Genomic DNA, 72,089 nt, shown 5'->3' on the forward strand with positions numbered 1-72,089 from the left:
TGTTTCAGGGCCGTTACTGTTTACAATGTACCTTAATGATCTAGTGGACATCGTGTGAGACTATTAATGGACAATACTGCTGTCTATAGGAGGCTGCAACTCCAGAAGACTTCAGCGAAATGGAGGAAGAAGGCCTGCAGGGACTGACAGTTCACCTGGAACGTAAATAAGTTTAACATGTTGTCCACAATCAGGTGAGGAATACCACTACTGTGTGAGACTGTCCGCACTTTGTATCTGCATAGGGAGTGGACTAATGTGAGCAAACTTAGCTTACCACTTAAGCGCGCAAATGGACAAAACATCCGAACTGTCTCCTCAAGCCCAGGGTGTTAAACAGACATTCTAATTAATTATGAACCTGGCCCTGTAAGACAGCTAATATCATGTGTGGATAATAACAAAATCATTGTAAATGCTGCTGTCACTTAACTAGAATGCATGCATTAATAAAAGTGAAATTTTGGGGTCTGTTCTAGAAAGACAAAAAGTCTATTCCCTTTTTTTATTCTATATATAATTTATGAACTGTGCTTTCAGGGGTCAAGTGATACACAACAATCATGTTAAATTACTTTCAACACTCAATAACAAAATATTTAACTCTTGGGCATATTGAACTGATGATTATCAAAATCGTTATTTTTACATTTGAAATTTTTTCATCACAGTAACGAATGATTAACATCTTCATTCGCTCATTTACATCCACGATGATGTAGCTGGTCAATGCACTGAGTTGTTGGAGAATAAATTTACTTTTTGAACCAATGAAAAAACTCCCATCTACTCAATGTGAGGGTAGGTTAGTATTGTAGCTTGTGGTATTCAATGGTCAAAACATACGCAAGCTGGAGTGAGCAAAATCTCGACTCAACATTTACTGTAGCATAATGCACGATGGTACTTCACCAAGCGGCGTCTGCAATGGCGTTGTCTCCATGCTGGATCTGAAACGCTAATTCCCTACTCTGGTCTTGACTGAATTCACTCAGTCTCAACTTTCCTGCATTCCGTAGAATGTTAATTTTTCCCTAATCGAAATAATGGCTATTGCACACTCGCTAAGGATTGGAGCGATGAGCACAATTTCCTTCCCCGCAAAAATTCCCGCAGGAATAATTAACTACCTCTTTGATATCTGTTGCCATGATACATGAAGCGTATCGTCCACACTTCGCAGAAAGCAAAGCTCTCAACGCCCTCGCTATTTTCCACACACTTGTGTGGTCTGCTGCGAGACGAGAGAGATACCCCGAAATTTTAGTTCTCAAAATGCTTTTATACAATGGGAATCTCTCCACCATATCGCGTCTGCGTCGCCCAGTATGGCTTCAGCCAATTGCCGTCAGGTTAGAGATGAATCTTATTTTTCTTGCCGGCTCACAGCCTAGCCCTGTTAAAGCCATCTAGCCACTTACCCTCTGTACCAGCCGTATTTACGTTAAAAGGAATAATGTATTGTTCTGACCTTATCCCTTTCTGCGCTGAAGCTCGCTGTTGTCTTGTTAAAAGGGGTTTTCCAATGCCATTGACCATCTACTTGGTTCGTCTCCAAAATGCGTTTTACTTTAACTTATTTACTCATGCCCCTGTCCATATATTGGTAGATATTGTTTTGTTAGTCTTCGGTACTTGAGATTACTGCAATCGCCTTTTGTTGATATAATTATTATTTTCTGAAGCTCTCGTACTATATAGTACTGTCATTATGGATCAAACTCATATACGGTCCGTAAAATCTGGATGCCTTACAACTGTTCAGCTACAACATTGGTGACAAATCGCTGGAAATAGTAACTATTGTAAAATACCTAGCAGTAACCATATGATGCAACCTAAGTGGAAGGGCCACATAAAACAAATCATAGGAAAAGTAGATGTCAGGCTGAGATTCACAGGAGACTGTTAAAAGTATGCAGAATGCGTTTTTCGAGAGCAAAATCGATTTTGTTGAAAACACATTTTCGAAGTATTTAGAGTCTCCCGGTTAAAACTGTTTATAAGATATGGAAATGACGTGCGTAGTGACACAAGACATTCCACACCGTGCTTATGGGACACGAAACATGTCTCATATAGGCTGCATTGCCAGGGAGATAACTGAGCACAAGAGAATTACCTTTTTTGTTGTTTACACTGCAAGACAGCTGACAATCGATTTTGCACCATTTGTATTGTTTCCTTTTTCCATATGCTTGTTGTGAATGTCATGTCCGGCGACGTCATTGAGTTTCATTCCCGCCAACATGCCGAGATCTAGTCTGAAAGTAATTAAAAAGCGAGAACATTGGCGCAAGAAAATAAAGGGCACTCAGAAGTCATCTGATTCATCGTCTACATCAGCATTTGACCTCCCGGTAGTATCTATTCTCAGCTCTGGCAGTGACACCTCGTGTGATGCTGCCGCCACTGCAGCTAAAAATGCTTCAAAAAGAAAAATAGCTGGAACTGAAGAACACTTCAAGAAAATAAATGGTGGGGCTACAAAATATCAGATAATTAATATGCCTTTATTATCAGATGTTGTGAAGAACAATGGGTGCTGCAAACAATGTGTGAATAACGTGGGGTTTCACTGAAAACAAAAATACATGTAGGGCTCGTTTGTGACTGGAAGTTGATGTGCAGTTACTGCAAATGCAGTGTTACTTTTTCAAATTCTCTCATGTTGCTGCAGATACAGGAAATTACGTGATATAAACATTAGCTGGTTCATGGATTTATGGTTTATACACTCCTGGAAATTGAAATAAGAACACCGTGAATTCATTGTCCCAGGAAGGGGAAACTTTATTGACACATTCCTGGGGTCAGATACATCACATGATCACACTGACAGAACCACAGGCACATAGACACAGGCAACAGAGCATGCACAATGTCGGCACTAGTACAGTGTATATCCACCTTTCGCAGCAATGCAGGCTGCTATTCTCCCATGGAGACGATCGTAGAGATGCTGGATGTAGTCCTGTGGAACGGCTTGCCATGCCATTTCCACCTGGCGCCTCAGTTGGACCAGCGTTCGTGCTGGACGTGCAGACCGCGTGAGACGACGCTTCATCCAGTCCCAAACATGCTCAATGGGGGACAGATCCGGAGATCTTGCTGGCCAGGGTAGTTGACTTACACCTTCTAGAGCACGTTGGGTGGCACGGGATACATGCGGACGTGCATTGTCCTGTTGGAACAGCAAGTTCCCTTGCCGGTCTAGGAATGGTAGAACGATGGGTACGATGACGGTTTGGATGTACCGTGCACTATTCAGTGTCCCCTCGACGATCACCAGTGGTGTACGGCCAGTGTAGGAGATCGCTCCCCACACCATGATGCCGGGTGTTGGCCCTGTGTGCCTCGGTCGTATGCAGTCCTGATTGTGGCGCTCACCTGCACGGAGCCAAACACGCATACGACCATCATTGGCACCAAGGCAGAAGCGACTCTCATCGCTGAAGACGACACGTCTCCATTCGTCCCTCCATTCACGCCTGTCGCGACACCACTGGAGGCGGGCTGCACGATGTTGGGGCGTGAGCGGAAGACGGCCTAACGGTGTGCGGGACCGTAGCCCAGCTTCATGGAGACGGTTGCGAATGGTCCTAGCCGATACCCCAGAAGCAACAGTGTCCCTAATTTGCTGGGAAGTGGCGGTGCGGTCCCCTACGGCACTGCGTAGGATCCTACGGTCTTGGCGTGCATCCGTGCGTCGCTGCGGTCCGGTCCCAGGTCGACGGGCACGTGCACCTTCCGCCGACCACTGGCGACAACATCGATGTACTGTGGAGACCTCACGCCCCACGTGTTGAGCAATTCGGCGGTACGTCCACCCGGCGTCCCGCATGCCCACTATACGCCCTCGCTCAAAGTCCGTCAACTGCACATACGGTTCACGTCCACGCTGTCGCGGCATGCTACCAGTGTTAAAGACTGCGATGGAGCTCCGTATGCCACGGCAAACTGGCTGACACTGACGGCGGCGGTGCACAAATGCTGCGCAGCTAGCGCCATTCGACGGCCAACACCGCGGTTCCTGGTGTGTCCGCTGTGCCGTGCGTGTGATCATTGCTTGTACAGCCCTCTCGCAGTGTCCGGAGCAAGTATGGTGGGTCTGACACACCGGTGTCAATGTGTTCTTTTTTCCATTTCCAGGAGTGTAGATAAGGGCAGGGCTGCAGGTGTTATGTTATGTCGTACGATTAACCTCCCTGCTCTGTCCTCAAAAACTGACCAACACATAATTGCAGTAGGCTCTACTGTTGAAGATTTAGCACAGAAAAATATGAAAGATGCTGTTGATGAAAATACACTGGTGTCCAACAATCTGTAGTTTTGCCCATCCTGTGTCTAATTCACAATGTAATCATACAAATCGTCATCAGAATCTGTACAGTCGTATTCTGCACAGAAGATGGCATTCTGGTTCAACAGACAACCTCCCCAATGTCAATGTCAGGGCACCTATCAAACGGGGTATTGTTTGATAGGTATTCCCACATCCACAATCGTTGTGTACAAAGTTATAGACGGTGCAGTATGACACAGAGAAGACACCTACTAGACACTCTGCGGTGGAGGTCCATAGGAAGAATGGAAGCAGCAGGCGCAGATTTATATGGCCTGATGGCTTAACGAGAATCATTGTGTTGTTTTGCGTATGTGGCGACAGTTTATAGGGACTGAAACGCCATCCCGAAGACCAGGGCAGGGCCGACCACGTGTGACATCAGAAAGAAAGGACTGTTATTTGATTGTATGGGCACGACGGTACCGTCTCATTACTGCTCAGCAACTGGCTTCTGACCTGGCAGCATCCTCTAGGCGTGTTGTATGGAGGCAAACGGTGTGGAGAAGGCTTCAGCAGAGTGGTCTTTATTGTCGGAGACCTGCTGTATGTGTATCTCTGACTTGTCTTCACAGGAGGGAACGCCTACACTAGAGCCGTCAACATGCCACCTGGACGGTCGAAAAGTGGGCCAATGTTCATTTCACAGTTGAGTCCCGATTTGGTCTGGAGAGTGATTCTCGACGGATTCGCATATGGAGGGAACGAGAAACACAACTTCGGGACCCAAACTTCGTGGAAAGAGATTGATATCGAGGATCGTCCCTAGTGTTGTGAGCAGAGATTATGTTGACCACTCGAACACCTCTTTATGAAACTGTATGGTTCAATCAGCAAGGTTTAACTGCTGTCGGGTACCGTGACGAGATCTTGGAACCTCATGAGGGGTTCTTGCGAGATGCTGTGGGCCTGGACTTCGTACTGATGAACGATAATGCTTGACCTCATAGGGCACCGGTGGTTGATAATTTCATAGAAAAGGAAGAATTTGCACGCATGGCGTAGCCTGCTCGCTCTCCCGATTTGAATCCCATAGAGCACGCATGAGACACACTAGGGACACGAGTTTCATCAAGTCAGCATCCATCAATCACTCTCCAGAAATGCGAGCAGCTCTGCAGGAAGAATGGGCGTTATTGCCTCAACACGAGATTGATGACATCACTGACAGCAAGCCCCGTCGTTGTAAGGCATGTACTGCTGCCAGAGGTGGTCACGCCCCATACTGAGTACGTTAATCAGTTGTCAAAATGCGTGTGGAAATACGTTAAGTTGGAGAAAAACCAGGAACGTTTTTGTCTACCATTATGCGTGTGGCAGTTGTTTACATTCTGTATTCTTTACATTGTACCTACTTTACTATCACCTGTTTGTACTGTTTTGTGGCAAAATAAATGCAATCTTGCAAAATTTCCGTTTGTTGCTTTAATTTTGGATACCAGCATGATAACAGAGACTTGTCCATAGCGTTTGGTTGGAGCTAGCAGAAGAGTGGTCACACGTCTCCGAATGGTGTTGTAACAGCTACAGAAGTGGACACGGCATGCTACTTGGTGAGGCAGTACTTTCCAAGTATTGCAGATGCAAGGATAAAATGAAAAATAAACATGAAGAAGAGTGTATACCAAATTATTATGGCTCAAGTGGTGCTATAGAAGTTCCTAGATTTAGAAGTATTTATCAGCGCTCAGTAAAATAGTACAACGTTAGCTGCATAAATTATCTTGGAGATTGGGACTCAAAAACTGTCAAAGAAATTGAGGAACTGAAGCCTTACGGGAACAATGTGAACATTTGCGAACTAGAGAGTGTTTGCCACATTCAGAAAAGGATAGAATCAAGACATCGACGGCTCTAGGATAGCATGAATGACAAGAAAGAGAGGGATAGAAAAACTTTAGATGGGAAAAACAGACTAACAGATGCTGCCATAGACCGCATTTTGAAGTGCTATGTTCTAACAGTTACACAGAATATTGAAGATGCAGAATTAATGAGAAGAGCAATATCCGTGCTCTGCTTTTCATAGAGCTTCAAGCAATGAGAAACCCCAGCATGTCCTGAGTCCAAAAGGAAAAGATAGTTGGTGCCAATACAGATGAGGCAAGGTAATTAAACAAAGTACAATTAGTTTCATCATTTGCCACTCGCCATACTGGACGATACAAAATCAATATTCCCAGACCTAGGAGATATTAGTTTGCTAAAGAAATGTCTTCACTGCCGGACTCAAAATATAACTGAACGTGTGAGCGGGGACTTATTTAATCAACTGTGTTAATGGAAATTCCTTGTCATTCTTTATTTTTATTTTATGCAGTCAGATTGCGTGCTAATACTAGTAAGGGCACCGGTTACGAGACTTCGTAACCGGTCACACAGCTAGTAAAATTATTGCATTTATTCATTAATATTAGACTTTTCTTTATAATTAAGCCCCCTTGCACGCAGCCGTTCTTCGCGATGTTTCTATCGACAGGGTACAACAAAAAATGAGATTCATGGACCAGGTGTCAAGTACCATTCATCCATGATCAAATATGGATGATCCCGTACCCACTGCAATCGCAATGCGTGATGTCATTGGATCAGCAAGGGAACAAGTGTCGGTTACTAGCTGCGGAGCCCCAGTTGCACTAAACACCGTGTTCCGAATCACTTGTGTCTGTACCAGCGCTTTGTCGGACTTGCCTTAGTACGCCACCTATCCTGCTTCATGAAGGGGACAACCCTTCAACTTCCACTTTCTGTCACGATACGTCGAAATCGAACTCCTTGTCTCCTACTTGTCAGCTTCCTTCAACCACTGATCGTAGATCCCGTTACCTCCCAATAGAAAAATTCCGTAACCTCCCAACAGTAAAAAATGTAACTATATAATTCACATTCAGCGTAACCTACCAACAGTTTACTTCCGTAACCTTGGAATAATAAAATGTGATTAATCTCTCAATAAAATTGGGCTTCACTTATAATCTTTCAATAATTGACTGTGAATTTAAACTGCTAAATTTAGACGTCAGCAGAGCTGCGTCATGGCCCTGAAAGATCATACTAAATAAATTGAAAATACTTACCTCAATAAAGTAGCCGGATAACGCGTATATATCTGTTCCTACAAGAAATTGTTCTGACACAGCCCAGTGCAATGCTGGCCGATAGATTTGTCACGTATAAAAGAAACAACTGATTTTTCTTTGCAATAATCGGGATGACCATAGATTGGAGAAATTAGTAAATTCTTTAAACTGAGATGAATGATTGTCAAAAGTTAATTTTTATAAGAAAGATTATTATTAAGAGATTTCTTTTTTAAAACATCTACATGGGACTTGATATAACAACACTACATATGCGCGAGGCTTCTTTTACCTTATACTACAACGCTCAGACACCGCCATCGCTCCCACGACCGGCCCAGCCAACTCGATACACCAGACTGCTCGCTACTACTACTACTACTTCTGCTACACAGTTCCTACTGCTGACAACACTGTTCTCTGGTCTGAGATTCTCTTATAGCTTACATATCGCAGGCAATGCGTGAGCAATCCATCGAAATTATATGTGCTCGAGTGCGCTAGCAACAAATTCCTTAATCATGGACCTCTTACATAACCATCCTCTGGTGGGGGGGGGGGGGGGGGGGGGCAAAAATTTGCTAGCGATGGTGAGTCAGTTGGACTTTCCATGAGCAACAAATTTTTTTATAATCTATTTAGTTAGTAAGTTTACAGTCGCAGAGTATGTACATATATGTAATATTATTGGTAAATAATATAAGTACAGAACATATTAACAAATGAAATAGGGTGCAGGCGCACTGAGTACAGAACATATTAAGAAATGACAAAGTGTATAGGCAATGAGTACAAATTATATTAACAAATGACATAAAGTGCACATGCACTGTATAAGTCTTTGACATTTTTACATGAACTGATCACATTAAGAGATGAAATAAAGTGCACAGGCACTGTATAAGTCTTTATAACTTTTACAAGAATTAAACATATCAAGGAGTGAAATAAGGTGCTCACGCACTGTAAAAGTCTTCAGCATTTTTACATGAACTAGGAAAGGAATGGGAAGGATAGCATCATGGTTGTAGCACAGTGGATTGCACGTAGCTGCACTGAAAGTCCAGATCTTTCTACAGAAGCACAACACCAAGTGAGACAATCTGAAGTTCTCTTCCCTGAAGTATTTATCAGTGGCACCAAGACACTGAAATGTTGTATTAATATTGTATGTTATCATTTTGGTAGTACATTAGGTACACCAAACAGTAGGCCCATAATAACATCTCCATCGTTCAAGGTGGTGGACAGCTTGATATGTCAACACCACATTCTTGTAGAATCCATAATCTTACATCAATGTAGAATTAGTGCAAAAACCAAATATAGTGCTCCATGATCATGAGGATGGACAGGACATACGGATATTGCAGTAATTGCTGGTAATTAGGTCAGAAGGTGAAGAATACATGAAGTCTTGTGCTAGTCATCATTCAGAATTACATTAGTGTATCAACCGATTTGAATAATTATTGGCACTCATTGGCTAGTTACTAAACATTTCTGTACTATGTATGGAGTATTACAGAACACTATTCATAAGTCATCTCGTTACAGTAATTATTGGCATAGCGTTTATTCATAAGTCATCTCATTACAGTAATTATTGGCATGGCATTTATGCATAAGTCATCTCATTAATCATTGGCATAGCATTTATGCATTATTACAAAACATCATTCAGTATTACTCAGAAGTCATCATTCAAAACAAGAGTTATTGCGTGTAACATCAAACTGTTAGTGTTCATATATGACATCATGCAAGTGACATAAGACATATTTAAAATCTAACATGTTGTAACTATTACTCGAGGTCTGTAGTCCAATAATACATAGACATAAGGGAATCAATACATCAGAAAAATTTGCATTATATTTAGGACTAGAAATATATCTTAAACTGGTAGCATTATTTAGTTACATACTGATAATAGTTGCGACTAGTAATAAAAAAAATTTGTGCTAGCAATGCATTGCATTGGGATCGATAGTCATTAGCTGGGGCCTGAAAATATTTGCTTTTGACTTATTGCTGGAAATAAGGATTAATAATGTCATTCGTCATGAGTCAGCTGTAGCAAGATTATGAAACAAGGACAGTATATGTGATCACATTCATAAATGATAGACACAACTGGGTAAAAAAATTGCAAGTACTAGAAAAGGTTTAATAACTAACTGATGATAGCATATTAATATCATGAAAAGCTTCTCCTGGAAAAAATACAAAATGGATTATTGACCTGAAAGAAAAATGTATATTACGCTGAAAAGTAGTAAACTTCAAATTAATAGGTAATGAAACGTGTACTTAATATGTATGTATTCTAGCTGTCTTTCCCCAAACATTCAGTCATTATACTATGCAACATAAGACATACTGTCAAAAGGAACTGCAACAAATACTTAAATAACTACATAGCATTTCTTAACTAACAGAAAATATATAAACTGCATCATTATCATCATCTGCAAAGAAAATCATTATTCATATTACCATATTCTTCATATAACTATTCATCATCAATTACTATCATCTGCAAAAAATAGACACTTCATTTTGATATTCATATTACCATTTACTTCATATGACTAATTCATTACTTCATATAGTATAGAGTTTCTTACTTCTAGCATATTTCATCACTAAAATTAACATGTGTAGTTCTCTGTCTGACAGCCTGCATCAATCGCCTCGTATTCTGAAAGAAAAATAATTAGTTAAGACTGCTATTATACAATGTGTATAGTACATTCATGTTAATGCTTGTTAATTCTGATCCATTTACTCTTCATGACACGGTATTGCATTTTCTTTCATTCATTCCAATGGTGAAATTTCCATTTCATAGTAAACCACTGTGGTTTGTATAATTTATTTCTTTTACACGTTATTGCTTTCTGAAAATGATGAATATGCATTAATATCTTGCATTCAATTCATATACCCAATTGTAGCCTCTCCCCGATGTTATTCAATCTCTATATTGAGCAAGCAGTAAAGGAAACAAAAGAAAAATTCGGAGTAGATATTAAAATCCATGGAGAAGAAATAAAAACTTTGAGGTTCGCCGATGACATTGTAATTCTGTCAGAGACAGCAAAGGGCTTGGAAGAACAGTTGAACGGAATGGATGGTGTCTTGAAGGGAGGATATAAGATGAACATCAACAAAAGCAAAACGAGGATAATAGAATGTAGTCGAACTAAGCCGGGTGATGCTGAGGGTATTAGATTAGGAAATGAGACACTTAAAGTAGTAAAGGAGTTTTGCTATTTGGGGAGCAAAATAACTGATGATGGTCGAAGTAGAGAGGATATAAAATGTAGACTGGCAATGGCAAGGAAAGCGTTTCTGAAGAAGAGCAATTTGTTAACGGGCTCCTATACTTGCAATGTTAAAATAACGCTTATAAATTACATCTTTCCTCACAAAGTATTTGAGGTAGGTAGTTGAACTTTTTACTGATTATTTATTGGAATATGGGCTACAACTTAACACAGGGATTTTACAAAATTTTACTTCAGTTATTAAAGATTTTTTTTCCAATTGTAATGAAAATTCACAAAATTTTTTTGCAATTTTTTATTTATATATTGAAAAATACACAGTTTTTTGGAAAAAGGCTGTGTTAAATTATGCAGAAGGTACTGTGTAACATTTACTGAAAGTTTGAAACAAATATGTTTGGAAGATCCTTAGAAAACATGTAATTAGTATGAGAAAATAAAAGTTTTGGGAATCGAGCGACAAAGATTGGATTAACTTTTTAGTGCATTCCAGGTCCATAGGATGGATTATCTTCATCCTCTGCAAACTCCTCCTCCAACTTCCACTTGTTCCTCCTCCTGTTTACTCTTGCTTGTATTTCTAGACTCTTTACAGCCCTGTCTGCAGCCCGAAGGCGTTCCTTGTCTAAAGCAAGCATCGCTCGTACCATGTTAATACTTATCTTCATTCCCATATTTCTAAATACCTTGCACCTTACAATGTTGCTATCATTGAAAGTCGCAACAGCATCATACACACCAAAGTGAAGTGTTTCTATTCCAACAAATACAGTCTTGGGGATTCTCGACCATATAACACTATTTACACTTTCATTGGGGTTTTGAGTTTTTCCGTGAATACACTTTTTCAACAGTTCAGGTGCTGCTAAGTCTCTGAAAATAGGTTAGCCACAACACATACTTTATTTCACATCACTAATATGTACCTGATGAACACGGACGTTAATAATAACACCATTTGACAGCAGTTTAACAGCGCCACAGTGGGTCACGCCCATGTAGAACACATTTAAAAAAAAATTTAAAAACAGTTGTAGTCTTCGGAATTGAATAAATTATATATCTATTAAAAGGTAATAGTCTGCAGATTCAGAAAACGCAAAAAAGTAAAAATTGAACTTTTCATGATTTTGAGCCTGTCTGGAGCCCCTTAACATCGAGTATAGATTTAAGTGTCAGGAAGTCATTTCTGAAAGTATTTGTATGGAGTGTAGCCATGTATGGAAGTGAAACATGGACGGTAAATAGTTTGGACAAGAAGAGAATAGAAGCTTTTGAAATGTGGTGCTACAGAAGAATGCTGAAGATTAGATGGGTAGATCACATAACTAATGAGGAAGTATTGAATAGGATTGGGGAGAAGAGAAGTTTGTGGCACAACTTGACCAGAAGAGGGGATCGGTTGGTAGGACATGTTCTGAGGCATCAAGGGATCATCAATTTAGTATTGGAGGGCAGCGTGGAGGGCAAAAATCATAGGGGGAGACCAAGAGATGGATACACTAAGCAGATTCAGAAGGATGTAGGTTGCAGTAGGTACTGGGAGATCAAGAAGCTTGCACAGGATATAGTAGCATGGAGAGCTGCATCAAACCAGTCTCAGGACTGAAGACCACAACAACAACAACAACCCATTAAATAAAAACTTGTTTCTAGTGACATAACTAAGCATACAGCAAAGTATGACAGAAAACGTATTATGTCAAAAACATAGACAGTTTTCAAGTGCAAAAAATGTACACACAGTATCATAATGTAGTAGCAAAAAATGTAGAATAGTCAAGATGTTGAGATATCATAAGGCAAAATGTCAATGTCAACTGGTGTTTGTTAAAGATTTCATAGTGCATACAGAGAAAAATTCTACTTTCGATAGGAAAACAATCATACATACACAAAAAAATGGAAAACGTGCACGGTCTGACGTCTAACGACAAGAAAAGCGACCTGCTAACCTTACATTGCCGCGCACTTGCCAAGAAAAAAATACGATCATTATCAGTAAGTATCACATAAATATAATTGCATAAGTGGTCATATAAATATCAGGAAATGGCATTACAGTGTGATAAATCTTAAGTATGTTCATTCAATAAAGGGTTTAATATTGGAGACATGGTGATTGCCTTTGCTTTTTCTGGTTCTCAAAGTTTCGACATATACTACATTGGGGTGAGGAATGCTGCGAATTCTATATGGACCTGCGTAAAGAAGCTCAAATTTACTGCATCTACTCTTTCCTCTGTTGGATAAATATTGTGTGCGTACTAATATCTTCTGTCCAATGTGAAAGTCACGGCGTGTACGAACCTGTTTTTGCTGTCTTCTCCGTTTGATGTTGTTGAGCGCAATGTCGATTATTTCATGGTGGCGTAGTCGGCGACATGTAGGAAAAGATACTAATTCTTTAATTTTGTTGGGTGGTTCAACATTTTTCAATATAACAGTCGGAGATAGCATAGTAGATTCATTTGGTATGGAGTTAATTACATCCTGGAATGAGAGTATGTGTGTATTCCAATCAATATGTCTTTTATGGCAGTATATTCTACATAGTTTACCAATTTCTTTCATCAGGCGTCCACAAGGGTTCGAAGAAGCGTGATACCAGGATATATAGATCGGGGAAATGTTTCCAGATCGTAATATACGTGTCCATATCGCAGATCGAAATTGGGGTCCATTGTCGGAAATTACTTTCAATCCTTGTCCTACATGAAATAAAAAAATGTTTTACAAATGCATTTGAAATAGATTCAGCAGTAGCTTAGCGTAACGGAGTGAAGGTAACAAATTTCGAAGTGAGTTCAACAGCGACAAAGATGTAAGAAAAACCTCTATTACATCTGGGAATCGGACCAAAAATGTCTACAGCGGCCATATGTCGCAATTTAACGGGTACAATGGGATGTAACGGAGGAATATGTGAAGTCGTGTCTGATTTAGCTTTCTGGCAGATTTACTCGTCGAATACGTTTCTCCATGTTGTCAAAATAACAGTTCTGTCTCAGTATAAGAATACATTTTCTGGCTCCATAATGTGCATAACTTAAATGAGTATACCAAATTAATTTGTTAACAAATTCGTCAGGAATACATAATAACCAGTTGTTGCTGTCAGGGTGAGAGCGGCGAAACAGAATGTTCTTGCGTACAGTATAATGGTTTCTAATGGTAACTTTATTCCTATCTTGCCAAAGGTGTTTAATTTCTCTCCATACGTTGTCTTTGCTCTGCTCTTGTGCTATGTCTCGTAATGACGACGAAATGAAATTTTCAAATGCAACTAGTTGAATATAAATGACGCTAGAATTTGCTTGGCAGAAGTTGGTTGCGATGTCTTGCTGAACGGGATAGTGCGTCTGCTACAATTATTTTCTGTACGGATATACGGAATAGGATAATGTTTAGCTTTAAATGTGTCATGCTGTTTAAATTGAAATTCATACATAAAACCGGACATAGTACCAGGGACGTTTTCAAAAACTGAAGCTTGCTTAAAAGAATATTGCGTAGTTGAGTACGTTCGTCATCTGTATTTGCACTGCTCTGTTTAACCTTATCAGAAATCATTTGTATAACGTCATAGACAGCTTCGTCTGGTATATTGTAGTTGTGAACATACGTATCTGTGAACAATGTGAAATGACAGTCTATGTTACGTGATGTAGAAATGACCTCTGTTCGATTAATTGCCTGTTCATCTGCAGATAAAGCGTGCTGAAATTCTAATGCCAGTTGTACCTTTTCATCCTTCAACATTAAATAGGAATTTTGAAAGCCAATAATTGCGTCATGTTGTACCAGAAAATTCGTACCTAAAATAACGTCTGTTGTCAAGAAGGGAACAATCCAAAAATTTGAGTGGAACGTATGACCTGCAATACAAAATGATAAGTGTGTCTGCAATTTTACATCTACTCCTTTACCAGATACTGCTCCTTTTACTTTAGTTTTGCCTAATGGTAACGTAGGATAGGTATTCTCTTTGTTACATTCGTTGAATGTTTCTTCATTTATAACTGGCATAGTTGATCCATAATCGATTACTGCTGAAAATGTGTATGATCCAATCTTTACTTCAATGACAGCCGGCCGAGGTGGCCGAACGGTTCTAGGCGCTACAGTCTGGAACCGCGAGACTGCTACGGTCGCAGGTTCGAATCCTGCCTCGGGCATGGATGTGTGTGATGTCCTTAGGTTAGTTAGGTTTAAGTAGTTCTAAGTTCTAGGGGACTGATGACCTCAGAAGTTAAGTCCCATAGTGCTCAGCGCCATTTGAACCATTTACTTCAATGACAGGGTGGGAAATGGTTTTTTGTATGACTGGTTTTTCATGCAAAAGTGTGTCTCGAATGTCGTCAAAAGTAATAACATTTTCGTGAACAAGATTCTGTGTGTCAAAAGTATTGCTTACGTTGCTGGAAGATGCAACCTGTACTGTATCTAGTCAAATTCTCTCTGACGTGTTGTTATTTACGGGAGGATGCTGTGGCATTTCGACTATCTGTACTGTTCTGTTACTTCGTCCTGAAGTATTAGGTTCGGGATGATACTGAATGTCTGGTTCATTTATAATAATCTGTCGTTGTGGTTGACTCTGCTGCTGATGAGACCGACTGTTATTAAATGTACGCGGAATACTGTGCTCATTACTTTTACGTCTGTCTTGATAGTCATTACTACACGACGCCTTGCGATAGGAATTGGAATGATGTGTTTTCTGTACGTACTGATTTCCTTGTTGCGGTGCGTTACTATTTGATGGAGCCGACGCTATACGTGTTGGCGGCGAAACATTAAAGCTTGGTTGACTTTGCAGACAACATTGTTGGTTAGGTATGCTGACCGGCTGGTTTTGTTCTTGTTGTGGGGAAAAACCTCTATTGTTGCCAAAATGTGTTACCTGTTGCTGATATTTTTGACGATACTGACAATTACAATTTTGTCTGGTATTAAAATTATGCTGTTAGTTCTAGTCACTTCGGGAGCGTCTAATGAAAACTGTCACTTTCAGGTAAAACTTGTCGTATCAGGTTTTCTTTACTCATTCCTAGTCCTAGATAGATCGATATTTGAAGAGTATTTTTGATAGATATAAAGGATAGTAAAAGAGAAGGCAGCAGTGCAGAAAACTAAAGAAGAAATAGCACTACTAAGGCTCGGGGCCCTGTACTCACTACGGCACATATTCATCGAAGTGTAATGAATCCCCTGAGGTCACTTAGGCGCTGCAAATAAATTTTCGTTTCTGCGTTACAGGCAATGCCAGTGAAAATTCAAAAGCAAATTGTTGTATCCAGTCCAAAGAGTGTAGTTCACCGAGAGCTGGGACGAAACATAAACAGTGTCACGTGAGCGACTACGCTCGTTTCCAGAGAAAGCATTCGGTGTTCACGTGATACGTAGGGGTGTGGAAAATCCTTGGCGCACGCTTTGCGGCTGGCGGCGTTTTCACAACTCAAAGGTAGGCACAAAATCAAAGACAAAGCAAAATGGAACAAATACAATAACAACAAAGAGCAATAAATTGCCGATGATCTGTGAAAGAAACAGTGACAAATTAGTAAATGCATTGCGCCAGTGCAAACTACATTTATCATTTGGTAAATAAGAGCAGATATATGACTACTTCTCAGAAATTCACAAAAATACGATCCTGGCCGGTTGTCGACAAGTGTAACCTCCCAATAGAAAAATTCCGTAACCTCCCAACAGTAAAAAATGTAACTACTATTCAGTGTCCCCTCGACGATCACCAGTGGTGTACGGCCAGTGTAGGAGATCGCTCCCCACACCATGATGCCGGGTGTTGGCCCTGTGTGCCTCGGTCGTATGCAGTCCTGATTGTGGCGCTCACCTGCACGGCGCCAAACACGCATACGACCATCATTGGCACCAAGGCAGAAGCGACTCTCATCGCTGAAGACGACACGTCTCCATTCGTCCCTCCATTCACGCCTGTCGCGACACCACTGGAGGCGGGCTGCACGATGTTGGGGCGTGAGCGGAAGACGGCCTAACGGTGTGCGGGACCGTAGCTCAGCTTCATGGAGACGGTTGCGAATGGTCCTCGCCGATACCCCAGGAGCAACAGTGTCCCTAATTTGCTGGGAAGTGGCGGTGCGGTCCCCTACGGCACTGCGTAGGATCCTACGGTTTTGGCGTGCATCCGTGCGTCGCTGCGGTCCGGTCCCAGGTCGACGGGCACGTGCACCTTCCGCCGACCACTGGCGACAACATCGATGTACTGTGGAGACCTCACGCCCCACGTGTTGAGCAATTCGGCGGTACGTCCACCCGGCCTCCCGCATGCCCACTATACGCCCTCGCTCAAAGTCCGTCAACTGCACATACGGTTCACGTCCACGCTGTCGCGGCATGCTACCAGTGTTAAAGACTGCGATGGAGCTCCGTATGCCACGGCAAACTGGCTGACACTGACGGCGGCGGTGCACAAATGCTGCGCAGCTAGCGCCATTCGACGGCCAACACCGCGGTTCCTGGTGTGTCCGCTGTGCCGTGCGTGTGATCATTGCTTGTACAGCCCTCTCGCAGTGTCCGGAGCAAGTATGGTGGGTCTGACACACCGGTGTCAATGTGTTCTTTTTTCCATTTCCAGGAGTGTAATTTCGGCTCCATACATCAGCAAGAAAAGTTTGTTATATGGGTCGTGCTATGAGCCCTATCTTTAAAGATCCAATCTGATTCGAATTATTTTCATTTATTTTTACACATTTTTATTACACTACTGGCCTTAAAAATTGCTACACCAAGAATTGGACAAGCATATTATACTAGAACTGACATGTGATTACATTTTCACGCAATTTGGGTGAATAGATCCTGAGAAATCAGTACCCACAACAACCAACTCTGGCCGTAATAACAGCCTTGATCCGCCTGGCCATTGAGTCAAACAGAGCTTGGATGGCGGATACAGGTACAGCTACCCATCCAGCTTCAACACGATACCACAGTTCATCAAGTGCCTGGCGTTTTGTGAGGAGATAGTTGCTCGGCCACCATAGACCAAACGTTTTCAATTGGTGAGAGATATCGAGAATGTGCTGGTCAGGGCAGCAGTCGAACATTTTCTGTATACAGAAAGGCCCGTACAGGACCTGCAACATGCGGTCGTGCATTATCCTGCTGAAATTTAGGGTTTCGCAGGGATCGAATGAAGGGTAGAGCCACGGGTCGTAACACATCTGGAATGTAACGTCTACTGTTCAAAGTGCCGTCGATGCGAACAAGAGGTGACCGAGACGTGTAACCAATGGCACCCCAGACCATCACGCTGAATGTGCGTTCACCACGATGTCGCCAAACACGGATGTGACCATCATGATGCTGTAAACAGAACCTGGATTCATCCGAAAAAATGACGTTTTGCCATTCGTGCACCCAGGTTCGTCGTTGAGTACACCATCGCAGGCGATCCTGTCTGTGATGCAGCGTCAAGGGTAACCGCAGCCATGGTCTCCAAGCCTATGCTGCTGCAAACGTCGTCGAACTCTTCGTGCAGATGATTATTGTCTTAGAACGTCCCCATCTGTTGACTCAGGGATCGAGACGTGGTTGCACGATCCGTTACAGCCATGCGGATAAGGCGCCTGTCATCTCAACTGCTTGTGATACGAGGCCGTTGGGATCCAGCACGGCGTTCCGTATTACCCTCCTGAACCCAACGGTTCCATGTTCTGCTAACAGGCATTGGATCTCGACCAACTTGAGCAGCAACGTCGCGATACGATAAACCGCAATCGCGATAGGCTATAATCTGACCTTTATCAAAGTCGGAAACGTGGTGGTACGCATTTCTCCTCCTTACACGAGGCATCACCACAACGTTTCACCAGGCAACGTCGGTCAACTGCTCTTTGTGTATTAGAAATCGGTTGGAAACTTTCCTCATGTAAGCACGTTGTAGGTGTCGCCACCGACGCCAACCTTGTGTGAATGCTCTGAAAAGCTAATCATTTTCATATCACAGCATCTTCTTCCTGTCGGTTAAATTTAGCGTCTGTAGCACGTCATCTTCGTGGTGTAGCAATGTTAATGGCCAGTGTTGTATCTTCGGCGTTTATGTCTGCAGAGTTGCATAAATTGAATTTGCCGCTGAGATAATTGTTAAGATGGTGACAGACAATTGACAGTGACTTTCTATTGTTAGAGCAAATTTCCTTCTAACAGTATAAGTATTTGAATTAATGCTTATTAAACTTTACTTTTATATTGTACACTATTTAGACTAATTTTCATCAAGCAAACCTTTGATACTTTCGTAAGAAACACAGATAAAAATGCGATACAAATCGCCATCATCAATGGCTGCGCTCCTTGCAGCGGAAAGAAATAATTAACACAGATAATGCTTATTGGGAGAGGATTGACTAGTTTGAACCTGGGACCTGTTGCTGGTAAGGAGACGTCAGACCACACATGACATGTAGAGTTCGGAAGAGTTCAGTGAGACTAGCGATGATATAACCAAATACTTAATGATTTCAGCGTCAGCTCCACTGCACTGTCTGTAAAAGAATATTAATACTAACTAAATTTAGTGGAAGGGGTTCAAGGCTTTCCTATTTTTTAGTTAGCTGGTAAAATAACGTCGAAAAAGCAGTTAAGTTTACCATTGGAAATTTTATTCTACTCACAAAACATTGTTTATAAATTGCACTATTGATAAAAGGAAATGTTTTAATACAGGATGGTAAAAACCAACTGCGTTCAACAAAAATGTGAACGAATATTCCCTGAATGGGTTTCCAAGTTCTACAATGGATCAAAGGATGGCCTATGCCATATCACATCTATAATCTAGGTTTAAATTAAGTTTCACAAAAGAGAAAACTATCAAAATGGTCTACAGTGACCCTCAATTATCTTTAATTACTTATCTAACTTGTCGTAAATTACAGTGGCTGATGTGGCTTCTCAATAACTATATAACAGAAAAATCATCGCGTTTCAGAATTTTACTTCAAGTGGCAAATGTGAACATCGTGAGCTTTAATTAACGATCGACACTAGTATTACGCAAAAAAAAGGGGGTGTAACAGATTAGACTTCTGCAGTTCTGAGTGAAGCTTTATGCGCTGTTATGCGGCATCGCGTGCGTTCATTACCTTGTCGGTGTTCGTCAGGGGGCGGCGGACAGCACAGCTCTGCTCACCTCGCCGTCTCGGAAGCAACTCTCTTCTAACTTCTCCTTACTACAATTTACCGAAGTTGGTTTAAAAAAACTATCTGGCTGTGTTTACATCTGACCAATCAGGGTCTCAATGTTAACCTTAAGCTCCGCCTACAAAAATTCTGTCTATCTAATGAGAAACGTTATACTTTTCGTGGTGGGGCAATGTTTTTAAAGTTTGCAACGTAACAGAGACGCGAAAAAGTCTCACGCTAAAACTTGCAGCTGGTGTGGTCCTTTTAGTGTTATCGTAAGATCTATACTGTTCTTCTGGAGGGCTCTAGCTTTTAACATGGGCTGGGGGTGGTCCTAGCGGTTAGCTGGTGACGTGGGTGTCCGTCCCTTATCGTAGGGCCTTCCAGCTTAACACAGTTCTGCTCTCGGCTTCTGTTCTCGTTTCTCCCCTCGGAACTGCGTCTGTCTCACGGTGGGAAGGTATGATATGTATTTAGGCATTCTTGTGTTAGTCTGTGGTATTCCATTTGCTCAATCGTTACTTGTATTGCTTTAGTTAATTTAATGTCACGATTTATTCGGAGCTATGTGACATACTACTGGATTTGCTTATCATGTCAGGGTTTTCATGGAAGGTGTTGGATTTGCCTGACACCTTACAAGTTTGATATGCGTCTTGCGTCCACAACCTACAAAATCCAAACAAATAAAGGTAAAAACAAAGGAAGACGAACGCAGATCATACAAGGAATTTACAATTATCATTGTCTTTGTGTGATAAACATCGATATGTCCAATTACATCATAAAATATTATATAAATAATTAATATTTATTATCGTTTTGTTTTATTTCACTGTTTTTCTGCATGTCGGATAGATGATGTTTATATCTGTTAGAGGCACAATTTCCTCTCGTGGCACTGTAGGTAAAATTTATCTCGTGGATGTTACACTGCGTTTTGGGCCAACAGAAATTGTATTGGTTACTTTTGTTTAACACGTTGGACCCAGTATGTAGCGATGTTGTCTTGTAGGCCTGTCTTTGGACGCTATTACGTATTGATTGATTTTGTTGTGCTTACCTTAGTGAGTTAATTCATGTTGGTTACATATGTTAAATTTGATACTGTAAAGCTTGGATGCGGCTTTTCGAATAGTTGTCGTAGTAAAGGGATTAGGTGCGCCAACTGCAGGAATGTAAAAGGAGTGCATCGCAGTCACCTGATTCGCATAAATGTTCTGCCTAGTACCATCGACAGGTGATTTAATTTACTATCTATAAAGCAGAACAGTAGCATTGTAGCAATTTGATTAAACTAAGAAAACAATAACATGTTGGTTATATTAATGAAAACAGGGTTGTTTTTGCTTTTTTTAGTTACTGTTACTCTGAGATAAACAGATCACCGGCAGCAGACTACAATGGGACTGCTTAAATACCATGCCGTTTTAATGTGACAATCTGTCTATGTCCGTGCTACACTTTGAGAAAAGGCAACCTCTGATGTGTTGGTAGCCTTGAGTCTTGCGGTGACAGAAAGGACGGATAGGGTAAGTTGGCTATGAGCTGTGGCTGCCACTGACAACCTGTGAAAACGCACGTGCTTACATCTACCTGTTCATCACTCTCCGCGAGCCACCTAGCGGTGTGTGGCGGAGGGTACTTCTGGTACCACTAATTGGTTGCCCCTTACCTGTTCCACTCACGAATGGCGCGTGGAAAGAATAACTGTCGGTCAGCCTCTGTTTTAGCTCTAATTCCTTGAATTTTTTCGTCGTGGTCACTTCACGAGATGCATGTCGGGGGAACTACTATGTTGTTTAAAGTACTCACTCGAAATTTCAACAGAAAACCTCTCAGTGATGAACAACGCCTCTCTTGTAGAGTTTGCTGAGCATCTCCGTAACGCTCTCGAGCCGACTGAACGACCCCGTGAGGAATCGCGCCGCTCTTTACTGGATCTCCTCTGTCCCTTCCATCACTGCTATCTGGTAAGGGCCTCAGAATTACGAACAATATTCAAGAATCGATCGAAAAAACGCCCCGTAAGGCACTATCTTCGTGGATGAGTTAAATTTCCTTAAGGTCTTTCCTTTTTATCTCACAAGGGGACCCTCCATACTGTAAATCACGGATTTTGATGTGCTTCAAGTATGTTGTAGAGCCACTTACCCTGAGTACTTGGCTGTCCGGTTTCTTAGCGACGGGCCTTGGTTTTTGAGAAAATCGATTTTGAAGTTCACTGCGTGCTTTGTACACCAGTAACATTACATAAATTCCGAACTAGTAAGCGTAGCGCAGCGGTAAAGTTTCATGGTTACTGCACTGGAGGTATCATGTTCGAATCCTGCTTGTGTAATTTCTTTTTTCTTCAAAATCGACCGAATTTCTCAATTTTATTTCAAAGAATATCAAAAAACAGTTAAAGGTGTGCGAAATTATAAAAATATATTCAGTTATTAGTTTTTTCAAATATTCATTCCGTTTGTGGTTCGCAGTTGGAGTTCCAAATGTTCGTACAACGGCTGCTTCTTGTATTACCTGAAATCGATCTCCGCCCATTATCGTCCGCCCTCCCGTGAATACCGTTAGCCGTAACGGGAACCCCAGCTCCCAGTTGCGGCCAATGCGGATGCGAGTTGCATTCCTTTACGTTCGCATCTAAGTACAGCGTCAGTTGCTCGCAAAGCGTCTCAGGTGCCGTGTGTTAGAAAAATTCTGTGAAATGGCAGGACCAAGAGTTTCTGCAGTAGTGCAGCCAGAAGAAGATTCACAAGTAGAGGAGTTGAACGAAGAATCAAACGGCGAAATCACAAATGCCATTAAATACGCCGAAAATCTGCTCCGCGAGCAGGATTCGAAGACGCTACCTCCGGCGCTGTATACCTGCACCTTTACCGCTGCGCTACGCTGACTTGCTCGGAATATATGTAACGTTACGGGTATACAAAGCGCGCAGTGAACTTCAAAATCGATTTTCTCAGAAACCAAGGCCCGTCGATAAAAAAACCGGTTAGAAAGGTACTCAGGGTAAGTGGCTCTACAACATATTTGAAGCGCATCAAAGTCCGTGATTTACAGTATGGAGGGTCCCCTTGTCAGTCTGGCATCTGCTTTTTTTTTTTTTTCTTTATTGAATTTCGATTCTCCCCGAAGGGGGCGGGCTGGCAGCAGCTTATTACGCTGTTCTTCGTCCTACAGAATTTGTTTTAAAAAGGTGAAGATAATATATAATAAAAACAGGCGATAAAATCGGAGACTTAAATGGTAACATGGCGAAAAAATCGTGGAGCTTAAAACATAGAACAAAGGGATGATGATGCTAATAAAATACATATGAAGCAGACAGGTAAAATAATAGACAGACGATTAAAAAACACGGCGACAGTCTTGTTTCTGTTCGCAAAAGATATAAAATTCACACCAAGCGACAGCATGGTTTCTGTTCGCAACACTTGGAAAGACGAAACAACACTGAACATTCACTGGAACACTGCACTAAAAGGTTGGCAAATATGACATACCACAGCCGAGAGCAGGTGGGGGCAAACTGGACAGATGATGGGAAAATAAAAAAGGGAGGAAGGAGAGGAAAAGCGAAGGGGGGAGGGGGGAAAGGAGCCAATGGAGGATGAGGACCCATAAGAGGGGTGGGGGGTGCTGGGCAGACGCGACAGTGAGTGGGGAAGGCAGAGAAGGAGAAGACAAAAGGACTCAGAGGGGGGGGAGGAGAAGGAAGGTACGAAGAGGTGAGGTGGGGAGAAAACACAGGATGGAAGGGGGGAAGAGGGAGCCCAGGGAAAGGACAGAGGAGAGGAGGGGGGTGAGGATCAGAGTTGATAGGAGGGATAAATGGAGGGAGAGAGGGCATCATCCGGGAGGGTGAGTTGATGGAAGCCACCGTGGGAAAGGAGATGGCATCTGTTTTCCCTGCTATTTGTTTTATGCTGTTATTTCACGTGAGGTCGCTCTGGTTAGTTACTTCTAGATATTTAACGGTAGATACTGTTTCTGTCAATTTGTCATAAGAATGTCGTTGTACAGCAGTGGATTTCTTTTCCTATGTGCGTGAAACATGTCACATTCATTTACGTTCAGTGTCAACTATCACAGCCTGCACCATTCATCAATCCTCTCTGTCAGGCTGAAAATCGATGCTGCCCTCTGGCGTTGCCACTTTCTTATAGACAACCAAATCATCTGCAGTACTCTTAAAGAGCTTCCGATACTTTCTGCTAGATCATTTGTGTACAGTATGTAACTGGTATAAGTGCAGATATTTCTATTGGTGACTGAGGATGGTGTACTAACAACTTTATATCATCTTCGGTTGTCGGGTGTTCTGCCGGATATCAGCGTCGTACTTGCACGATATTTCGGTCACGTAGCTCGTAACCTTCATCAGGTGCGACCTGAGACTGACGCCAGTCTCAGGTCGCACCTGATGAAGGTTACGAGCTACGTGACCGAAATATCGTGCAAGTACGACGCTGATATCCGGCAGAGCACCCGACAACCCAAGATGTCATTAGATCGCCGGGAAAGCCTGAAGAGTTACAACTTTATATCAGTTGATTGGTTGGTTGGTTTGGGGGAAGAGACCAAACAGCGAGGTCATCAGTCTCATCGGATTGGGGAAGGACGGGGAAGGAATTCGGCCGTGCCCTTTCAGAGAACCATCCCGGCATTTGCCTGGAGCGATTTAGGAAAATCACGGAAAACCTAAATCAAGATGGCCGGACGCGGGATTGAACCGTCGTCCTCCCGAATGCGAGTCCATTGTGCTAACCACTGCGCCACCTCGCTCGGTTTTGTATCATTATTTACATCATTTGTGGGCTAATAATTATACCTATTACAAGTCGTATGCTTTTAGGTTGGTTAGTACGTCCAAGTACATGTGGTAAGAAGGAGCTATTAACGGTTGTTGTCAGGTGGGCCGCAGAGAAGGTGTTGAAGTTAGGAAGCGTGGACGCAAGACTATTAGTCTATACTGACAGAGGTAACCACTTAGTGCTGCAGTTACGCCTGTGTAGAGAACATCAAGTCATAACGTTTGTAACGTGTTTGTGGCAAGACTTTTTGTCGCAGAGAAAAAAACAACCAACACATTAATATGGGCCGGCTGAAGTGGCCGTGCGGTTTAAGGCGCTGCAGTCTGGAACCGCAAGACCGCTAGGGTCGCAGGTTCGAATCCTGCCTCGGGCATGGATGTTTGTGATGTCCTTAGGTTAGTTAGGTTTAACTAGTTCTAAGTTCTAGGGGACTAATGACCTCAGCAGTTGAGTCCCATAGTGCTCAGAGCCATTTGAGCCATTAATATGTGTATACAGGGTGGTCCATTGATAGTGACCGGGCCAAATATCTCACGAAATAAGCATCAAACGAAAAAACTACAAAGAACGAAACTCTTCAAGCTTTAAGGAGGAAACCAGATGGCGCTATGGTTGGCCCGCTAGATGACGCTACCATAGGTCAAACGTATATCAACTGTGTTTTTTTTAAATAGGAGCCCCCAGTTTTATTACATATTCGTGTAGTACGTAAAGAAATATGAATGTTTTAGTTGGACAACGTTTTTCACTTTATGATAGATGGCGCTGTAATAGTCACAAACGTGTAAGTACGTGGTATCACGTAACACTCCGCCATTGCGGACGGTATTTGCTTCGTGATACATTACCCGTGTTAAAGTGGACTGTTTACCGATTGCGGAAAAGGTCGATATCGTGTTGATGTATGGCTATTGTGATCAAAATGCCCAACGGGCGTGTGATATGTATGCTGCTCGGTATCCTGGACGACATCATCCAAGTGTCCGGACCGTTCGCCGGATAGTTACGTTATTTACGGAAACAGGAAGTGTTCAGCCACATGTGAAATGTCAACCACGACCTGCAACAAATGACGATGTCCAAGTAGGTGTTTTATCTACAGTCGCGGCTAATCCGCACATCAGTAGTAGACAAATTGCGCGAGAATCGGGAATCTCAAAAACGTCGGTGTTGAGAATGCTACAATAACATCGATTGCCCCGTACCATATTTCTATGCACCAGGAATTGCATGGCGACGACTTTGAACGTCGTGTACAGTTGTGCCACTGGGCACAAGAGAAATTACGGGACGATGACAGATTTTTTGCAAGCGTTCTATTTAGCGACGAATCGTCATTCATCAACAGCGGTAACGTAAACCGGCATAATATGCACTACTGGGCAACGGAAAATCCACGATGGCTGCGACAAGTGGAACATCAGCGACCTTGACAGGTTAATGTATGGTGCGGCATTATGGAAGGAAGGCTAATTGACCCCCATTTTATCGATGACAATCTAAATGGTGCAGTGTATGCTGATTTCCCACGTAATGTTCTACCGATGTTACTACAAGATGTTTCACTGCTTAACAGAAAGGCGATGTACTTCCAACATGATGGATGTCGGGCACATAGCTCGAGTGTAGTTGAAGCGGTATTGAATAGCATATTTCATGACAGGCGGATTGGTCGTCGAAGCACCAAAACATGTCCCGCATGTTCACCGGATCTGACGTCCCCGGATTTCCTTCTGTGGGGGAAAGTTGAAGGATATTTGCTACCGTGATCCACCGACAACGCCTGACAACATGCGTCAGCGCCTTGTCAATGCATGCGCGAGCATTACGGAAGGCGAACAACCCGCTGTTGAGAGGAATGTCGTTACACGTACTGCCAAATGCATTGAGGTGGACGGACATCATTTGGAGCGTTTATTGCATTAACGTGGTATTTACAGGTAATGACGCTGTAACAGCATGCGTTCTCAGAAATGATAAGTTCACAAAGGTGCATGTATCACATTGGAACAACCGAAATAAAATGTTCAAACGTACCTACGTTCTGTATTTTAATTTTAAAAACCTACCAATTGTTCGTCTAAAATTGTGAGCCATATGTTTGTGACCATTACAGCGTCATCTATCACAAAGCGAAAACAGTGGTCCAACTAAAACATTCATATTTCTTTACGTACTACACGAATATGTAATAAAAATAGGGGTTCCTATTTTAAAAAAACGCAGTTGATATCCGTTTGACCTATGGCAGCGCCATCTAGCGGGCCAACCATAGCGCCATCTGGTTTCCCCCTTCAAGCTAGACAAGTTTCGTTGTTTGTAGTTTTTTCGTTTGATGCTTATTTCGTGAGATATTTGGCCCTGTCACGATCAGTGGAGCACCCTGTATATTAAGGTACCACATGCGCAAATATCTCCACTTACACAGCTAACGATATGTATATGGTAAACAGTAACGGCCTTGTCACGTTTCCTTGGAATACCCCTGAAATTACATTTACATCTGTCAATTTTGTTCCCTTAAGAACGATGTGTTGAGTTCTCCTGCAACGAAGTCTTGAATCCAGTCGCAAATCTGGTCCGGTACTCGGTAAGCACTCAAAGGCAGTGCTGGACGGTGCCAAATGCCCTCCTCAAGTCAAGGAACACTGCATGAAACTGAGCGCCGTTGGCAACAGCGCTATGGGTTTCACGGAGGAGCAGATCGCTGTTTGCGGAGACCATGTTGATCTACGTTGAGGAGATTTTTGTTCCCAAAAAAGTCATAATTGTTAAGCGTAAAACATGTTCCATAATATTATAACAGATTGATGTCTACGACATAGGCCTATAATTATTTGCATCTTGGTATGGAGAAAGAATTTAGGTTGAGCGGTAAGCGTCTAGGACACGAACATATATAACAAAACAGTCTCTTTATTGATCACTGAGAATATTTAATACACCCAGCACAGTGAAACAACGAACAAAGGGAGCAACATCTTATTACCAAATTTAGCATTCCATAACAGGAATAATACTTCAAATTTAATTTCATAATGATGCAGTTCCGATCCACAGGGAACGAATTCTCAGACTGATCCTTTGGACAGTTAGGGCACGACTAAAACAGAGAGAGAATGCATTGTAAAAGATGCTAAACATAAAATCTTAAGGCCAACCAGAATCAACCACAAATAACCTACTTAAAGAAATTCAAAGGATTACTGTTAACAATTGAGCAACAAGACCTTAAATAATAAGACCTTTAAGTTTGGCACTATATAATAAAAAATCTTTAAAAGGAGGACATTTTAATAAAAACCAAGCAATCAGTAAAATTAAAGATTTGTTATCTTAAATGCAGGTAACGAACTCTACTGGAAAACCTCATGAACTTAAGTAATCTAAACATTACTGCAAACTCCGTTGTTGTACCACAAGAGAGAAATGATTTACAGCAAACAGTTTACGTACTTGTGATAATGCACAACAAATCACAGTGAGGTTAACAAGAAATTTGAATTCCACAACTTACAGTTCGTGGTACGATTAGTGTTCAACAACTTAGAAGTTAATCGGAGAGCAAATGGCCATCAGAAACTGACAATTAAAATCACAACAGCACATACAAGTGGAATTCAAGGTCAACCCTTAGGGCAATAACACGCGGAGAAAATGGCCCAGACAAACAGCTCGTTTTCAAGGGAACAGCCCGCCGGAGTGGCCGAGCGGTTCTAGGCGCTACAGTCTGGAGCCGCGCGACCGCTACAGTCGCAGGTTCGAATCCTGCCTCGGGCATGGATGTGTGTGATGTCCTTAGGTTAGTTAGGTTTAAGTAGTTCTAAGTTCTAGGGGACTGATGACATCAGAAGTTAAGTCCCATAGTGCTCAGAGCCATTTTTTTCAAGGGAATAGCTCACACATCGACCACACGTGATGCTCACGTTTCGCAAGCAGCGCCGTGCCAAAGTCAACCGTTTCCACAAATGATCCCCTCGTCTGCTGTCACCACACTGCAGAGTGTACCAGGTCACATCTCGTTCCACAATAACGAAGTACGTTCGAGGTCCAACAAATGACTCATCTCTAACAAGACACCATCGTGTCACGAAAATCACAAGTGATGCCAGGCACGAGGATACACAGGCTGCCCATAGCTGAGTGTGAGTCAGATGACGATGATGACGATGATTGAACGTGTGGAGCGCTCCACGTCACGATCATCAGCATCCGGACGAAACGTCAGCATGTCAATCTCCTCGGTGGGGACGAAGGATGTCTCCACATGCGCAGCAGTTGACAATGCATTAAAGTCTAGATTCTTTCCCCACCAATTTAGGGATGAGGCCTGCTGGTTCACAACTTTTCACCACTCCTGTAACACTGGGCTCAGTATCGACGGGGATGGTGGGCAGATCTCCATCGAGACTGAGGGCTGCCCTAATATCATTATATAGGACACACGTTGCCAAAATATGCTGAACTGAAAGCGGCACACCTCGAACCTCACAGAGGAGGCGGAAGGCTTGTGTTAAAGGCCTATGTCCGATGCGCAGCCTGGTAAGCAGAACCTCCTTCCAGCAGCGAGGCTAACATGAAGTCCGCCAAGCCTTTGTGGTCGATTTGAGCGACCGTGATTTGTTGTCTGTCACCTGCAACCCTATCACTGATTTGTTCACAGTAACACACTCTCTGCCCCACGTTCCTATTCATAACGAATCCTACTTCCGTTATACCACTTTCTGCTGCTGTTGATATTACTCTACACTCATCCGACCAGAAATCCTTGTCTTCTTTCCATTTCACTTCACTGAACCCTACTATATCTAGATTGAGCCTTTGCATTCCCCTTTTCAGATTTTCTAGTTTTCCTACCACGTTCACGCTTCTGACATTCCACACCCCCGATTCGTAGAACGTTATCCTTTCGTTGATTATTCAATATTTTTCTTATGGTCACGGCCGCCTTGGCAGTCCCCTCCCGGAGAGCCGAATGGGTGACTGTTCCGGAATCTTTTCCCAATGGAGAGATCATCATAACACTTTTCAATTACAGGCCACATGTTCTGTGGATACACGTTTCGTGTCTTCAGTTCAGTTCTTTCCATTGCCTTCTGCATCCTCTTGCCGTAGGGGCAGTTTCCCACGCCTAGGACAAGAGACGACCCTGAACCTCTGCCACACCTCCGGCCTCTTTGACAAGGCCGTTGACAGAACGAGGGTGACTTCTTAAGCCGGAAGTCTTTTGCTGCCAATGTTGATTATTACTCAAAATTTAAGCAGTGACGCGATTCGAACCCGGGACCGAGATTGTTTTTGATTACCAATCAAAGACGCTACACCTTTTTTATTGTCTCATTTTGTTCGTTTTAGTTCGTTGCATCTGCTCGGGTCGGACGTCGCAAGACACCCGTTTCAGTTCGTCGTTGATCCATTAACTCAATTTTTTTATTACAGCGGGCACCTAACCCTCAGACCAAACACGCTCAACTACCGTGCCGGCAATACCAAGACCACAGATGACTATGAACTACGAAACTGAACAAAGTTGAAAAAGGTGCGCAGTGAAGGAGATAGGGCGTCGATAAATGACAGAAGAAGCAGAGAATTGAGAACAGTTGAAAACGCAGCCTAACGACTGAATGACACAGGGAAAAGGAGTACAATCCAAGATAAATGGGCAGCTTTCAGAGATGAAAAATTAGAGGCAACAGAGAATGAAATAAGTAAAACGACAAGGCCCAGCAATTCTTGGATAAACTACGAGATATTGAACCCAATTAATGAGAAAATACAAAAATACAGCAAATGAAGCAGGAAAAAAAGAATTCAGATATCTGAAAAATGAGATTGACAAAAAGTCCAAAATGACGAAGCTAAATCGCCCAGACGAGAAATGCAAGGCTGAAGAATCGTGCATGTCTAGAGGAGAGAAGGATTCGACCTCTACCAAAACTGAATAAACCATTGGAAAAGAGAGAATATCGTTTGTTAATATCAGCAGCTCAGATAGTGGAAGGAATGTTTATATAGAGGTACGAAAGGGAAACAGACTTGAAGACAAAATTGAAAGACGTGCGTCTGTTTCGAACCACTTTCATATTGTTATCATTTTTAATCTTGCTAAGGCAAGCTCATGTTGCCCTTAATTTTCTATGTTAATGTCACATTGATTCTTCAGAGAAGATGGGAGTAAGGCAGTTTGTTTTAATTTTCTTTAAATTCAACACTCTCTCCTGCAGCCATAATGGTTCCCTTTCCCGCCTTGAGCGTTTAGCTTAAAAGCATGGGCGAGCGGTTTGAATGTATTGCAGGGGCCGTAGAAGTGCCTTTACTTATTGTAATCCCGCTTTCGTGAATTTTTGCCACAATGAGATCTCCCTCAATGAACTTCTACGAATCGCTTGTCATCCTGCTTCGTTTCGGCTGTCTGGTAAAACGGCACTAGTTTTCGCCGATTTTCTGCACATCTTTATTGGCTAACGTAGCGGGTCCCACCGCCCTCTCCTACAAAATTTGGTCTGCGCTCTGAACAAGCGAGAGAGGCCTATATTGCGCAAAGTAGTGTTCCAGCCCTTGCACGAAAAGCATGTGTGAACTCCTAGTAGACACGAAATTACTGAGTCACGATGCGTTTAATGAGCTAGTAAGTCAGCAAATGCTGAAGAAACTGCGTTTTCTTTTTCGCCTCTAAATTCTTTTCGTGTTTTGCGTTTATTGCGTGTGAAGTTCACAAGTGAAGTTGACTGAATTTTGGGCCGTGGTGGATTTTATGTTAGAGCTTTGTCTGTTATTCAGGTATCCACACTTTTCGCGTTTAGTGTGATTATTTTCACCCCCATCGATTTTAAACCCTTGTGCGTGATCTTGCGCCACTCGAATCAACTGTTAAATATTCGTGCTCGCGATAATATATTGCTTTTAAATAATCCAAGAATCGTCTGATGAATTTTTTCTAAATGTACGTAATATTTCGTCATCCGCCATGTAGTGAGTTATTCGTCAGTCTGGCTCCTATCAATGTGGTACGCACGCTAATAATTCCCGTCTCTTTGCAATCCTTACCGTGATTTTCATTTCGTAACGGTCAGTCTACTTGATATTCTTTTCTATTCCCGCCTAATCTTTTTAATGCCTTCCCTGATTTCTTATTGAGAGGCACTATCGCCGAGCTGTGTGTCAACCTATTTATATCACGGAAAATTTTAAGAGAATAGAATTAAATTTCATAAAATGGCTTATTCATGTCATTTATATTTTGAAGGTAAGCTCTTTTGTAGTAGCCGCGCGGGGTATTCGCACGGTCTCGGGCGCCTTGTCACGGTCCGCGCGGCTGCCCCCGTCCGAGGTTCGAGTCCTCCCTCCTTAGCGTAAGTTAGTTTAAGTTAGATTAAGTAGTGTATAAGCCTAGCGACCCATGACCTCAGCAGTTTGGTACCATAGGGTCTTACAAAAAAAAAAGAAAAAAAATCTTATGTAATAAATTTCATGTTTGTCCTCTTTTAGTGATAATCCACGCCAAGAAAAAGTTTAATTGGAACGGACTTGCAAAGAATTTCATAACGAAAAAGAATAATAATAAAAGTTGCGTTCTGTTTTCGTATGCTAGGCCGTATCTTGTGTTTCCATTGCATTGCTGCTTTTCCGGATTAGATTCAAGTGCTAAGGCTTAATTTTTCTCTGATCCGTCACTACCCTTCCACATACGATGGACAACATGAAGATGCATTATATGTCATTAGTCTATTCAAAGAAAGTGACGTGTCTCGTCATTGGACACTAAATGAAAATCCAGTAGATGTGGTGAAAGAGGATGCTTTATTAGGAAGGTTATAGTGAAGTATTTTCCTAGATCTTTTCCCGTAAATTCCACACCCCTTTGATCGAGGACTATGTCAAGGAAACTCAATCTGTCCGATACGTCTCATAATTCTATTTCTCACAACTAGCCACCTCTTTCAATAATGTAGAAGGGAATGCAAGGAGGTGAGATCGGAGATATGACCACTAAAAATATGACAGAACACTGAAAGACATAAATCAAAAGCGCCTCTGCCGTAGATGCCAAATGCGCTGAGTTATTGAGAGCACTGGGGGAGCCAGCCTCGTTGGTGGTGGACATCTAATATTTTTAGCCTTTATTGTCTATATTTTTCCCTTCCTAAATACAAACATTGTTGTGATTCTTCAGTTTCTTCTGGTGTTTTAGTTAACAGAACAATCCACGGGCCTTCTGCCGGCCGTAGTGTCCAACGGGCACAATATTTCAGAGATAAGACATGTCGCCATCGTCAGGTATGCTGACAAACTGCGCTCCTGGTGGAACACAGCCGACTTATAACCTCTTCCCCCCTCTCCCGCCATGCCCTTCAGACCACTCTGTACGCGGCCCGCGCCTAAGGACGTGCGTTGGCGACCAAAGAGATTATCGAGTCAAAGATGACCTTGCTTTACAGATGGCCGTGGTGTACCAGATTCCATTGCGGCAACACATAAATTGGAAAAACAGTATGCGCCGCTGAAGTTGGATGCCGAGAACACCATCGGCACACTCGACTAATGTAACGTAACAAGTCAGCGGTCGTAGATCACTTTTTATCTGAACAATTGCGATGGAATGCCAACACGTCAGTACTTTATCACAGAGTCGCAACACTGGGCCAGCATCATCACAGAGACAATGGAAATGTGCACCAGAAATAACCTCCTTGATCACGACATTATTACACTACATACAAAGCATTAGTGCACCAACACCTACAGCAGAGTAGATGTGTGCCCGCACTCATTAATTTCTTCTCTTCTAATCTTGTACGATGATTTTCCAATCGTTGTTGAAGGTTCTGGCCACAGCTCATTTTCAAAAAACACAGTAAACATATGTTTATGGTCTGACGTTCCTACTGTTTCCTTAGTTTCTTCATGCCCTTCCCTTTCCATTTTGTTTCACTCATCCCCAGTACAATTAATTTTCTTCTTTTCATAAGGTCCACTAGTTCTTCACATTTTCCTGTGAGGCTGAGTAAGTTGATGGTCCCAATTCATGTAAGTCTGATGTCTTCATTTCTGAAGTGATCTTCTCTGGTGCAGCTTTTTAGACTACAGAAAAATCTCATTCCCGCAGCCTGGTGTCATCTAGCCCTACTCCAAACCCTAACACGTCTAGTGTCCCGTCGCAAACCAGTTCTCGTCTCGTCAGCAAACATGACATTACTCCATGCTGCAATGTTGATGAGCAAGAGTTCAGGTTCTTCGATTGCATTGGTTCCGCTGGTTCAGTGCAAAACTTGTCATTAGTCTTCTGGAATGAAAACCTCCCTGATGCAATCTCCTACGCACTGTTTGGTCTGAGATACGAATCACTGTTGCCCGAGAGATTTCCAATATTTCTAGCAGTTGGTGTTGGGCGCCTGCCAACCGACAGTCGGAGGAAACTGCATCGGTATCGTCAAATGAGGACGACCACTGCGAGGTCTGTCGTTCACATTTCCCGTCCCTCCCTGTACTCTCTCCACACCTTAGACACACCACTTTGAGTGACATGTAACCGATCGGCAGCATCTTGCTCTGTATGACTTTCCAAATCTAAAGCCATTATCCTCACTTTGGTTCAAATGGCTCTAAGCACTATGGGACTTAACATCTGAGGTCATCAGTCCCCTAGACTTAGAACTACTCAAACCTACCGACATCACACACATCCATGCCCGAGGCACGATTCGAACCTGCGACCGCAGCAGCAGTGCGGTTCCGGACGGAAGCGCCTAGAACCGCTTAGCCATAGCGGCCGGCTAACCTCACTTTATCAAGGTGTTGTACGCCTCTTCGTAACATGTTACTGTGGCGCTGAACACAAACGGAATGAAGCTTTGGTTGATAATGGAGCCCCTGCAGTGTGCCACTGTGCAGCGGTATCTTCGCATGACCGGGAAACGGCTACAAAGCATGCGAGTAACAAAAACCGTCTAGTATATGGGCTCTAACTGGACAACGCATGAGGTGCCTATGTCAATGAGACCTCTAGTATCGTAGACTACATTTTACTATAGTATTCCAAACTTTTGTTGAGCAGTATAGTTTAGTTTCATCTGATATTTAAAACTTCTGACGGCAACGCTCACATCTCAAAAAGCCACGATAGCAGTCACGCAGTAGCGTTGCCGGGATCGTTAGTTGAATGTACGTGATGGATGCGTAAAGCTGCGCACAAATCGTGCAAGGATGGAATTAGTTCTTTCCCTCCCACTCCCACCATATCTATTTGAAACATTAACGCAGAATAGGGTATCAGCGATCATAAAGCGGTTACAGCATCGATGATTTCAGCTTGTAATCTCCACACGGAAAATTACCCTCTACCACGCACCAATTAATCATTGTCAATCAAACCATCCACATTTATTTACTTTGGAAAAATATCTGATCTGATTTTCTAGTAACATATGCGGCGACAGCTCGTCGACGCCAAAGTATTTTCTAGTACGTTTATTCTTTGGAATAACAGAGATACATGTATGTATTCTCCATGGTTGTTAGACTGGTAAGGAGGACAGCTTCGGAAGTATCTGTTGAAAGATTGACGAGCTTCTAAAAGAGACATATTTGCTTTTCTTCTCGCTAAAGCCAGCTATTAACATTTGTGCCACTAGCGGGTTATTTGAAGAGAGAGAAAGAAATTGTAACGGAAAATAATTAAGACTTGGAACCAACAGAGATCTGAACATGTAATGGAGATGGATTGAATATACAATTTCCTTCATAAATAAGGTTTGTGACCCCTTTTATTCTGGAGTGAATGAACGAATGAGTTCTTTGTCTGAATCATTGATGATCGCGTTGGCCCTGTAATTAGTGGGGAAGTTTCAGCGGTGTCGAAGAGAGCCTGCAATCACCGAGTCTTTGTTAAATCGTCCAAAAACGCTTCGTACACATCTGGAATTCGAAATCTGTCGTAAAAGGAACGAATTGTTCAAACGATCGATTTTCCCAACTGAATGCAGCGCTTAACAATAATAATAAATGTAAAGATCTTTTACAGCAAGCCAGCCGCTGAATACTAAGACGAAGGGCTCCACCAGAGATTCTATTGGGCTGATTTCACGTAATGAAATATTATATTTAAAACTGTACATAGATAAAGGAGAGAGAGAGACAGACAGCGAATGAAATTAGAGAAAATACTCATAAGCCTCCATTAGTCTAACTTTTCGCCTGTCTTATCACGGATCAGCCTAAAGACAAAACGGGAGGCCCTTACTTTACTGTATAGATTTATGTGTGAAAGTGAAGGGATCTTAAAGGCAACAGATACACGTCTATACAGACAAAACATTACACAAAGTTAGCGGCAAGCTGCATGCATTCATCATTCAGCATCTATTCTATTCTTACATTAATACACTATAAGCTGTAAATAGAAATATTAAAAAAGGTAGGAAGATTTTTCTGTTTAGCAAAAGTGACAAAAAGCAGATTTCAGAGTACTTGACGGTTCTACACAAAAGTTTTGTCTCAAGTACGATAGTGTTGAGGATGAGTGGACAAAGTTCAAAACCATCGTACAATATGCATTAGATGAGTATCTGCCAAGCAAGATCGTAAGAGATGGAAAAGAGCCACCGTGGTACAACAACCGAGTTAGTAAACTGCTGCGGAAGCAAAGGGAACTTCACAGAAAACATAAATATAGCCAAAGCCTGAAACGTCCCCTTAGAAAAATTATAATTGACTGTGCTTAAACTAACACACAATAGTTTTAGCGCAACGCAGTCTGACTTTCAATAATCCCTACAAAAGAATGGCCCTCACTAACATTAACCTATACCTTTCACGAATCACTTACCTCACAAAAATCTTCGTTATTCGAACTACTGCAATACAGCGAGCCCCACTACTGCCAGCTAAATAAAATATTTTAACTACTGAAGACACTAACTACTGATAGGCGTATTTAGCAAAACGAAAGATTTTGATGAAGAACATACAATGTATTTACCTTAATAGTGTTCAAAAGTCATAATATACATAGCAGTTCATGACATCCAGTCTTACAAATTTGCTGTCTCTGATGGACACACGTCCAGATCATCCGCTCTCAAAACTCCGCCATCTCTCTCCCCACATCCACCACAGCTGGCGGCTCACCTCCAACTCCACAACGCTACGCGCTGTTAACAGCCAACTGCCCAACACTACAATAGCAAATTCCAACAATGCAAACCAGCCACAGGCTGCACACAGCACAGTCAGTGATTTTCATATAGAGCGCTAATAAAAACCTAAACAGCCTACTTACAAGCCTCGCAGACAAACAAAAATTACGCAAAGCGAAATTTAGTGTGAGGAGGGCTATGCGAGAGGCGTTCAATGAATTCGAAAGTAAAGTTCTAAGTACTGACTTGGCCGAAAATCCTAAGAAATTTTGGTCTTTTGTCAAAGCGGTAGGTGGATCAAAACAAAATGTCCAGACACTCTGTGACCAAAATGGTACTGAAACAGAGGATTACAGACTAAAGACCGAAATACTAAATGTCTTTTCCCAAGGATGTTTCACAGACGAAGACTGCATTGTAGTTCCTTCTCTAGATTGTCGCACATTTGACAAAATGGTAGATATCGAAAAAGACGACAGAGGGATAGAGAAACAATTAAAGTCGCTCAAAAGAGGAAAGGCCTCTGGACCTGATGGGATACCAGTTCGATTTTACACAGAGTACGCGAAGGAACCTGCCCCCCTTCTTGCAGCGGTGTACCGTATGTCTCTAGAAGAGCGTAGCTTTCCAAAGGATTTTCAAGAACGGACGTCGAACAGATGTGCAGAACTATAGACGTATATCTCTAACGTCGATCAGTTGTAGAATTTTGGAACACGTATTGTGTTCGAGTATAACGACTTTTCTGGAGATTAGAAATCTACTCTGTAGGAATCAGCATGGGTTTCGAAAAAGACGATCGTGAGAAACCCAGCTCGCGCTATTCCTCCACGAGACTCAGAGGGCCATAGACACGAGTTCCCAGGTAGATGCCGTGTTTCTTGACTTCCGCAAGGCGTTCGATACAGTTCCCCACAGTCGTTTAACGAGCAAAGTAAGAACATATGGACTATCAAACCAATTGTGTGATTGGATTGACGATTTCCTAGACAACAGAATGCAGTATGTCATTCTCAATGGAGAGAAGTCTTCCGAAGTAAGAGTGATTTCAGGTGTGCCGCAGGGGAGTGTCGTAGGACCGTTGCTATTCACAATATAGATAAATGACCCTGTGGATAACATCGGAAGTTCACTGAGGCATTTTGCGGATGATGCTGGGTATATCGAGAGGTTGTAACAATGGAAAATTGTACTGAATTGCAGGAGGATCTGCAGCGAATTGATGCATGGTGCAGGGAATGACAATTGAATCTCATTGTAGACAAGTGCAATGTGCTGCGAATACATAGAAAGAAAGATCCCTTATTATTTAGCTACAATATAGCAGGTCAGCAACTGGAAGCAGTTAATTCGATAAATTATCAAGGAGTAGGCATTAGGAGTGATTTAAAATGGAATGATCATATAAAGTTGATCGTCGGTAAAGCAGATGTGAGACTGAGATTCATTGGAAGAATCCTAAGGAAATGCAATCCGAAAACAAAGGAAGTAGGTTACAGTACACTTGTTCGCCCACTGCTTGAATACTGCTCACTAGTGTGGGATCCGTACCAGATAGGGTTGAGAGAAGAGATAGAGAAGATCCAACGGAGAGCAGCGCGCTTCGTTACAGGATCATTTAGTAATCGCGAAAGCGTTACGGAGATGCTAGATAAACTCCAGTGGAAGACTCTGCAGGAGAGACGCTCAGTAGCTCGGTACGGGCTTTTGTTGAAGTTTCGAGAACATACCTCCACCGAGGAGTCAAGCAGTATATTGCTCCCTCCTACGTATATCTCGCGAAGAGAACATGAGGATAAAATCAAAGAGATTAGAGCCCACACAGAGGCATACCGACAATCTTTCTTTCCACGAACAATACGAGACTGGAACAGAAGGGAGAACCGATAGAGGTACTCAAGGTACCCTCCGCCATACACCGTCAGGTGACTTGTGGAGTATGGATGTAGATGTAGATATCCCTAAATGGAGCAGCTAAATTAACACGTAGAACTGTAGCCGTGACTGTTTCCAGGTTAGAGGGCTTGTACAGAAGCGTGTGGGAGGGAAAGTAACGGGCCACCAGACCAGCTCTTTCTACCCGCGTAGCATGTAGTGAGAGTAACGCGCATGTGTAGGCAGCCAGCTACCCAACCAACTGGCGGTGCACTCGGCAGCTCGGGCGTGTGCACGCACGACGCGCGTGTGTGCGTGTGTGTACGAGCTGACAATGCGAAAACGCGCGCACATCGATTTCCGATGCACTGTGCCTGCCTGGAGCCCACCTGTCGCGCCTGTAGTGCAGGGGTCAGTCCGGGGTTCGTAGGCGGCGGAAATGCCACGCGCCGCGCACAGCGGCCGCCGGTCGCATCGTGCACACATTCCACTCATAATGATCTGAGCAGGCACAGACAAAGCTGAAGGCTCACTTTTCACTGGTCTCCTGTAGCCTGCAGAGTGATTGCTGGGTCCATGTTGCGCAAATAGTGAGGTGCAAAAAAGAATTTCGCATCTACATGTACACTTACATCCACATCTATACTCTGTAAACACCATACCAATAGGAGATTTGTGACAGCATTATCTACATTTACATCGATACTCCGCAAGCCACCGTATGGCGCGTGGCGGAGGGTATCCCGTACCACTACTTCTCGTTTCCTTTCCTGATCTAGTTGCAAAAAGAGCGAGGGAAAAAAACTGTCCGTATGACTCCGTTTGAGCCCTAGTTTCTCGTGTCTTATCTTCGTGGTCCTTATCCGCATTTTATGTTGGCGGCAGTAGAATAGTTCGGCAGTTAGCTTCGAATTCCGGTTCTCTAAATTTTCGTAATAGTGTTTCTCGAAAAGAACATCGCCTTCCTCCCAGGGGTTCCCATTTGAGTCCCCGAAGCATCTCCGTAATACTTAAGTATTGCTCGAACCTACCGGTAACAAATCTAACAGCCCGCCTTTGAATTGCTTCGATGTCTTCCTTGAATCCTACTTGGTACGGATCCAAAACACTCGAGGAGTACTCAAGAATAGGTCGCAGCATCATTCTATATGCTGTCTGTGTGCTTCCGTATGAGTCATAAGTTCTCGTATCTTATCTTCGTGGTCCTGATGCGGCCGGCCGCGGCGGCCGAGCGGTTCTAGGCGCTTCATTCTGGAACCGCGAGACCGCTACGGTCGCAGGTTCGAATCCTTCCTCGGGCATGGATGTGTGTGATGTCCTTAGGTTAGTTAGGTTTAAGTAGTTCTAAGTTCTAGAGGACTGATGAGCTCAGATGTTAAGTCCCATAGTGCTCAGAGCCATTTGAACCATCTTTTTGGTCCTTATGCGCATTTTATGTTGGCAGTAGTAGAATCGTTGGGCAATCAGGGATTCCCATTTACGTTCCCGAGGCATCTGCAAAACACTTACGTGTTGCTCGAACCTACCAGGTTCCTGAAAAAGGGCAGAAGCCGTTTTAATAGTTACTGGGGCAACAGTATGGGTGTTTGACTGATCTGCCCTTGTAACGTTAACCCGTATGGCCTTGCTATGTTCGTATTGAGAACAACTAAATGCAGTGAGAAACTGCAACCGTTTCTTTTCCCGAGTGTATGCAGCTCCACTTTGCGTCTCAACAATGATACTACCCTCTAGAGTAAGCTTTTCGGGAGATAGAATAGCTCCTCCTTTGGATTTCCAGCAGGTACTACTAAGGAGAAAGGCAACTACAGGAAAAACAAAAATGGAGGGTAGAATGTTGGATTAATTAAACATGTAGATAGGTTAGAAAATTTAAAAATGAAAACGGATAGTTTGAACTTAGATGTAATGGTAGGAAGAAGAACGAGGAAAGGTTAATGTTTAATGTCCCGTTGACCACGAAGTCATTAGAGACCAAGCAAAAGCTTGGATTAAGGTTGGAAGGGGTATGAAATTGGGGATCCAACACAAAATTTACCTTAGACAATTTAGGGAAATCATGGAATACCTAAATGAGAATGGACGGACAAAGATATGAATCGTAAGACTCCCAAATGTGAGTCCAGAGTGCTAACCAGTGAGCAGTCTCATTTGCTGCGGTTGCAGGCAAAACAGGACTTATGGTCAGGTGAGTCCATTGTTACAAATACAAAATCAAATATAGTTAATGCAGAAGTAGGTCTAATATTGACAAAGAAAATAGGAATACCGTTAAGCTACTATGAACAACACAGTGAACGCAGTATTGCAGCCGACATACAAAGTGAACACCCACAACAGTAGCAGAAGTTGAGATGTCAACAGTCTTCGCAGATGATGAAGAGATTGGAGGAATGTGTGAGGAGATGAAAGAAGTTATTCACAGAGCTAAAGGAGACTAAAACGTAGTTGCGGTGGGGGACAGGAATTCGGTAGTACATAAAGTAGAAGAAGGAGACCATGAACTGTGGAAAAGGAACGAAAGGGGAAACCACCTGTTAGTACTTTGCACAGAGCATAATTAAAAATCATTGATGATACTTTGAAAGATGATTGTATACGTCGAGAAGACCTGGTAACACTGTAAAACTTAATACAGATTATATACCAAGTGTAGACGTATGAAACAGGAATTTGGTTGCAATAATTACATGGCTGTTGTTTGAAACTGTTAAACAGTATTTTATTCCAATAATCTTCATTACTATTTATACGTTTCTCCCACCTCTCCGGCAGGCTATGAATGCCACACCAAAAAATTCGGTTCTTATTTTGAAGCGAACCAGTCAGCAAATCATTTTTGTCCAGAGCGTGTCCCAGTAATGCAAATAGATGATAATCGGAAGGAGCCAAGTCTAGAGAATAAGCCGCATGCCATAGTATTTCCCAACTCAACGCCTCTATCGTTTCCATGACCCGTTTATGCTGTGTGTGGTGGGGGATTATCACGGAGCGATATGGCTTTGTATTGCCTTTTACCATATTCCAGTCGTTTTTCACGTAATGCTCGACTTAAGTCGATCATTTGCTGTTGGTGGCGATCAGTGTTAATGGTTTCACCAGGTTTCAGTAGCTCATAATTGGTGACACCCTTCTTATCCCACCAAACACAGAGCATTGTTTTCTTTCCAAAGCGATTTGATCTTGCAGTGGATGTCGGTGGTTTGCCTGGATTCACCCATGATTCTCAAAATATATCCATTTTTCATCACCTATCACTATTCGATAGAGATATGGCTTTCTTTTGCATTTGGCGAGCAGCATTTCACAACTGGTCTTTCGAATTGCTTGCTGTCTTTCATTCCATTCATGCGGAACCTATTTTCCCACTTTTTGGACCTTTCGACCGAAGAGAAACGGCTTTCTGCGTCACGTTCTAGTGTTCCGCGAGTTCCTGTTGAGTTTGTGTATCATCTTCATCCAATAAGGTCTGCAATTCGTTGTCTTCGAACTTTTTCGGTGGTTTCCCGTTGCACGTTTGTATGGCACATTCTGGCGGTTACATCGGTTACTGGTGCGCCAGCATTTCACATTTGCAATGGCATTTCTTGCGCTTACGTTAATCTGTGTGCTTGTAATGTTAGTCACTTAAATATGTTACGTAGACAAATGTATGCCCGAAAATTCATTACTCTACATTAATCATTTTTTGGTGCTGCGATCTTTTTACGTCAGTGTGTTTGCGGTTTTGGTTTCTAATATTTTGCGGTAAAGCTATGTGCAATTTTGCGGTAGTGAAAATAAAATGTTTTGTTTTAAGGCTAAGTTGTTTTGCGGAAACGCAGTGCACTGAATGGGTGCTATTGGGTACACAACACGACCTCATTCGGTTCACACAGCCGATAATATCCGAAGCAGCCATTACATTTGTGACGCGTTAAGGCCGGTGGCTAGGCTCTGTCTTCGAGGTACCCATGACGCCATTTTCCAAGAACGCACAGTGCGATATGTTGCCAGTATTGTGTTGACCTACCTCGATGCAGGTGGTGTTCGACTATTGTCCCGGCGAGCATGATCCCTATATCCTTCAACCGTTCGCCAGCCACTACGACTGATGAACTCCGGTACAAAGTTAAAACCGCATGTGATGACGTTCCCGTAACTGTCAGTCAAGCTCAGTGCGACTCGCTGGCCAACTGGGTTGGTGCTGTTGATGAACACACAGGTGGCAGCACTGTGTTCCGAATTTCACACCTTGTACACCCCACAGATTAGTTACAAATGCAATCTTGAATTCTTCCGCTATACTGTACACTCACAAGTGGTAAAATTTCATCATTTCCTGCTGTTCCTGACGTTAAAATTTTAATGCCCAGCAGAGAATTTGCAAATATGTGCAATATTTGGCGAATGATTCACGTCCAATCAACTCGGGAATAAAAACAGAAGTTCGACACCTCACTGAATGACTTTTAATGATTGACCCCCACAGCCCATTCCATCTGCGTAGCAGAGACTAAAGACGATATTCATCAAATAGGGTAGGGTTCATACAGTGTCCACCGAGATGCTTTTAATAGCGTCCACAAGGAAACACTGTCTCGAAATCTGACAGAAAATCCAAAGAGATTCTGGTTGTATGTGAAATACACCAGCAGCAACATGAATAACTTCAGCCCGCATCTCGTGGTCGTGCGGTAGCGTTCTCGCTTCCCACGCCCGGGTTCCCGGGTTCGATTCCCGGCGGGGTCAGGGATTTTCTCTGCCTCGTGATGGCTGGGTGTTGTGTGCTGTCCTTAGGTTAGTTAGGTTTAAGTAGTTCTAAGTTCTAGGGGACTTACGACCACAGCAGTTGAGTCCCATAGTGCTCAGAGCCATTTGAACCATTTGAATAACTTCACTCCGTCATAGCAATGATAATATTACCTATGATAGAACCACTAAAGTGGAATTATTAAACACAGCTTTCTGAAATTTCTTCACCGATGAAGACGAAGTGAATATTCCATTATTCGAATCAAGAACGGCTGCCAACATGAATAACTTGGAAGTAGATATCCTCGGTGAAGCGAAGCAGCTTAAATCGTTTAATAAAGCCAAGCCATACGGTTCAGATAGTATACCAGTTAGGTTCCTTTAAGAGCATGCTGATAAAATAGCCCGATACTTAGCAATCATGTACAACCACTCTCCCGATGAAATATCCGTACCTAAAGGCTGGAAAGTTTCGCAGGTCACACTGACAATCAAGAAAGGAAATAGGATTAACCCGATGAATTATAGGATCATATGACTGACATAGATTTGTAGTAGGATTTTGGAACATAGGCAGTGTTAGAGCATTATGAGTTACATCGAAGCTAACGGTGTACTGACATATAGTCGTTCAGAAATATCGCTTTTGCAAAACACAGCTAGCTCTTTAGTCGCACGAAGTAACGAGTGCTGTCAATAGGGAATTTCAAATTTACTTAATATTTATAAATTTCCAACACGCTTTTCACACCGTTCCTCACAAGAGACTTCTAATCAAATTGCGTGTATGTAGAGTATCGCTTCAGTTATGCGACCGGATTCGTGATTTCCTCTCAGAAAGGTCACAGTACGTAGTAGTCGACGAAAAAGCATCGAATAATACAAAAGTGAAATCTGCAGTTCCCTAAGGAAGTATTATACGCCCTCTGGTATTTATAATCTATATGAATGATTTAGGAGACAATATGAGCAGCCATCTTAGATTGTTTGCAGGTGGTGTTGTCATTTGCTGTTTAGTGAAGTCAACAGAAGACCAAGCCGGCTGGTGTGGCCGAGCGGTACTAGGCGCTTCAGTCTGGAACCGCACGACTGTTACGGTCGCAGGTTCGAATCCTGCCTCGGGCACGGATGTGTGTGATGTCCTTAGGTTAGTTAGGTTTAAGTAGTTCTAAGTTCTAGGGGACTGATGACCTCAGATGTTAAGTCCCATAGTGCTCAGAGCCATTTGAACCATTTGAACCAATTGCAAGATGATTTAGACAAGATATCTATATGGTGCGAAAAGTATCAATTCATCCTAAATAATGGAAAAGTGTGAGGTTGTCCACGTGAGTAAAAAGAGGAATCCGTTAAATTTCGGTTACACTATAAATCACACAAAACTAAAGACTGTAAATTTAACCACATTCCTAGAAATTAAAGTTAAGACGAACTTAAATTGTAACAATCACATGGATAATGCAGTCGGGAAGGCGAACCAATGACTGCGTTTTATTGGCAGAACACTTACGAGATGCACGCAACAAGTCTATGAAAGATACTGCATACACTACGCTTGCCCGTCCGCTACCAGAGTATTGCTGTGAAGTGTGGGATCCTTACCTGGTGAGATTGACGGTTGACGTAAGAAAAGTTCACTGAAGGGCAGCTCGTTTTATATTATCGCGGAATAAGGAAGATTTGGGTGGAAGTAATTAAAACAATGTCGTTATCAGAAGTCGTACAGAAAGATTTCAGCGTTCATTCTTCCCACGCGCTATTAGAGAGTGGAACGATAGAGAAACAGTGTGAAGGTGGTTCGAAGAATCCACTGCCGGGCACTTTAGTGTGAATTGCAGAGTAGTTACGTAAATGTAATTTAGACCTTAACAAGCACAGAACACCCACAGAAGCTATAAAATCATCAAACCATTGTATATTTTGTGCTCTGTCTTCTGCCGATTAACGCGATTGTTACTTCCTCTTTCACACCCATACTGATATAAATTCCTTCCGCCAGTACATTTTCGGTTGCCATAGCCCGTTTTCATGAAATTACGAGCAACCCAGCAAGTTCTCATGAGCCTATAACAGACGCAACGTAATCACATTGACGCCAGTAAGCCGGCGTAGTTCATTATTTACGGCTTTAAAACGTTATTAGGCTGCCACGAAACTCCAAAACTGACTGCGAATGTCGAACAAATCCGCTCCTATGAATAATGAGCAGAAGCCGTTAATCTGGCGTTGGTACTTTCATCAGCGAAGCCTGTTCTATGTCAGTCCGCGTACAATTATAAGCTTGTGCTGTGTTGACGTTACTCACTCAATGACGTCGTGACAAGTACACCATACAATATGCTTAATAGTTGACACAAATTAACTGAAACACTGGTTGCTGCATCCAAAGGAAGACAAAATTTTTTGTGAAAGTTTGGCACTTAAAAAAACACAAGTGCCTGAGAATATTTTCCTGGTATGCGAGCTGGTCGGTACAGCTGTATCCGATATCCTTTTTTTAACGAAACGCAACGTCTACCCGCATAGGATATTACTCATCTATTATTGTCTTTAAATGTCGTCTGTATTACAAACACAACTGCATTGTCGGTCGAAATTTGGTGAAAAATTATACACGATTACTTTACAGTTCACTCCTAAATGTTTGGCAGGCACTATAAATACTTTCATACTATTTCTCTACAGTTCCACTTTCTAACAGCACTTGAACACCTAAATTTTTCCCTGCGAGCTCCAATTTCTCTTATTTTATCACAATAGCCATGACTCCCCTTTGTTCGTGGGAGTCAACAAAATCTTTTGGCATTCGGAGGAGAAAGCTGGTGATCGTAATTTCGTGAAAAGATCTCGTCGCATTGGGAAACACCCATGTTTCGGTCAATGACATTCCAATTCGCTTCTCATATCCTTGACGCTCTCTTCACTATTTCGTGCTGATACAAAATGGCTGTCCTGTCTTAAGGGTCCCATACCACAACCAATATTCTAGAAGAGGACGAACAAGTGTAGTATGTTAGTCGAGAAGTGTAGTGTGTTAGTCGATTTGTTGTATTTTCTACCCGTTCTCTCTATAAATCTCCGTCTTTGGTTCGTATTCCGCACAGGATTTTTTGTATTGGTCCCAAGTTAAGTTTTATTTAATTGTAGTCCCTAAATTTTTAATTCAGTCGCCAGCCTTTAAGTTTGTGTGATTTAAAGTGTAGCAAAAATATGACATAAATATTTTGGTCCTCTTGTGGACGATCTCACACTTTTTATCGTTCAGAGTCCAGTCTTTTCGCACCATACAGATATCTTGTCTAAATCGTTTACCAGCTCGTTTTCATCGTCTGAAGACTTTGTAAGATGATATAAGATATCTAGCTTATTTTGGTAGTCATGAAAGTCATGTATGTTCACTTTTTGTAAATCATTCTTCATACTTGTGCACTGGATATTTTTCAGACAGATGTCTTCAATAGTCGATATGTTACATCACAAAGGTTCTGAGTACAAGCAATATGATCTCTGGTTGGCAGTAGTTTATCGTTGCCAGTGTAGCATTCGCGTGTATTAAACGACAGAGTCTGGTGTTGGTCACGCTGATGAGCTGTTTGGGAAAATAACTAGCAGAATATTGAGATGTAAACTTGAAGGATGTTTATTTCTGGAAATATGGTTTTATAAAAATCGCATTTAGAAGCATGAATATGTTGCTCCCGTTGCTTGCTCGCGGGTAGCGTAAAGTTGTTTATCATTTTATACAGAATTTTTACTCTGTTCGTTTTGTGTGTTAGAATTGTGAGATACATACTGTGACTTCACATATTTTAGCACTGTTCATTGCACTACATAATACAGAATTTCACACGTTAGTTCTTTCGTACAGAGTTTTAGGTTTTGTAATTATTTCTAGTAAATGTTAACTGGGGGACAGTTACACAATTTCAGATGGATTTCGCAACTACTTTATCCAGATAGCGTTTATGTAAGCATATCACTTACATTGTTCAGTTAAGAAACATTCACATTACAATACATACACACACATGAAAATTGAAAACAGAACACCTTTATAGACTGAGCCGACAAAAATCATGGGACACCTCCTAATATCGTGTCGGACCTCCTTTTGTCCGGCATAGTGCAGTAACTCGACGTGGCATGGACTCAGCAAGTCACTGGAAAGTCAACTGCAGAAATATTGAGCCATGCTGCCTCTGTAGCCGGCCATAATTGCTAGTGTCTTGCGGTGTAGGATTTTGTACACGAACCGACCTCTCGATTACGTCCCATAAATGTTCGATCGGATTCGTGTCGGGCGGTCTGGGTGGCCAAATTATTCACTGGAACTGTCCAGAATATTCATCAAACCAATCGCGAACAGCTGTAGCCCAGTGACATGGGCAGTGACATGCTGAGAATACCAAATTTCAGGCATTGCCTCTCACCACGGGGAACGCAGTGGCTGACGACCTTCACTTAACGACCGAGAGCAGCGGCGTTTGCCTATTGTCAGTGCTAACAGACAATAAAAATTCCATAGTCGTCTGGGAACAGGAGGTCGATGAATGGGTGCGAACGGTCTCCAGGTAGCCGAACATAACCATTTCCACCAGAGGACCCAGACCTTTCCTTGTAAACACAGCCCACACCATTATGGAGGCACCACCAGCTTATTGACAACTTATGTCCATGACCTCGTGGCGTATGTGCCACACTCTAACCCTACCATAAGTTCTTACCAACTGAAATCGGGCTCTTCCTAGCAGGTGACAGTTTTCCAGTCGTCTAGGGTCAAACCAATGTGGCCTCGAGCCCAGGAGAGGCGCTGCAGTCGGTGTGCTGTTAGCAAAGGCACTCGCTTCGGTTGTCTGCTACCATAGTCCATTAATGCCAAATCTAGTTTGACAACGCATGAACCTGCGTTCAGTGTACGCCGCTTTTAGAATCTGTAGATGGTCATTGTATGGCGGAAATCGTTTATGACTGTGTCATAAACATGTGATTGCGTCTATAAATAAAAAAAAAAATTTGCATAAGAATCAATCACGCACTCCACAGGCAAAATGTCGTTTTTCCAATGCCAATTATCGCTACACAGCGACTCTGTGGTTATTTCACGCAGAGTTGCTTGTCTGTTAGCACTGACAATAGGCAAACGCCGCTGCTCTCGGTCGTCAAGTGAAGGTCGTCAGCCACTGCGTTCCCCGTGGTGAGAGGCAATGCCTGAAATTTGGTATTCTCAGCACACTCTTAACATTGTGTATCTCGGAATACGGAATTCCCTAATGATTCCCGAAATGGAATGTCCGATGCATCTAGCTCCACATACCATTCCGCGTTCAAAGTCTGTAAATTCCCGACGTGCGGCAATAATCACGTCGGAAACAAATGACAGCTCCGCCAATGCACTGCCCTCTTACACCTTCCGAAAGCGATACTACCGCCATCTGCATCCCGTGGCTTTTGTCGCCTCAGTGTATATTACTCGGCTTTTATATAGCTTATCTCATTTTTCTTAGAATTTCAGACATCCTGCACCATTTTACCTTGTCGGATGTTTTATCAGGTCGACAAATGCCGTGTCTGCAAGTATCAAGTCGATAATCTAGTTCTTCCCACTGTAAGTAGGCTGTTTATGTTTTCTTATTGGCAACGTTACGTAGCGCTCTATATGAAAATCACTGACTGTGCTGTGTGCAGTCTGTGGCTAGTTTGCAATGTTGTCTGCCATTGTAGTGTTGGGCAGCTGGATGTGAACAGCGCGTAGCGTTGCGCAGTTGGAGGTGAGCCGCCAGCAGTGGTGGATGTGGGGAGAGAGATAGCGGAGTTTTGAAGTTTGTAATACTGGATATTATGAATTGCTATGTATATTATGATTTTTCAACACTATGAAGGTAAATACATTGTTTGTTCTCTATCAAAACCTTTCATTTTGCTAACTATGCCTATCAGTAGTTAGTGCCTTCAGTAGTTTGAATCTTTTATTTAGCTGGCAGTACTGGCGCTCGCTGTATTGCAGTAGCTTGAGTAACGAAGATTTTTGTGAGGTAAGTGATTTGTGAAAGGTACAGGTTAATGTTAGTCAGGGCCATTCCTTTGTAGAGATTTCTGAAAGTCAGATTGCGTTGCGCTAAAAATTATTGTGTGTCAGTTTAAGCACAGTCTTGTATAATTGTTCAAAGGGGACGTTTCACCACGTTCGGCACGGCATGTCTGTTCAAAAACACTGTTGATACGAACTCGCAGTTGTTCTACGTTTGTTGGTAGAGGGTGCGTAAAAAAGGAATCTTTCACATAACCACACAAAAAAATCTCATGGGGTTAGGTCGGAGGAGTATGGTGGCCGTCACATGAATTGCTGATCATCAACCCCACCATGACCGAGCCTTCGGTTTCTCAATTTCATGTTTAAGAATTCACGAACATCTTGATGGAAGGAGGGTGGAGCACCATCCTGTCCGTAGATGAAGTCTGTCGATCTTCCATCGTGGTTTGAGCCAATTTTCCAGGATGTCCAGGTGCATGTGTCCTATAGCGGTCTTTTCACGGCAGAAAACGAGACCATAAACGTAAATCGTGAGATTGCACACAACACATTAGCTTTTGGTGAATCTCCCATGTGCTGGGGATTCTCTGTCGCCCAGATTCGCACATCGCGCTTGTTCACTGTGCCACTCACAAAAAATCTCGCTTCATCATTAAAGACGAGTTTCTCGCAAAACCTCTTCCATAAGCTGCCTCAACTCCGCCTCTCTTTGTCATCGAGAGTCAGAGCTTGTAGCAACTACGACCGGTAAGGCTTCAGCTTCAGTCGATTCCTGAAGATCTTCCAAACGGTCGGTTGTGGTGCGTTCAACTCTCTGTTCGTCGACTCCTACGAGCTATGTGCGAAACTCGCCCACACGCGGTGAACCGTTTCTTCACTCATTGCAGGTCTACCAGTTGATGTTCCCTTGCCGGCCGCTGTGGTCAAGCGGTTCTAGGTGCTTCAGTCCGGAACCGCGCTGCTGCTACGGTCGCAGGTTCGAATCCTGCCTCTGGCATGGATGTGTGTGATGTCCTTAGATTGGTTAGGTTTAAGTAGTTCTAAGTTCTAGGGGACTGATGACCTCAGAAGTTAAGTTCCATAGTGCTTAGAGCCATTTGAACCATTCTGATGTTCCCTTGTAGTGGTATCCTGAACTCTGAAGTGCGCATATCATCGTCGAGTGGAGTTGGAAGTTGGTGGTTATTTGTCGTACTTCCTTCCGACGTGTCGTTGCACTGTTACGGCTGACTGGTGTGAATGCACAACATATCATTCGTCATCTTGCGTAACTGCTCATTGAGGCTCTTTCATGACAGAAATATGAAGTGCGACTGCGACAACACAAAACTTTTTGAGTTTTTCTATAAGAGTTTTGAGCTTTGTGTCAATATGTCAGTTAATGTAGCTGCAGTGAATTTACCAAGTCGCTTCAGTCGTTTATAATAACCTCGGACATATAAAAAATAAAACATACGAGACCATATTTCCAAGTTTTTAACGCACATTGCAGTTGCTCAACATGGCAAAAATTTGTGACGCGGAAAACGTCAATACTTGCGTGAAGTCGCTGACGCAAATAAATTGGGAAAGCGCGGCAGCAGTGCGCTTTAGCAATCTGTTCATTGTGTTGCCTATCCATAAGCGCCAACTCATTCTATGTGACAATACGGAGCATATGGTTTGTCTACGTGTTCTAATATGCCTGACCCCAGATATAAGTGCGGCACCTATTACGAAGCGAAACTTGGAGAGATGTTCTATCCAGTGAAATGTGTAATTTTTTTGTATGTTTTATAGCTCTCATGCTAATGTCTTCTGAAATCCTAGAGCTACTTACGAGTAGCCCGGCATAATGGGTCCTTCTTTTATGGTGCCCAGAAAGCTAAAAACACCTATCTCGTCTCCGCTAGAGAAATGAAGAAAATAGCAGCATCGATTCAACTGCTCAAAGATAGCATCTTACTCGAAAAATGTCGCCATGAAACGACATGTTCTTCTGCAAAATTAAACGGAAAGACTACAGTCGCACAGTTGTACTATAATTCAATCGCCCTGCCTTTAACTGACGGGTGCAAATAAAAAACGTTCTAAGTGTCAAATCTGACATTTGTCTGGAGAATGAAGAAACCAAGTATCTCAGAGAGGGTATTCTAATACCACAATACCACAGAATTATCCAGCTCACCCCACCACCGCAAAAAATAGTGAGACAAATTACAAAATAAATATTTCATTAAGAACGTTGTAAGTGTCATACCAGGAAATTTACTGGTCCTAAGTGCCAATAAGAAAGTCTTTAAAAGCTGGTTGTTGCAAAGGAGAAAACAGCAAACAGCCACTGTTAATAATACTATTTATTTACACTAAATGTGCCGTTAGTGGTTTCGAACTGACAGGTTAATCTTTAGGTCACTGTTCATGTTTACAGTACATTTTTGAAACCGTTTTTGCAAGTTTTTCTCCCGTGTTTGGCAACTGGATCAAGTATAGGGACACGCAACATAGTACCGACAACAAAACAGCACTGAGAATACGTTTTATGAAAAAAATCCACTTACAAAGTTTTCCATTTGCACTGTTCAGTTGTCTCTGCATTTGAAGACTGTAACATGTCAGCTCCTTTTAGAAGCTAATTACATAAAGCACGATTTCTCTCCTATATTTTTATTTCTATGTCTAATCACGTGAAAATATGGTTGAACAGAGAAACTATAGCTAAATTTCTCCTGCCTGGAAGTTTTTGAAGGGTTTCTCATGCATGGGGCACTGGCTGATACAACAATTTAAAAGATAATGTCCTGACCGTAAGTACCAGAGTTCTCAAATTAGAACTTCAGTACCCAAATCGGCCCTACTCCGTAGCCCAGTGATCAATGCGACGGACCCTTAGGTGAGGTATCTGACTTCGATTGCCGGCAATGACAGGGATTTTTCCTTGGTGGGAGGACTGGACCTAAGTGCACTCAGCCGCATGATGCCAATTGAGGAGCTATCCGTGATTGAGAGATAGCGGCTCCAAGGTCGGGAAGTCAACAACAGCCGAGAGTGGGGTATGCTCACCCCATGTCCTTTCTTACCGCATCCTTACAGATATAAGTCAATACGTAACAAAATCGACTGATGGAAAGGTAATTTCCGCGATAACCCAAGGAAGTGTGATACGACCGATATTGTTTACAAGGTATATAAATAATTTAGTGGAAAGTGTTGGAATCTCACGGTAAATGATAACAGGCAAACAGTTGCAGGATAAAGATTTATTGAAATCCTTGACCACGGTTTCGGTATATCTAAATATACCTTCATCAGAAGAAAAAATACACCTGAACAGATACACTGAAACGTCCCCTTTGAACAATTATACAGGACTGTGCTTAAACTGACACACAATATTTTTAGCTCAACGCAATCTGACTTTCAATAATCCCTACAAAAGAATGGCCCTGACTAACATTAACCTATACCTTTCACAAATCACTTACCTCACAAAAATCTTCGTTACTCGAACTACTGCAACACAGCGAGCGCCACTACTGCCAGCTAAATAAAAGATTCAAACTACGGAAGGCACTAACTACTGATAGGCATAGTTAGCAAATGAAAGATTTTAATAGAGAACAAACAATGTATTTACCTTAATAGTCATAATATATATATATATATATATATATATATATATATATATATATATATATATATATATATATATATATAGCAGTTCATGACATCCATTCTTACAAATGTACTGTTTCTGATGCTCTCAAAAATCCGCCATCTCACTTCCCCACATCCACCACTGCTGGCGGCTCACCTCCAACTGCGCAACGCTACGCGCTGTTCACATCCAGCTGCTCAACACTACAATGGCAGACAACAATGCAAACTAGCCACAGACTGCACACAACACAGCCATTGATTTTCATACAGAGCGCTACTTAACGTTGCCAATAAGAAAACATAAACAGCCTACTTACAACACCTTCATTAGCAAAACAACTTAGCATGTTAACTGATAAAAAATAGCAAAAAAAAAGCTTTAAGTAACATTGAAAATTACCAAAGAATTACAAGCACAAAAACTTTTGGTCACTTACTAAAATCACATGCTGCAGTGGAGATACATAAAACAATGGTTCCAAAGGTGTCATCAGTACTTAAAATTAAAATATCACCTCCATCTGTACAGCATAATTATGATGAGATGGTCGATGAGAACACGGCATATTATCAGTACTTTACCTGTGAACTAGCGTGAAGTGGATGTGGAGGCACTAGGGCAGACAGTTTCACCAAGAGCGGGCACTTGTGGTATGCGAGACACTCGCGCTCATTAAAACCCAGGGATACATACTCATGCGCACCAAAATTTTAAAGGTTGTGCTAGTACAAACCCTCTGTCTTAATAATTAAAAGATAACAAAACCATTTAAAACACCTACATACAACAGAAAATATGAACACCAATTTGCATGTGTCCTAGTGTCAAGCAGGTGAACCTTGCGCTAAGGAACACACTTAACAAGAGAGGGCATTCGTGTTATGCTCGAGAATCTCGCGCAAATAAAATACTAGGATACATACTAGCGCAAACGATCAAAATGTTGTAGTAAATCGAAACCATCTGTCGTCATGAACAAAAAACATAACAAAATCATTTAAATCGCACATACATATCGAAAACCGCGAACAACAATCATCAAAATACGTAAAATCCCCAAAAGACAGGAAAGGATCATCTCACGAGCATCAACAGACAATAAAACTAGCTTGTAGTCAGCCAGACTATATTACGTTAGAGCAAGAAGGGGTTTGAAACTGTCCAAAAAATTTTTGTTTCTAAGCTGCACCTGTTCGTTAAGAATAAATCCATCCTTTTGAGATGGATGTTTGAAAATTTCTAACTCCTCGAAAAGGTCGAGCCTGCAACCCTTTCTCACTTCGTGTAGCAATTCTACGTCATCAAGTTTATGTGGCGTATGCTGTAAGAGCAATAGGTGTTCAGCAAACGTGGAGTTGTAAAAGTTTTCCCCATTTTTACCTAGCATGTGTTCCTTATATCTTACTTTATCCTGCAACTGTTTGGCTGTTATCATTCACCGTGAAGATTTTCAACAGTTGCTGCTTCAGCCATGTTTAAAATTTTGTTGGAAGTGCCTTCAGACTCTTCGCAGATGATAGAGCAGTCTACAAGAATGTAGCAACGGCAGAACATAGTATCGATTTGCAGAATGACCTGCAAAGGATTGATGAATGGTGCAGGCTCTGGTACTCGACCCGGAACGTAAATAAATGTAACATACTGTAACGGGTTTTGATATATGCATCAACGGGGACAGGTGAAAATGTGTGTCCCGACCGGGACTCGAACCCGCGATCTCCTGCTTAGATAGCAGAGGCTCTATCCACTTTTTTGGTTGTTGTTGATCGTTGTGTTTGGTCGTCGCGGACGTCACGTGACATCCGGTTAAGTTCGTTTGTTGATCCATCCACTCAGTTTTTTATTACAGAGGCCAACCAGCTCTCTGACCGAACACGCTGAGCTACCGTGCCGGCACGCATCCGCCCAGAAGAAGACAGTCATGGCCGGTGTTGCCAGAACTATACACTTATATGGATATGGTGTCTGTTCCTTCGGACATGTCCGAAAGAACATTACAGCAGTAATTATTCGAAGCAGGCCGCATTAAGAAGAGAATGATTTGCGAACTACGCTCTTGATGGGGGATCTGTACAGTGGCAACATTTCAAAATTCAAACATTTGTAAATGGGGAGCACTGCTGTGACGTTTTAAATAGATTGCGTAAAGAATGTAGCTTCTTGGTTTGCGTAGCCTTCCCTCCTGTTAACAATATTCCCCAAAAAAAGTGTGGGCTATCTCGATGGGATTTTAGTCTTGTAGAAAGAGCATTTCTACAGCTAGAATTACATTTGCTGGTGTTTTTCTTAATTCAGTTTTACATGTGCTCCTAGCTCAATAAATTTTGCCCTGCCGCTCAGATATTGTCAAACTATCTATGTTCTGATCGCACATGACGGTCCCAGGAGCAGCAATATGTTGCTTATTTTTGTAACCAGCATCATTGAAATCCCACAAACACCTATTCAGAGCATAGATATACAAAAAGCGAACATTATTCTCCGTTCCCCACTTCATATTTCAGTTTGTCTACACTCTACGGACACACATAACCACAAAACTCAAGCCGGCCGGTGTGGCCGTGCGGTTAAAGGCGCTTCAGTCTGGAACCGCGTGACCGCTACGGTCGCAGGTTCGAATCCTGCCTCGGGCATGGATGTGTGTGATGTCCTTAGGTTAGTTAGGTTTAAGTAGTTCTAAGTTCTAGGGGACTGATGACCACAGAAGTTGAGTCCCATAGTGCTCAGAGCCATTTGAACCATTTGAACCACAAAACTCACGCAACTAGTGTCGCCAAAGTTGGAACACGCCGAAACTGTTTAGTTTCACCGACGAGTTGCGCAAACGCGCGGCGCGCATGCGCAGTGGCCAGCAGAGCAGTTGCCTGCAACCTAATGTCGTCGTGCAAAGTAGCTTGAAGATCTGCTTTTTCTTTACTAGCCAACATACAATATTTCTGGCTTAGTCAGTCATCATATTAGGCTCCAAGAAGCTGTTCCCAGAGCAGTGCAGATGCAAGAAGTATATAGATGACGAAATGTGGTATGAGGTACCTGTCACAGATGTTAGATTCGGTACCATTCCCGTGAGAAAGACCACCTGCATACTGCTACTGCTCTGTGATTGGGTGCTGTGTTCGGAGCAAGGGCGCCAAAAGTTTAAGGTATAGTTATTATTATTAGTTAAACTAATTATTGGAATGACTTAACTTTTTAATATAAATATCTCTCAACAGCTGACTGTCAATCAGTCATTTTAGAATTTTTAAAAACAATTTAAATCAAAAACAAAAGACTGACGAAATTGCAGACGAAGCACTTCGGAAGCGTTCGGGTCACGTCGTTTCTGGTATGGAGCGCGAAGGCACAGACACGTGCTACAAATAGTGTAAAGATACATTTTCGTAAATATTGTGTTTGACCATGTACTTTGCTGTATCAGAAGGTGTTGTATTAAGATCTTGTAGTCTTCTCGTGCGGCTATGTTAAAATACGCGAGTGGCATCCCAAAGAAGTGATACATTATTTCAGAACAGAACCTCGCTAAAAGTCAGTTTCAGCCTCAAGATACAGAACCTACGACCTGCGCTGGTGACATCAACTTGAAGACAGCAGGTTAGTGAACTATAACAGAACCTTCGTATTCCACACAGTGCAGTGGAAACAACTAGGCGCCTCACGTGTACTACATGCACAGAACAAATGTGCTCAGTGACACGTCATCTGCAGTAATGCAGAGGAGGTAAAGGAGGATGATCGTTATTAACACCAACAATCAATTCATTCTTCCTTTCGTTCCGTAAACAGTAACTGGCTGTACGTGCTGCAATAGGACGACGAATACTACGGAAGACAAACGAAGTCGCATTACGAGTTATAGATGTTACTGCACGTTTCTCCTGCAAGTAATTTGCATTTACTAAAATGGGGAACGTAAGCGAATTTTTACATAACTTTTGGACTTGCGGTGTATATCTCGCATTTGAAATGTAAGACCAGTGGAAACACCGAGCCGGCCCAAGTGGCCGTGCGGTTAAAGGCGCTGCAGTCTGGAACCGCAAGACCGCTACGGTCGCAGGTTCGAATCCTGCCTCGGGCATGGATGTTTGTGATGTCCTTAGGTTAGTTAGGTTTAACTAGTTCTAAGTTCTAGGAGACTAATGACCTCAGCAGTTGAGTCCCATAGTGCTCAGAGCCATTTGAACCAAACACCGAGGCTGCAGCGTTTGCAGTAGCAATCGCAGTTTATTGGTATCATACTGCAGGCATAGACAGGCGCCTGAATGAGAACACTACGTCGTAACGCACAGTCCTACAATTCACACCGGAATGGACCTTGGAGTCTGCATGAAGAGTCTGCCGGTAACGGTTGTTAACTTTCATACCTGATGAATATTCGATACGATCGCCAGGTTCTTTCTCTAGGCACTCCTCGCGTATGCGGCATGACAATGCACGCAGTCACATTTAATTTCACCTGTCGTCATTTCCCGTCCGGCGCAACAAATAACACCGCGGCATTGTACCGAGGCGAACGCCGCCGCCATTAGCATAGGGACGCTGCTTCGCGTTAACACGTCCAAAGTGTGCGTACGCATTGCAATGCGGAGATACGCCAGCGTCCTCGCTACTGGTACGACCTCATCGGAAATCTTGGCGGGCAGCGAGTACCGTTTTTCTTCCTTGTTTGTTTGCAACACTTCAGGAGAGCTATTCTGGTCCCGCGAGGTAGTTTCCCAGAGGTAGGAGACCCAGCTAGGGGAAGGCAGTATTACGGTCGTGGGGTGAATAGTTGTTGGTTCAAAATGGTTCAAATGGCTCTGAGCACTATGGAACTTAACATCTGAGGTCATCAGTCCCCTAGAACGTACATCTACATCTACATCTACGTGATTACTCTGCGATTCACATTTAAGTGCTTGGCAGAGGGTTCATCGAACCACAATCATAGTATCTCTCTACCATTCCACTCCCGAACACCGCACGGGAAAAACGAACACCTAAACCTTTCTGTTCGAGCTCTGATTTCTCTTATTTCATTTTGATGATCATTCCTACCTATGTAGATTGGGCTCAACAAAATATTTTCGCATTCGGAAGACAAAGTTGGTGACTGAAATTTCGTAAATAGACCTCGCCGCGACGAAAAACGTCTTTGCTTTAATGACTTCCATCCCAACTCGCGTATCATATCTGCCACACTCTCTCCCCTATTACGTGGTAATACAAAACGAGCTGCCCTTTTTTGCACCCTTTCCATGTCCTCCGTCAATCCCACCTGGTAAGGATCTCACACCGCGCAGCAATATTCTAACAGAGGACGAACGAGTCTAGTGTAAGCTGTCTCTTTAGTGGACTGTTGCATCTTCTAAGTGTCCTGCCAATGAAACGCAACCTTTGGCTCGCCTTCCCCACAATATTATCTATGTGGTCTTTCCAACTGAAGTTGTTCGTAATTTTAACACCCAGTGTACTATTTATCGAGTAATCGAATTACAACGGATTTCTTTTGGAACTCATGTGGATCACCTCACACTTTTCGTTATTTAGCGTCAACTGCCACCTGCCACACCATACAGCAATCTTTTCTAAATCGCTTTGCAACTGATACTGGTCTTCGGATGACCTTACCAGACGGTAAATTACAGCATCATCTGTGAACAACCTAAGAGAACTGCTCAGATTGTCACCCAGGTCATTTATATAGATCACGAACAGAAGAACGTAGAACTACTTAAACCTAACTAACCTAAGGACATCACACACATCCATGTCGAGGCAGGATTCGAAACTGCGGCTGTAGCGGTCGCGCGGTGGAAAGTTATTCGCTGGCACAATGATCATTTGTTTAGCTATGTTGGTACCAGTTGTATGCTATCTTAAATTAAGTATCAACTTTATCTCTGCAAAAAGTTTGTTTTTTGGCTTTTTAAGGTACTCGTTCTGGTGGCTAATGATGTTTATAACTAGCAGTTCAGAAAGCTCCAGTCTCAAATAAGGTGTGAGTGAAATTCGGCGACGTGTGAAGGTGCTTAACGACAATTTTCTTTCGGATATTAAGAATTAACTCGTCTCTACAGGTTGATGTAGAATTATAACGATTCTCTTTCATTTCACAAGCTGCGACATTGTCGCGAGTAAAAACAGTGACTCGTATATCAATAAGTTTCCTTTAATTTTCGTCTATGTTTAGACAAGAAGAATAGAAGATTTCGAAATGTGGTGCTACAGAAGAATGCTCAAGATTAGATGGGTAGATCACATAACTAATGAGGAGGTACTGAATAGAATTGGGGAGAAGAGGAGCTTGCGGCACAACGTGACTAGAAGAAGGGATCGGTTGGTAGGACATGTTCTAAGACATCGAGGGATCACCAATTTAGTATTGGAGGGCAGCGTGGAGGGTAAAAATCGAAGAGGGAGACCAATAGATGAATACACTAAGCAGATTCAGAAGGATGTAGGCTGCAGTAGGTACTGGGCGATGAAGAAGCTTGCACAGGATAGAGTAGCATGGAGAGCTGCATCAAACCAGTCTCGGGACTGAAGACCACAACAACAACAACATGGTCACAAACTTTTTGTTAACAGATTACCGGTTTCGGTCTATAATGACCATCATCAGATTTGCAGCAAAAAATGGAAAAAAACATAAATACACTCACACATTGTCTACAGCTGCCCACCTGTCTGGCCCGTTTCTGTGCCCTATCGGCAAAAGTGACGGAGTCTTATGACTGTGTACTGTAGTAATAACATTTTAAGTTTGAAGAGGCCAATATCTGGCATGTTTTAATTTTAATTTTATATTGTGACATATCTGAAGAAGGCTACATTATTATAGCCGAAACCTAGGTAAAGTTTCTTTGCTTATGCAACTGGAGGCTGAAATTTAATATAATTGATTATTTGCATGTCACCAATTACTTGCGAAAACTTTTTAAGTACTGTCATTTCAATTACTGTAATAAAGTCCGTTAATATGATTTGCCTGTATGTCTAGTTATCCGAGAAAACCGCTTCCTAGGCACCCTATAACAGAAGAGTAGGCAGGATCACACAATTGAGGCTTCTGGCAGGTGATCACATTAATGTGGCTTGAAAGTGCGTATAATCGCAGACCAATGAGAAATCATTGTAGCGACGATGTTCTCCGCAAATAGGGACATGTACTGTGTTTCAAGAAAGAGAAGATTATTATGGCCGGCTGTTGTTAACGAGCATGTTTTGCGAGTACAGTGGTGCAACCTTACATCATTGTTCTAATCAACCGATGTAACCCGCTGAAAGTACAGTCGCTTAATAAGAACCACATCAGACGACCATGAAATTGTTTAAGTTCGTTTGCAACACAAAGTCCGACGATAACAGATTCATGCAGGTTATTGTCGATTTTAACTGCGGACGGAGAATCGTGGTAGCTCCTTTAATCTTGACGTTAAGGATTTAATGTACTATTGTTAAATTTTTTTGACTTATTTGCGGTCTTGTTTATCCTGGTTGTTATGCCGAACATAGATAAACTTGTCTCTGCGCAGTTCTACCATATGCAATTAACTAACCCATTCAGAAGTCCTATCCAAAATCACTGTTCTAATACTCCACATGCATTTCGCAGAATATCTGGACGAATTATGTTGAAATATATAGTCAGTGGAGAAGCTTTTATGGTATTTCTTCTCAACATCGATATGGCAACTAGCTGTCTGTTTAACAAAACTTTACTTGACAGCCTAGTCTCTGCCTGTACTCTCGATCGGGTGCGTTTCGCTTTATTATCTGCTACGAGTTTGTGTCAGTTTCTCTCACCTCACACGTATTTCCCCCAATCAGAGATTACTGCTATTTCAGGTAGTCGTTACCAAAGCTGGCACGAAATTGATTTTTTGTTTTACTCTATTCACACACCAATCACTTACGCCATAGCTGGAAAAGATTTCGATGTTTCGGTTATTACGAAAAAGCATCAATAGCCACCAGCATGTCAAATGAAACACATTTAGAAGTTTTTATCTTTCACAGACACTATACATCTTCCAACATTTCATAAAAAATTTGCAGAATGTTGATAATACATAAACTTCATCGATAATGACGGAAACAGTGCAGTACATCGATCTTTACATACTCATCTTTCATTACTCAGGATGAACTGAACTTTCCTTTTGTTGACAATGTAGATAATAATGGAACATATTTTATTCTTACATTTGCTCTTTGTTTTTGGTTTTAAAATTCATTGACTCAGCAAGTAAAGTACGTCTTTCGGTGTCTTCTCCATTCATTGATCTTCGGTTATTGCGCGACTGTTGCCAGCTACGCCAGGTACTTGTAGTACAGCCGCCACGTGCGCAGCCTGGAGTCCACCGTCCGTTACTTGCCGCCCCATAAATGAAACTGAAAAATTGCAACAACAAAAAATTATATCTATCCTATTAAAGCACTATTTATGAAATATTCATTAATTAGCATTCACTACCCTAATACTTCTCCACAACAATCGTTGTTGCGGGAAATACACTCCTGGAAATGGAAAAAAGAACACATTGACACCGGTGTGTCAGACCCACCATACTTGCTCCGGACACTGCGAGAGGGCTGTACAAGCAATGATCACACGCACGGCACAGCGGACACACCAGGAACCGCGGTGTTGGCCGTCGAATGGCGCTAGCTGCGCAGCATTTGTGCACCGCCGCCGTCAGTGTCAGCCAGTTTGCCGTGGCATACGGAGCTCCATCGCAGTCTTTAACACTGGTAGCATGCCGCGACAGCGTGGACGTGAACCGTATGTGCAGTTGACGGACTTTGAGCGAGGGCGTATAGTGGGCATGCGGGAGGCCGGGTGGACGTACCGCCGAATTGCTCAACAGGTGGGGCGTGAGGTCTCCACAGTACATCGATGTTGTCGCCAGTGGTCGGCGGAAGGTGCACGTGCCCGTCGACCTGGGACCGGACCGCAGCGACGCACGGATGCACGCCAAGACCGTAGGATCCTACGCAGTGCCGTAGGGGACCGCACCGCCACTTCCCAGCAAATTAGGGACACTGTTGCTCCTGGGGTATCGGCGAGGACCATTCGCAACCGTCTCCATGAAGCTGGGCTACGGTCCCGCACACCGTTAGGCCGTCTTCCGCTCACGCCCCAACATCGTGCAGCCCGCCTCCAGTGGTGTCGCGACAGGCGTGAATGGAGGGACGAATGGAGACGTGTCGTCTTCAGCGATGAGAGTCGCTTCTGCCTTGGTGCCAATGATGGTCGTATGCGTGTTTGGCGCCGTGCAGGTGAGCGCCACAATCAGGACTGCATACGACCGAGGCACACAGGGCCAACACCCGGCATCATGGTGTGGGGAGCGATCTCTTACACTGGCCGTACACCACTGGTGATCGTCGAGGGGACACTGAATAGTGCACGGTACATCCAAACCGTCATCGAACCCATCGTTCTACCATTCCTAGACCAGCAAGGGAACTTGCTGTTCCAACAGGACAATGCACGTCCGCATGTATCCCGTGCCTCCCAACGTGCTCTAGAAGGTGTAAGTCAACTACCCTGGCCAGCAAGATCTCCGGATCTGTCCCCCATTGAGCATGTTTGGGACTGGATGAAGCGTCGTCTCACGCGGTCTGCACGTCCAGCACGAACGCTGGTCCAACTGAGGCGCCAGGTGGAAATGGCATGGCAAGCCGTTCCACAGGACTACATCCAGCATCTCTACGATCGTCTCCATGGGAGAATAGCAGCCTGCATTGCTGCGAAAGGTGGATATACACTGTACTAGTGCCGACATTGTGCATGCTCTGTTGCCTGTGTCTATGTGCCTGTGGTTCTGTCAGTGTGATCATGTGATGTATCTGACCCCAGGAATGTGTCAATAAAGTTTCCCCTTCCTGGGACAATGAATTCACGGTGTTCTTATTTCAATTTCCAGGAGTGTAATTACGCACGAGTTGCGAAGAATATTGTTTCAGGTAACATACGTCAGCGATGTGCGCGGCTGATATTCGGTGGTTTTAATGATCATTTTGCTGAAGATAACTGTTTCCATCGTAATCAATAGTTGTATAGAATCTGTTGTATGAACTGTGATTTAGTGACACTTACACAACTTACAGACAACACTTTAACACAACGTTAACTTGGATTTCTTTAGCAACTTGACCAAATCTTTAGCCGGGAGAAAAAAAAATCATTTTGTAATTGCTCACTGTAATGAAATAACATTATCATTTTCATTTACAAATTAGTTAAATACCAAACCACTGAATAACACAGCGAAAGCCACAGCAGACGCGTTAAAGAACAAGAATACAGTACTACATGTGGTGTTACACAAAACGAATCACTACAATCTCTGCTGGCACAAAACGCTGACGTATGAAATTATTTGAGATACAGTTTCAATGTTGTTCTGAGCTTCATGCATAAAACTTCAGTAGCACACACAATGTCGGTAACTGATCGACAGCTGTAGGCTGAAATACCTTCGTCTCATAACTTAACTAAAAATATTTCATTTAAATTTAAAATGTACTCAACATACAATTCTGACAGTACCTTAAATTTTCTTGTAGTTTTAACGTCTGTTTGATGCCATACACGCTAAACACATTTGCTCATCTCAGTATCTGTAGGTGAATTCTATACGCACCTCCGGTCGTCAGCTCCGTGTACGCGCAAAACAATATTATTATTTATTGGAAAAGAGGAGTACACGTAGTTGATATTGACGCAATATGTTTTGCTTGGGGACCGTTTCATTAAAATGATTCATCACAACTGGTATGTAGTGATTTTCATATATTAAATCGTTACTATTAATATCAGTGCGGTTACGCTACTGTACACAAGGCAGTGTGTCAAATTAAAATGGTGCAGCGAATCCAATGCAACTAAAAGGAGATATTTAGTTAATACGCAACTAATTAATAAAACCATATTAAGAGCTTAATTGTCTCATGAAAAATTATCAGATAAAGATTATAATGCCCGAAACATTGTTTACAACGCAAGTGAATCACATACAGCAAGGAATTATTTGGAAATTCTCATTTTTGTTAAAGAATTAGCTTCCTTCTCACAACTCCAGTACAGTTAAATAATTACAGATAGTTGTACTATACTAAAGAAACTGCCATTCAGCAAGTGACAACATTTACGAATGTGAGTCAAACAATTTTTTACGTGTGATAGACTGAATAAACGTCGAACCCAAGCGTATCATTTTTTGGCGTAGTCTTCCTGGCTTTCAAAGTTCTTCTTCCAGTGCACAGGAAGTGCACACATTCTTGCGAAAATGTAATGTCGTGGTTGTGTGTGCAGCCACTCGCACATCATCTGTGCACAATGTCATGTGAAGGAAATTTCTTTACTCCCTGAATTTTCCCCCCTATGTATGTAATTATGTAGTCCTCAATTCGTTCGAGCAATCAATCATTCATGATATGAAACACAGTCATAGCTCTGTCACTCAAAATGATTCAGAAATTTTACTTGTTGGAATGAAATCAGGCGATGATTCTTCTTCTTTGGAGGCTCGTGCTTTGCGGCAGTCTGCTAATCTGTACAAATAAAATGCCTCGTAATTTTGGGAGCGTTGTATAATCAGTCGGGAAACCTCAGATCAAGCGGATATTTGGCTTTGATGAAGTTTAACCTTCCGAAAAAGTGATGGAGCTCTTGGAGTATTAAATGCAGGTTCGTATCCAGTCTTTCGGAAGTTCCCTTCTGATTAACAACTACGCAATATATCGATGAATATCATTAATTCTCAAAAGTCAAATACACTCCTTTTATATAAAGGAGCAATATATATGTGTATTTCCCTTTGAATCGTGCAATTTCGTCTCAGTTATCTTGTCATAAATCTCAATATTCAGATTAGAATTCTTCAAACCAAGCTCAGACTAATCGGCACGAAGACAACCTCGGAAGCTTTTTTTCTAACAACCACCAGAGAGAGTACTACAAAGAATAATTATGCGCTCATGGCATAGCTATTGTATGAAACTACTTTGCGCATGGATTCTGCGAGTATGAAGATAGAAAATTAGTAAACGTCATTCAAGGGTAGAATCGTATCAGAATAATTCAGCGAATATAAAGAGATATTACATCCCATTGCCTCTTTGAATAATACAAACATTTGGTAGTCACTTTGGGGTGACTTCTGGTAAGTATCGTGGGTTTGGAAAAAGATCAGAGTCAAGGTCAGTGATGGTTGCAACTGTTGTGCGGTCAGTATGAGTTCGAGCGGTGACAAGTTCCAAAACTACACTTGCGCGCACACAGCCACATCGATATGGTCTGATTGCAGGCCGAAGAAGATGACACACTGGAGATGAGGTTTCCCCTGAGCGTGGAAGGTTCTCATATAACACCTCTTCCATCCCAAATGAGAGCCAGTATAATCTTCCATGCGTATTGCTCCGCCTGAAACTTCCTGAGTTTTGCTGATAAGGAATGGCTCCATTGCTTGCTTGATGTCTTGGTTTCGTGTTGGTGGTAGGAGACCCAGACGTTGTAACTGTAACGATTTTCTCAAGGAAGACATCTCCTTCTGCTTCAAAGAGCTGCAAAAATTCTTCACAGTCGTCAACGTGTTGCTGTTTCAGTTCAGCGGGATAACGTGGCACCCACCTTGTAACTTCGCGAAACGTAAACACGTCGTGAAAAATAGGATATGCTGAGCCGTTTTTAGTTTTGAAACTTGCGGATCTTTCATCCATCGTCATACGCCGATCGTCCATCGCAATAGCTTCAACTGTTGCAATAGACTCTGGTGTCGGACGAGTCACGCCGTTTCTGAGCTCTCTACTTCAGTTGTATACTTCCTGCAATGATGAACATGCCTCCTCCTCATACTGGACTTTCGTTTGCCGGCGGACTGCAATGCGTTTCGTAGCTTCACAGGTTAGAAAAAGTCTGATAGAACGCTGTTCGGCATTCTGAACTGTTATATTTTCAGTGTTTCACTTGTCTTCAATACGTTTGCACCAAAAGGGCGCTCTTTAAAACTGACAGAACATTGGCACGGGAAATCGAATGTTTATCGCTTTTTTATGCTTTTCATTTGACTCAGCCTCGTAAAACTGTATTCTGGTTACTTATACTAGTATCTTCAGACAAAAGTTTTAGTAGAAAAGCTTTTTTATTCGTAGACGGTGAAGCAGACAGTGCTATTTTGTGTTCGGGCAGCAGAGTTGGTGCGAACTCTTATACGGAGAAGACAAAAAATGGGTCTAAGCACTATGGGAGTAAACATCTGAGGTCATCAGTCCCCAGGACTTACAACTCCTTAAACCTAACTAACCTAAGGACATCACACACATCCATGCCCGATGCAGGATTCGAATCTGCGACCGTACCAGCCGCGCGGTTCCGGACTGAAGCGCCTAGAACCCCTCGGTCACAACGGCCGGCTCGGAGAAGACAAGTGACTGCTATCGCCATCTGGTGGATAATTTTTCTTGGAGGTCTTAGTCTGTCAACATCTCAGCGATGATGGCTTGTAACAAAGTAAGAGGTTTGTTTATTAATAAACAGTTCCCCACAGTCGTTTAATGAACAAAGTAAGAGCATATGGACTCGGACCAATTGTGTGACTGGATTGAAGAGTTCCTAGATGACAGAAAGCAGCATGTCATTCTCAATGGAGAGAAGTCTTCCGAAGTAAAACTTATTTCAGGTGTGCCGCAAGGGAGTGTCGTAGGACTGTTGCTATTCACAATATACATAAATGGCCTTGTGGATAACATCGGAAGTTCAGAGAGGCTTTTTGCGGATGATGCTGTAGCATATCGAGAGGTTGTAACAATGGAAAATTGTACTGAATTGCAGGAGGATCTGCATCGAATTGACGCATGGTTCAGGGAATGGCAATTGAATGTCAATGTAGACAAGTGCAATGTGCTGCGAATACACAGAAAGAAAAATCCCTTATCATTTAGCTACAATATAGCAGGTCAGCAACTGGAAGCAGTTAATTCCAAAAATAATCTGGGAGTAGGCATTAGGAGTGATATAAAATGGAATGATCATATAAAGTTGATCGTCGGTATAGAAGATGACAGACTGAGATTCATTGGAAGAATTCTAAGGAAATGCAATCGGAAAACAAAGGAAGTAGGTTACAGTACGCTTGTTCGCCAACTGCTTGAATACTGCTTAGCAGTATGGGATCCGTACCAGATAGGGTTGATAGAAGGGATAGAGAAGATCCAACGAAGAGCAGCGCGCTTCTTTACAGAATCAGTTAGTAATCGTGAAAGCGTTTCGTTTCGGAGATGATAAATAAACTCCAGTGGAAGACTCTGCAGGAGAGACGCTCAGTAGCTCGGTACGGGCTTTTGTTAAAGTTTCGAGAACATACCTTCACCGAGGAGTCAAGCAGTATATTGCTCCCTCCTACGTATATCTGGCGAAGAGACCATGGGGATAAAATCAGAGTGATTAGAGCCCACACAGAGGCATACCGACAATCTTTCTTTCCACGAACAATACGAGACTGGAATAGAAGGGACAACCGATAGAGGTACTCAAGGTACCCTCCGCCACACACCGTCAGGTGGCTTGCGGAGTATGGATGTAGATGTAGATGAACGAGATGACAAGGGGTCGGGAGGAGGGAGGGAGGGCACAGGTGCGGGAACGGAACGCCCGCAAGCCTCTCTCTGCTAGCGCCGTGACGGAGAGAGGCTGTACTCTACCCAGCTGCAGTCAGGCGGTAACGGACTGTGCGCCGCCGACTTTATCTTTACCTTCCAAATAACAGTGAGAATAACAAAAATATTAGTACATTAAATAGTGTCAGAAACACGAAGGATAATGACAGAGGACAAGATTGAAATGACAGTGACGGTAAATGTCAAGGAAGTGCAATTTATCGCTTCAAAGGAGAGATCTTTGCACAAGGTGGAGGGAGGTGGGAGGTGAGGGAGTGTAGGGTAGGGAGATTGACTTGAAAGAGCTGTAGACAAATATGTGGAAGACATAGTTACTGCGAAAGAAGATTGACCATTAACTGTCTTTTGACGCTGGAAGGGAGCGTAATGAGATTTTACATTGAGATCGTTTCAAAGCGGGGTTCTTAGCACGGAAAACGGTTCCGGTAAGATGGCTGTGTGAGGGTTTTCCTTTGCTGAGGACTTCCGCTAGCTGTGCATATACTAGCGTTAGTGTTGAATATAAATAGCAATGATTTATTAGACGGTAGAGCAAAGAGAGGGTCTGATATTCTCTAAGCTTATCTGCACGTAATCACGGTAGCTGCTCCTAGGCAGACGCGATACGATAAAAAAAAAAGCCGACGTCTCAAATGTATCGCACACAAGCATTCATCGCCAGTTCCATCCGCTGTGAATTCTTATATAAAAGTCCTTAAAGAATAATGTCACCTTAATCAATAACTGGGAGAGCTATTGATTTACAAGTTTATTTTCTTTTTATTGTTTTCTAATGTGGCCCCAACATGTTACAGGTACATCAGTGTCTGAGTGCACAAGTAAGCTAAAATATCAACTTATATGACATTCACTGCTTTTTTAATCGCACTTACATTACACACACTTGCAGTAAACGAAGGCACACAATATCTGCGTAGGGAGAACTAAAGGCTGTGAACATAATGATGGTGCCAATAGTGGCGGATTATATAGAATTTCATTTATTATATTGATGCTCTCTCTCTCTCTCTCTCTCTCTCTCTCTCTGTGTGTGTGTGTGTGTGTGTGTGTGTGTGTGTGTGTGTGAGTGAGTGAGTGAGTGAGAGAGAGAGAGAGAGAGAGAGAGAGAGAGAGAGAGACTCGTTTTAAGACATGTAGTTTCTCGTCCGTCAACCTCATCATCTTCACGCTTGTGACTTATGATTCACATCACTACAGCGATGACTATGAGGCCTTTTTCGCCGTCTCTGCCAGCAGAGAATCTCTCACTCCTCTTGTGCAGTGTCAACAGATGACACTAGGAAAGCCGAGCGAGACTATATCGCAGACCGAAAAACTGGTTGCGATCGTTAACAATGTGATGTGTGGTAATAAACTGCAACCCTACCTTGCATTCTTATTAAGAAGTTGTAGTTTTGTTACTCCTGATTAAGTTCTGTGAACGTCTTGTTGCACCTTACTTTGTTAAAAGCTGTCTGCATGCTCACAAACGCTAGGAAAGTACCCTGATGTTTCAGCTTCCTCCTTGTACATTTTCTTTTTGAAGCCAACAATGTTTGTAGTAGTACTTCAACAAATCTCAGTTCTGTTCTTCTGTGTGGTCATCCGGTCAGCAGTTTACAAGACTAACGTCTCAGCCTAATCGTCCGGTACTTTCACATTCATCCTTCCCAAAAGTCTGCCCAGCCGTACACTTTTTAACACTAGCTCAAATACCCATCTAGTTCCGTCACCCTTCCACTGCGAAAGTATACCATGTGTAATCTTTGCCTCACACACATCACCATTGAACTTCTCATTCCTTGCAAAAATTTTTGAAAATTACGAGATGAGTAAGATTAGAAAAGAAGAACTTTTTACTTATCTTTATTACGTCGTTGTTGTTGTAGATGGCTCAAAGTCTTGTCTAGGAGTACTTTCTTGCAGCTGAAAATTTCGTTTCTTAGGTTCGTGATGACAAAATAACTTTTGAAGAATTGCCTTTTGCTATGAATATTCTTTTATTTTATCACATTCTTCTAAATCACACTGAATTTACAATTTCCACTTTCAAAAAACCAACAATTACATTGTTGTTGACAAGTTTGGCAAAATCGTACGTTTCCATCAGAGGCATGCCCACCACTTCTTACGTTCTGCTGTACTCAGAATTTCCAAAGAGTTTACAAAGCAAATGAGTTTACAAAACAAAAGATGAATCATCGCCAAAATATATCATTATTTTATAAATTAATTCAGAAATGAATTTAATAGTGTTAGATTGTGCAATTAATAATACGAATTTTAAGTATGCCGCAAATTTTGTCATTTCAAATATTTTTAAAAGTAGAGTAATTTTAACTGCTAGTACATATCGATTGTAACATTTTCTTTTTATTCATTTTAGCCTGAAATATAATACATCGTATACAAAATCATATGAATTATTATAATGAATAATTTAAACCTATGCGAGATTCGAGATTATAAATGGTGTCTGTTATCTCTATTAAAAAAAAGGTAATGTTAGAAGCGGATGATTCACTACAACCGCCGACTGACATTAACTTGTTTGAGCTCAGATCATCCAGTACTCTGTCGAACTTTTTTCGTGAGGTTAGTAACTGCGGTAGTACTCCAGTAAAATTACAGGAGTCTCACACGGTCTCTACGTATATTGTCAAAACGTTTCACTTCAAAGTACGCAACCCGCGCGACAGCTCAACCCTGTTAACTGTCTAACTTACAGGCGCGACCCATAGTCCACAGCTAGAGCAAGCACGTTCTGGTCTTCATTCCGATGGATATACTTGCTTAGCAATACATCGAGGTTTCGACGTACCTGAAGGAGCTGAGTCAACTACCGTTTGTAGAAGATAGATTCAGTAAATTGAAAGAAGCTGTGTATTGTCCCAATTTCCAGCACGTTCATTAAAGACGATTCAATAGTGACGTGTGTCTCAAAGCTACAACTTGTCATGTGCTACAATTTTCGTAATAGTTTCAGTCTGAGACAGTCACTTTTTTATATCTGTAATTTTCATTTGTTGCATTATTTGAGTGAATGAGGGGTAAGAACTGCATGTACGCGAAGTGTGAATCGTTGATATTATTAATAACAAAGTTAGAATGATCACAGGAATCAGATGGCGCAGCCTTGTTGTTACTCACATACGTGTGGGGTATGATAATGTAGCTAGTTTTCGGTAGTTTAATACATAACGTTTTCTTCAGGCCTTCAGATGCGTAACGGTGGGGTTCTTTTCTTAGTTTACTTATGCTGTGGTGTTTATTAATATGGGCTTAGTGTATACTTATTTCGGAACTGGTACTTTTCTTAAGTGGGCTTCTGCCGTATGTATGCATTGAAATATAAAGCTGAGTGGTTACCCTAAAACGTGATGAACTGAATAGTATTTTAACGAACATTCAAAACAAATACCATTGTGTGTATTTACAGCGTATTAATTGATAAAAAGCGCGGTTCTTTGAACAAGTCATGACTATAAATTTTAAGCTGGCTGCTCGAGAGACAGAGAGAGAGAAAGAGAGAGAGAACAGCAAAGACAAGGAGATAAAGAGAGAGAGAGACAGAGGTAGTTGTAAGTGTGATAGAATTACTGTGCTCAGAGATTGCAGGGGTCGAAAAAAAACATGGAAACATTGAAAACACAACACATCTGAGCCGTGCACTGCTCGTGTCCATGCCATTTATTGTTTGTCATCTTCTATTACTGTACTGCCGCCTCGTTTTCTTATTACATTTACTGGCGTCACTAATGTCCTGCCCTGCTTGTCCATGAGCGGCAGCAGCAGCGCATGTAGATAAGTGCACTGTCTTACCATCTCTGGAGCGACCGATAGTATTTCCGGGTCGTCGTGTGTCTGACCAGTCAGTTGGAGGCGGACCAGCAGTGCAGTGGGGACGCAGCAGCAGTGAAGTCGGAGACGGAGCGCCGGTGAGGCACCGACAGCCAGTGCTCGCCGACCGCTGGCGACACACATGTCCGACGAAGGGAGACTGGAGCGGGATGACCGTTGGTTGCTCGGTCGGTTGGTCGTCTCATCGGCCGACGTACATTTGGTCCTTTCACCATTTCCGGGTCTGCAGTCGGTCGGCTGGCGTGGAGCAGCGGGGAATTCTCCGCAGGACGTAGTTTGGCCGGAGCCGCTGGCGGTCTCTACCCGGTGTCGGAGTGTGTGGGGCTGTTCCCATTGCTACGAGGTCCGTGGCTCACCACCCGGGTCGCGAAAGTTGAGTTTTGATTCAATCTACCAGCAACTCAAGACTGTTCACATTGTGTCATTTGGAGTTCGGTTGTCGGCTGTTAGGAAATTCCC

Source organism: Schistocerca cancellata, chromosome 2 (genome assembly GCF_023864275.1).
Source record: "Schistocerca cancellata isolate TAMUIC-IGC-003103 chromosome 2, iqSchCanc2.1, whole genome shotgun sequence".
NCBI classification, from domain to species: domain Eukaryota; kingdom Metazoa; phylum Arthropoda; class Insecta; order Orthoptera; family Acrididae; genus Schistocerca; species Schistocerca cancellata.